This window comes from Amia ocellicauda, chromosome 14, assembly GCF_036373705.1.
Source record: "Amia ocellicauda isolate fAmiCal2 chromosome 14, fAmiCal2.hap1, whole genome shotgun sequence".
Lineage (NCBI taxonomy): Eukaryota > Metazoa > Chordata > Actinopteri > Amiiformes > Amiidae > Amia > Amia ocellicauda.
The window spans coordinates 28,048,202-28,119,631 of NC_089863.1; the positions used below are offsets into that span (position 1 = coordinate 28,048,202).

Sequence of the window (71,430 nt, forward strand, 5' to 3'; positions counted from 1 at the left end):
TGGTGCCCCGGTGCCAAGAATTGGCTCAATTAAGCAGTTTAACAAATACCCAGAAGGCACTGTCTCTCTCTCCAGGACCACCTAAATCGAGATGTGCTGAAATGCCTGTTCCAGCCATTCCTACTCGGTGACAGTGAAACAGTTTCCATTACCACTCAGTTCTCCATTGCACAAGGGAAGTCAAATCAGTTGGGAATTCAGAGATTTAGCCACCGATTGAGGGTATAATTGGATGGCGTGATGCTCTCCAGGTCCCGGGCTGGAGCTCACTGCTGTAAGCACAGAGGACAGTGCAACCCCTCACTGAGGGCTGGTGGGCACCTGCTGTTAACCCTTCTCCACTGTTTTAATAATAAAATAATAATGATAATAAATAAACCCCTCAGAAGACTGAAAGATCTGTCTTTCTCCCTCCCTCCCTCCAAGTATACAGTATAAGTTATTTCTTAGCAGGGCAACTTAGTTTACTCAAGAAACATTTTAAAGCATTATAAAAGTGCAGTAATACAATCAGTACAAAATACAATTAGCACACATCCCAGTACAAGTACAAGTAACCAGTGCAGACGTTGCAGTAAGATGATAGAAGTGCCAACAATACATAAGTAAACATAAACATAATAGCAGTGTGTGTGTTTGTGTGAATATATATATATATATATAATATAAACTCCCCATATCTCGGTTTTCATCTGCTGGAAACTAAAGTGACTATAAGCTGAACAGTGTTAAAAATGCACTCCAATAAAGCATTTATTTCACAGGGGGTCAGCATTCCTTCTTAAAAACAAAAACAGATTGAATAAACAGCTTCCAAACAAGTCCAAAACAATAAGAAAACAATTATTTAAAAAATAAATAATAAAAGTTAACTTTAACCATTGTTTTAACAAGGATCATACCTCCATAAAAAATAACAAAAAAACAGCTCATGTATAATGGTATTTTAATGACTGGGATTTAGGAAAAGACAAACTACCTCAAACCTCCGTCCCTTCTACCTTTTTATACACAGCAGTGTCAAATCTAAACCAATTAATCAATCTATTAGTAACTAACCGTAAATCAACTGAAATCAATGCATCGACACCCAATTATCACATTCCTCTGTTAATGAGAATCCATTGTATATTTCCATCAGCTATTTAACAATAAACAATTATAATAGGGCTAATGTCTGTGTGTCTGTCAGTCACTGTCTGGATCCATTTATCTATGTAGGCTGCCCGCCTACATGCACATGTGTCAGTCTGCGTACCTTCAATCATACAAATCCAGACCCATTTCTCTGTGTATTCGCTTTTATTAATCACCGTGTTGTCAGTTCCTGCAGTCCCCAGGGGTTTATCCCAGAGGTCTGAGGAGGGGATGGGGGACCTGTGGCTGAGGGCCTGTCCGTCTCTATCCTCTCCCTGCCCCGTCACCTCTTCGCCAGGTGAGCTATTGCTGTCCAGTCCAGAGTGGGGGAGTGTCAAAGCTGCTGTCCCCTGCTCCACTGGTGGCGTTGCTATGTGCCGGCTTCGAAAAGGGATGCCACTCCGCACGAGAGGTAACCATGGCCGTAGCCCGCAGATTGAGCAGGGGTTTGGCGTTGACCAGTTTTGAGGACGTGGCATACATTTTTTGGGCTTTCGGATAATTTTGCCTCATTCACTGTATACAAGTAGTGTACATGAGGGGCAATGCCTTTTTCCATCTTTCTCTGTTTCTCATCTCCTAAATGAAAAGGTTTAAAAAATAAATAAATAAATGTGACTTCTATCTCAGATGACAGGGCTACAGGGCTGGGGGCGGCAGGCAACAGAGTGTGTCCAAAAGCCTCTGGTTCTCCGCGCACACTGTTCCCCTTATGAAAGCCGTTGGCACAGAGCGAGGCCTGGGACAGCGAGTCAGCACTATTTCTCGGCTGCGAATTCTACACCAAGACATTAATTATACACTCCCCTGCCCCTCTCCCCTTCCAAATCACAAGCCCTGCCTAGACCACCAGCTCCCTCCGTGGCAACCCACCCCTTCAAAAAAACAAAAGGGGAATTTTAAAAGCATCATCTGCATTTTCACTCCTTAATGTTTCCTCATATTCATGACTTTTTTCTTTGGAAGGGGATTGTATTCCCCTTTGCTTTGATTCGCTGCCTGCCAAAAATGTGTCTCCTGAAAGGCCTTTTATTTCTCCTCTCTTCCTTTTGTGAGCTGGTGGTAGAATTCAGACCCCTACCTGCCCAGAATGATAACCCCCCTCCCACTCAGAAAGTCTCTCTGATAAAAGAGGGGCACTTGTCTGTGGCTGATGGCTTTGGTTCAACAATTATCTGCTCAGCAAGGTATGAGGGATTGGGAGGAATTGCCTCTTTGCGCCATTGTTAATTAGGATACAGTTGTGTGGTGTGTTGCTTGAAATGTGTATCTTGTGTGACAGGTGTAAGCCCTGGGTAAGGGTGTGTGCTAAGAATAAATTATTATTAATACAGCTTTCTGGCAGTTCTACAATAGTACAAAAAATACATATATGTGGGGACACTTAAATCACAGATGAACAGCCACTGCACCCTCGAAAGTGGTCCACTTCAACAATCAAACTCTTCAAAACAGACCAAAGGCTAAAAAAATGAAGAAACTGGCTGGTCGCCCCTCCCAATTGGGGTACTGAGGTGCAATTGCTAGCAATTGAAAAGGAGGTTGACCCTTGGGCCTGGGGCAGTAATGGGACCTGAAGGCAAGGCTGCAGATCGTGCTTTGCTTTCCCCTGTACTGTAGAGATCAGCAACTTCTTAAGAGTGGGCGAGGGTGGGGAAATGATAGATAATCCATGCAAAGAGAAAAAATAAATAATGACTGGGTTGAGAGAAAGCCAAAGGGAATGGGGTATCCATCTTGGCTCCAACTCAAATTGGCCTTTTTAGCTTCTTTTCTGTGGAACAATTTAATACCATCAGCGGTTGGTGTCTCTGCTCCGACTCCAGCCACTCACAGCTGAGCCTTGGGCTGCGTATGAAAGGGAGCCATTGTTTGCGAGCCGGTCTTTTGGTTAGCCACGGCCATTACCAGCCCCGTCGCCCTGTAACCGAATCCGGTCGATGTCTGCAGAAGAAATCGCTTTTGAGGTTTTGCTTTTGTGATTCTTTTTTCCCCTTGTGGGAGGGGGAAGGGGGCTTGGAAAAAGCGAGCAAGAGCAACAGCTGAGATGAATAATAATAAAAACGACTGTCCCCCTCCCCCCTTTCAATTTAAGATGATTGGTAGTGGTGGAATTGTTTGATCATCAATGTCTTTCTTTCATAGGAAGCCAGGGAAAGCTCTTAATTGCCCTTGTGGCTTCCCCGGTTGTCTCTCCCCACTGCCCAACTCTGGTTTTTGGATCATTTTTGAAGCTGCTCCCGTCTGGAGACTTAAAGGGTAATTTCACCAGATTTCCCTTGCAAAGCTTTTATTCATCCATTTGGACCTGATGATGTTGGTTTTTTGGTGTCCGCTTTCTAAATCTGGCCTGCCAGCATCATCGAAATCTATTTAACCATTTTAGCGCCACTTTAACAGCCTGTTACGGCCTGGGCACGAGTGGCATCTTAAACACCTGCCCCTGGCGGTGGGTGTGTTATGGTAATCCCAATCATCCCCGTCATCCCAAAAAGACCCCGTATTCCAGCTCTTCCCAGGTTGGAGTTGACGGGAAGAGTTGCACTCTCGGCAAGGGGGGCTGGATGGCGCATCCTGCCAATCCACTCCAATGACTTCCAGCAGCGAGGGCAAAGTGTGCAGAAAAACATGGGCGTCTCCAAAATTAAAAACTAAAAATGGGGGGCATCCAAGAACCAAGCTTGCAACTATAGCAGTGGCAGGTAGGTGCAATGTTCAGGTTTTAGGCCAGACTGCCATCAATCCTGCTAGCGTGGCAAGGCTGAAGAATGGGAGACTCCTGCCAAAGGGGGTCAGTCAGTGCACAGGCTGCCCCTGTGTTGCGGATCCTGTTTGGCACAATGCACTGCCTGGGGCATTTTTCAGGACACTTGTGAACTCTCTAAGGTCTTACATCAGTGGGGGGATGGGTGGGATGGTAAGCTTCTTGACTCTGCAGAATGTGTGCAACACTGTTTTAAGACTGCTTTCTTAGGTCAATTGGAGGACTCAGCTTTTCATTACCAGTAAGATTTAGAAATGTCCTAGACCAGGGATTCCCAAACCGGTCCTGGAGGACACGCTGTCCTGCTGGCTTTTGTTCCAACCGAGCACTTAATTACATACTTGAACCTTCTATTGCATTGTTAGTTCAATTAAGGATTCAATTAAGATCTTAGTTTGGAACAAAAACCAGCAGGACATTGGGTCCTCCAGGACTGGTTTGTGAATCCCTGTCCTAAACCCTCACACAGGATACTCGCCCTCCTCCCTCCTTTCTTTTCAATACCAATAAAATCCCCCCCTTCGCCCCCAGGCCTCCATCACGGACCTTCTCAACGCACTTCACATTGTGTCACGCCCCTGCAATTTTTCTCTTCACTCACTCATGATCCGCAACCCCAAAAACTAAATGGCTTCTGCTTTCTGCTCTCTCTCGTACCTGTCCATCATAGATCTGACTAGAAGCCAGCTGCCCAACCATGCCGAGCTCAAAGGAGTCACGTTCAATGGACTCAACGTGACTCAACAAGAACACTCAACCTCAGGCATGTGTGCACAGGCTGACAGTGTGAGTGGAGGGGCAGGATGAAAAACTAAATACAAAGCAAGTTTATTTAACATAATAATAAAATAAGAGACTCATTTTGCCCAGCTTGATTTTAGGGTGCATATTTGAAATCCTGCCTGTGATATAGTATGATTCTTCACACCCACAGCCCAGCCCAGCCCAGCCCTGTCCAGTGTAAAGAGCAGCTTCCCAGCACTGTTGACTGTCCGTCCCTCCTCCCGGCCTTGTGAGCCTGTGTCAAATTCCTCTGGGGGTTGACACCTTGGCATCCCTGCCAGAAGGCCCGACTGGCGGCACAAAGCAGTATTCAAGGCTCCCCAGGCCGACGCTCACTCATTCCTCATCTCTGCGTTCGCACCACTCGTTTTACTTTAGCATCTATTCCCTCTTCCCTTCCAATTACCCACCCCTGCCAACCGCCAGATGTTTTAACACTTGGTGAGCTGAAAACGTGAGTGACAGGTGTGTAACTGAAATGGCTGGTTGCCCCTCACGATTGGGGGACTCAGAGAGAACTGAATAGGAGGCTGAACCCTTGCCATTGTTGAGTAATGGAACCGTATTCAAGGAGCTGTGCTGATGCTAACCCCCCCCAACAGACATCACAGGTCATCACCCTGTTTTAAACCCAATCTCCTGAATTCTCATACTTTGAAGGGGCTTCTTTAGTTATTTCCTGGATGGTCTCTATAGACAGTCAGGTGTTTCTAATTTTAGCTATGCTGCAGCTAGGATTTATTATTTATTGATTTTTTTCCATTTTTTGGAAAGCTGTTTCCCTTGGTACGTCTATAGGGATGCATGCTTCTACATCAGGTTCAGCGGTAAATTGAGGTTGTCTACCCATGTACCCCTATCTGTCTACCTGTGCTTTGGTATTCATGCCAACATTGGTGTGAAAGATGGCATCAGTTCACTTCATTTGTATAATAGTATTCTTGTATTCGTTTAAGTTTACAAACGAGAGGAGGCCATTCACCCCATCGTGCTCGTTTGGTGTCCATTAATAACTGAGTGACCAAGGATCTTATCCATTCTATTTTTGAATGTTCGCAAATTGTCTCTTCACCCACATCGCTGGGGAGTTTGTTCAGATTGTGACGCCTCTCTGTATGAAAAAGTGTCTCCTGTTTTCCATCTTGAATGCCTTGAAGCCCAATTTCCATTTGTGTCCCCGGGTCCGTGTGTGCCTGCTGATCTGGAAAAGCTCCTCTGGTTTGATGTGTTCGATGCCCTTCTTGATTTTGAAGGGTCTCTGTTCCAGGGTAAAAAGGTTCAGTTTCCTCAGTCTCAGTTTTGACATTCCCTTCAAACCTGGTTTAGTTAATCGATACTGTCCCGTAAGTAAAATAATCGGTTAATTATATATGTCATAGTGTGAATGCCTAGAGAAACTGACGATGTAAAGAAAACGCGCAGGGCTGCGGGATTGACAGTCCACTGATTTCCAGGTCTATTTTTAATCCTTTCGATTTATCCATGCAGGTCAAGAAGCACATTTTGAAACGTCACTAACATTTTTCTTTAAAATATACCGTCCCATGCACCTGCAAGTGAGTGTTGGGGTGTGTGTGCAGGATGTCAGATGCACCGCAGACTGTACTCTGGGCTTCTGTATGTGTCAGTTTGCAGGTTTCCGAGCGCAGCATCAGCAACTTGGCCGTTACCGCACTGACGCGCAGTTACAAAATAAAAAAAGAAACCCTTTCTCCTGTCACTGCCTCCCTCTCTCTCTCTCTCTCTCTCTCTCTCTCTGCTTCTTTTTAAAAATTCTCTCTCACCACCCCAGGACATTTTGAGGGCTTTAATTCTTGGCACCCTGCACTCCCTCACCCCCCTACCCACCCCCCCTCCCTCTTTTTAAGCTAAACTTGGACTGCCAACATGATGTTGAATTACGAATAGATTCATCAAGCTGCGTGATTACGTTTTTTTAAAAACCCTCCCCCCCCCCCCACCATACTTCTGTCCATCTGTAAGTCAAAGAATAAAGAGGGTTTTGTAGGAGGCAAGAAGTGGGCAGTTCACTATTTTTTTTACCCCCCCCCCCCAGTAATTTCTCTGCCTTCTTCCTCCTGTATCTCCCTCTCTGTCTTTTCCTCCATCGCAGGCTGCCGGAGCCAGGGGCCATCCATCGGCTTAGCTAGTTTTGCAATTGTATTGTCGGGGTGAAGAAGAAGAAGAAGAAGAAGAAGAAGAAGAAGAAGAAGAAGAAGAAGAAGAAGAAGAAGAAGAAGAAGAAGAAGAAGAAGAAAAACACCCGCATTAGACGTCGCATTGTCCAACTTGCACTGCGCCAACTGGGGGGCGAAAAGCGACCCCACCGGTTTCAGAGAACCAGTGTATGTGCTGCGCAGACGAGCCGGTGAAAGGATATACGAGACACTGTGTGTGAAGAACCAGGTATGCGGACAATTCATTCATCCTGTGCGTGCGGGCTTTGTGCGTTTCTGTATCTATTTAAGAAAATGTATGTTTATAGTTATAGATTTTTTTTCTCTCTCATTTTTCTCTCTCCGGGGAAGTCATTTTAAACTACTGTAGTGATACCTTAACCGGACAAGTTGGAAGTGCACGTACTGTAATGCAATCAGGGTACAGTTATAAGCTTTACCTGCGGCTGCGCGACTGCGTGATGCGTGAGTGCTAATTGACGCGCCGGTGGCTCATTCTGCTGCACAGCATCGCTCGTCCTTTGCTGGTTACTTCACTGCGTGGTCAGTGTCTAATTCACCGCTTGTGCCCCCTTTTCCAGACAGAGAGAGGTAGGTATAGCTGTTTGAAGGGAGCAAGGGAGTGTGTGTGTGTGTGTGTGAGAGAGAGAGAAACAGAAAGAAGAGATGTCCTTTTCAATCTGTCACATCAGTTGTCATTTTGCTAAAGTTCATTACAAGTTCACCTGCTGTCCATCAAGTGCGTGCTGACCGCTCTGAATGGACGTATTGGACGCCAGAGGGCCATTAACGTTTCATTAAAGCTTATTAAATGCGATCTATTCTACCCCCAAGTCATGAAAAAAAAGTCACTATTTAAAGAACCACAAAAGTGGCTACTGCTTGTGTAAACCTGAATGAGTTGTGAGAGCTGTAAACACTTTCATTTTTTCGGATTGTTTCAGATCACTACTGCTACTGCACTACTTTAAAGAATTAGAATTGATTGACTCAAAATGTTCTTCCTCATTCTCAGATACATTAGATTAGGTTATAGTGTTGGTACAGACTACCTCACAGATCCTGTAGCCCTGAAACGCAGTTGTACGTGCTTATCTTTTGTCGACGAGCCAAGCAATTGGAATTTTACCTTCCATTTTTCAGATGTTTATATATTTATTTTCTTACCAACGTCCAGTGTATTTGAAACATCTTGATGCAACATAGTTTAAACAGAGGCCCAGTGAACTGGAAAGTCCCCCTGTTTCCCTCATCCAGGCCAGGGGATTTTAGGGGTGATCATCAACCCCTGTGATGGGCACAACACCATAGCAATTATCCCACACTGCACAGGAGGTATATTTGACATCAGACCGCCTCAGAGGGTTATATAGTTTTCTCCTGTATTTCTTCCAGTACATCAAGCTAATTCTATCCACCAAGAAATGTCCAAACCTCAGCCCCGTACCCTAGAATAGGTTGGGGTTCAGGGAGCTGGGGCCAAGCTGGTCCAAGTTAAACACCAACCAATGAATATAATGGACTTGTAATGAACTTATCTACTTTAATGATCGTTATTTACTTTCCTTTTCAGTCTTCATACCCAGATTAAATGTGTCAGCGGCCCAGCCTGGATTGAAACCAAAATGTGTGTCACTCTTTTAGAAGTTTTAGAATCACCAGTTTGCATCTCAGCTTGTTGCACAGCACCCCACCACTACACTTGCAAAGGGTGAGGAAGTCCGGCTGGGACCCTCCAATCCCAGCCGCCCTTGAGCCACCCGTCATTTTACACACTGCAGGTTATACAGCCCGTACCGGAGGTTCAACCATGTTCCTCTGAGTGGAACTGCAAACCTGCAGGCACCCATGTATCCATCAGGTGATGCACGTTAGCAACAAGCCGAGAGAGACCCGGTCAATTTAGCCCTCCCTGGCCAATTGCTGAGCCACTCACGGGCCTTGGAAGCCCAGATTGTTGTCATTTTGATGGAACCAATGCGTGTCACTTCCTGTTCATCTGGAACAAAATTCAAAATAGTCTTTCCTTGTATATGTATCAGTCTTATGGTATATGAGCACGTTACAGGTGATGCAACCCTCAGAACCTAAATTAGTACGGCGTGAAGCCTCCTGTGTCGGGAGACCTGCTCTTTTGGTGTAGCGTGTTTAACATTGTATTGTGCTGGAGCTGCTGCGGTGCGGAGCTTGGAGGGGCATCTGTGGTGCACGTTTCAAATCCCGCATGGGGAGCTCCGACCACACCGGCTACATATGGATAGAGCTTAATAAACCTCCATGGGCAAAATATCAATGCTGGGGTAAAAATCTATAGTCTATAATCTAATCTACAGTGAATAATTAAACAAAGACATAAGGTTTGGCCGTGGTAACTTAAGCGTTGATTGTCACTGACTTGTGTTTCCATATCTTGTCTACACTGCACTGCTGTACTAAAGGAGTCTCATTTTCTCAGAGAAGATCTTGAGCCCAGGGCTGCTGATAGATCTTTTTTTGGCCTGAAATGAGAGGAGAGAGAAAAGCGAGATGGATTGAAATAGCAAACTTCTGGCCGACGGGAGAACTGAATGCCCTGTTGTCTCCGGGCACCTGTTGTTTTGGGGGAATCATGGTGAAGAGATGCATTCTGTCCGTGAATGAATCACCAGTCCGGACTGTTGCCCGGGGATGTTTTCCGGGGAAACCGTACAGGAACCAGGCCAGAAGGATAGACTGGGAAACGTGGATCGGAAGAGACTAAGGAATGGAAGAATGAAGTAGAGGGAGACGATGGAAGAAAGGCGGCTGAAGGGAATTCAAGCATAAATTAAATGAGGAGGAGGGAGTGAAGAGGAGGGAATGAAAGAAAACAAAAGAGAGAGTGCCGAAAAAAGGGAAAGGATAGAAGGAGGAAAGGAAGGAACAGACGGGAGAGTTAGAAGGGAAAGCAAATCTTAGAAAGTGGTAAAGGAAGCGCAAAACTGACAGGAAAGTAGAGAGAGAGAGAGAGAGAGAGAGAGAGAGAGAGAGGAAAAGAAAAGCTTAGACAAATTATTAATGGAAAAAAAATCTGGAAATAAAACAAAAGAAATATAAGCATCTATATATAGCCATATATCGTTATGTAGGCCAGCTGTTGCAGAGTTCATATTTGTGGCTCTCAGATGTTTTGAGGTGAAGATTTTGGAAGAGATCACTAGGGCTGTCCGAGTTAACAGTGCCAGTAATGGGAGCTGCTCAGTTTCAGTGTCGTCTGAAGAATAGCTGGCCTTCAAGCTGAATCTCTCCTTTATAAGGCACAGGAAGAGAAAAAAAAATCTGACTGCTGCAGCTTTGAGAGCACTGAGCAAAAGACAGCTAATTGTGTATGCTTTAGCGTCTCCGGTTCCCCTTAAAAAAAAAATGTGATGTACGCTTTGTGGACACGAAAAAATAGATGCCAAACCCAACTGCTGTACTTTCTGAATTGGTACCTGGTGTTGATCAACTATATGATCTAGACCAAGTGTGGCCAGCCCTGGTCCTGGAGAGCCACAGGGCCTATAGGTTTTTGTTTTCTCCAGATCGTTAATTGCTTAATTGAGCCAATTGTGGGTCTTTAAATAGGCAACATGTCCCTGTGTTCAAGGTGTCCAGTGATTGTCGATTTAGAGAGACATGTAGGGTTTGTGGCTCTTGCTGGAATAGGGTTGTCCACAGTCTGATCTTGGGGTGTGGCTTTAGACACAGGGTGCCTCGTTTTAAAATGGCCGCACATCCGCTTTAGTTGAATGCCGGATCTTATCATCTGTTTCCATGCATCTGTTGGGAACCCTCCATTTGGTAATTGGGTGTGACTGAATTTACTGAGCTGTGTAACCAAGCCATCGCCATCAAAGATTTCAAACTCGAGCCAAGTGTGGCAGTTCTGCGTGCATCGCCGGGCTCGGACTCTACTGGACTCCACTCGGCCTCAGCTGCATTTCATAATTTGAAGTTCGAAGGACATGGGGTCGATCACAGAAGGTAACGGGGTCCCATCCAACACGCTGAGGAAACATTGTTCATTAGATCTGCTTGACCTGGAGGAAACCATACAGGTTCCACCTGACGTGGCAGCAGTTACACTTGGGTGTGAGAAAAGTTAGAGATCAACAGAGGTGCTGATCCGATGAGCTTCAGAGCACTCAATAGCTTTCCCTCTATACACTTCATATGCTATATAACTTTGAGATATCTTTGTTGTAACTTTTGCAATAGGAGAATGAAAACAATGCATTTTTATTTTTTTAGCTCTTGAATTATATGTTAAGGCTGTAAGGCACAATACGTCTTCAGTAAGCAGAGAGCGAGAGAACGTATGTATAACTTAATAGCAGCCACGCTCCCTCAAACACTGCCCCACCTCCCTTCTCATCTCCCCTTCAGCGTATAAGCACAGTTGTAAATCGCTGTGGAAAGCCCGTACATCACAGTGATTATTGTAGCTGGCATAGACGGTAGATTAGATTGCGCTCAGCTCGGCAGCCCTGGGTAAACTGGCTGGCTTGCATTAACAGTCTGCTGCAGGGCGAGAGAGGTGCTTATTAAATCACCGATCAGGAGGAGGTCAGGGTCCGGGAGATACGACACGCAGGGAGAACACAGTGATACTGCACTGCACCAAAGCAGCGCTCTGCTCCGCGCTGAGGGTTTTCTTAGTGCTTTTTGGGAGGGCGGGGAGAGGACTGGACTGTAGGCCCTCGGGGGTTTTCTTTTTTCTTTGCATTTGTCTGGAGTTGTGTTTCTCTCTAAAGGTGGAAGTGCAGTGAAGGCATGAGGGAGGGGGGTCAGGGAGTGGGAGCTGTGTCTGTCAGTCTCTGTCCTTCTGTCTGTCAGTCTCTGTCCCTCCGTCTGTCTGTCTCTGTCCTTCCAAGCGTTTCCCTGTCCCTCTGTCATTCTCTGTCCCTCTATCCCTTGTCTGTCTTTCTCTGTCCCCCCATCTGTCTCTGTCCCTCTGTCTATCCATCCGTCTCCCTGCCAAGTAGCTCAGATCATTTTGTAAAGGTATAGTTCAGACATTGGAAGATCTCTGTCTGTCTGTCTGCGTCATTAACTAAAGAGCAAACCCAGCAAAGTAAATAGTTTGTCTTTCTGTCCGTCTGTCTGTCTGTCTAACGCTTCACATAGCAAGTATGGCCTTTGCAACGATAGCTCTGTTCAGCTTGACACACACGGGGGAATGTCCAGGAAGCTGTAGACCCACTACGGTTCCCAGTTGGGTGTGCATACTTTACAGGTTTCCATGTCCCCCTCTCCCCATGACTTGTAATATTGAGAGTGGTGACACTATCTGCCGACTGAGAGCCTACATGTGACTAAAACACACACATACAGATACAGAATACAGATCTTTCTAAATTGATCTTATTTTTTGTCTTCCTTTTGAGCTACTGCTAAAGCTCAAAACCAGCACAGGGTACAGAAAAGAGTATTTGGGGGAAATAAAAAATCATGAAAGTAAAGTTTTTCCATCCCTGCTGTTGATGCAAGTCTGCCTCCGGTCTGGGAAGCATTACAAACAGTCCTGGCACCATATGGCGAGCTGACTGGCTCCCGTGACTTAACGAGGCTGTGGTGGAGACCTCGGCCTTGCCACGTCCTCTCCTGATGGAGACAAGCTCGGTGGCCCGAGTCACGTGCCACTTTCTTGCTGTGTGTTTGCGTGTGAGTGTGCGTGTGCATGTTCTCTCCAGTCGGCCCTGTTTTCTGAAGTTAGTCAAATGTATTTATTTTATTTCTGTATTTCTTTGCATGCTGCTAATTTGATGTGATTGATGGAAGTTGGTCCGTGAGAACATTGAGAGGCAGCGCTTGGGTCCTGTCATTAGGGGTGAGGGCGGGGGTGGGGACTAGAAAGTGGAGACTAGTAGTGAAGGCCAAGGGATCGGCTAGTGGTTTGGAACCAGTGGCCAATAGGAAGCTTGGATGAGTTATTGGTTCCAAACAGAGAGAGGGAGAGAGAGAGAGGGATGAAAACTACGTGGAGCTCTTGTTCACAATGGAGTTTGCCAAAGGATCCAGCAGAAAATGGACACTGTGAGCTTGACAGAATCTGGGCTATGGGCCGATGGTGTGTGAGCTATAGACCGCACGGATATAGGAGCCAAAGTCAGAGGAACATTTGTGGTGGATCAAGGGGCGCGCCCATAGGTTGACAGAACAGCCCATCCCAACAACACACAGACACACACACACACCTGTACACAAGTTCCTCGTTGGAGGCCTTCCTCTGACTTGTGTGCAGCTCGGCCGTCGCTCTCCACACTACCAGCTCAGGGTTTTTGCTCATTCACTACTCCAGACAAGTCTATCTTCCGCAATGATGCCTTGTCTAAGCATGTCTGTGGTTTACAGCTGATCAGAGTTTCCCAGATTCGGCAGAGTCCCATTCCTTTCCCCTTGGCTTAAGGAAATGTGGTCATGGCTTGGTGCCACTTGTGAGAGAGGAAAAAGAGAGAGGGGGGAGAGAGTCAGGCGAATTTCACATAAAAGCTGGTTGCAGCAGCCCCACAAATGGTGGCCTCATATGATGGAAGAAGAAGAAAGCAAATTAAAATGCCTTCATTTCCAAGTCTCTAGAATGGTTATAAGGTTTCAAAGAGGGTGGTGTCAACGGCATGTTCCTCCAGTTCTGGCTCGTGATTCTGCAGCGGCTGGAAAGAATGGTTAAAGGCCACATCGACTTCCACCCCCCTCTCCTCTTCATTTGAAAAGCAAATGGTTTGGGTCTGAGCAACTAAAGTGTGCTGAATCAGCAGTTTAAGTGCATCGTCTGGGATAATCGTCTTACTGATAGATTTGGACGCCTAAATATGGACAGTATTTCTGACCGTGGCAAAATGCTTTAGGTTGAACTCTTCACCTGACCAGCTGATGAAATAAAGTGAATGTAAAGAGAGTATATTACTACAGTCCGAATGGGGTGCAGTCAGATTGGGGAACACTATTAGCGTCAGGCCCCTACTCTCCACTGGACTGGAGCTCAGCCGGCAAGAAAGTTGTTGCCCCGGATCAAGACCTAAGACACACAGACAGACAGACAGACTGATGGACTGAGTTCTCGCAACCTTGAGAAGCACTGCACTGGCCCCGCAAGCGAGATGCTCACAGACTGCTCAGGATGTCAGCAGTGACGGGCAAATTACAGGCCCTTTACTTAAACCAGCTGAAGCAACACACGCAGATCTGTTAGATGGCGTGTTTGTTTTGGAGCTCCGCTACGCTCTCTCTCTCTCTCTCTCTCAGCTCTTCCAGTTTTTTTGATTGATTGATTTGATATCATTTTATTTCCATGGGAAAAGCGTACAAACAGTAACTCATTTTATTTGGTCTTGGGTGGAGTGCGATTCTTGTCATTTGGCGCTGATGTCGTCTTGTCTTTCTCTCTCTCCCTCTCTCTCTCTCTCTCTCTCTCTCTCTCTCTCTCTCTCTCTATGTATATATATATATATATATATATATATATATATAATTTTATTCTTCATTGCTTAATTAAAGGTCATTTTGAAAATAATTTGCAAGAAACTTAACGATCTAGTCTACAACGGGCCACAGTGACATTTTCTTCCACTTCTTTCATGAGGTCCTTAATTGGCTTAATTACCTCATTAGCTGGATTGACTCTAATGCTCTCCTCCAGACAGCCAAATATTTAATACTTCCTGCACCTTGAATCGACTACATATTTTTTCTTTTTTTTGTTGTTAATAGCTACTGTAAAAAAAAACTAAAAAACTTGGAATATATATTTTTTAAACATGTGCAGCTGAGAAAATAATTACATTAAATGAATAGACCGCTCCATTCAGACTGAAAATCTGAAGAGACTGCAGCCCTGGAGGCACTGAACTTGGGAATGACGATTTTAAGATGCAGTAATATATAGTCGCTCCCATATCTTGTTTTATTTGTTTGTTTGTTTTTTTGTTTATGAAAAAATCCCTCATCCGGTGAATGAACAGCAGAAAGACAGTTTTATTATTATTATTATTATTGTTGTATTTCTTAGCAGATACCCTTCCCTGGGGCGACTTGCAGCGATCGCAACAAATCTGTTTCACGAGACATTGCATGTTTCAGGGAGTGCAATGAAGTATAGCATTCCATCCAACTCTTACCTAAAGTAAACTCACATCTGTACAAAATGCAGGGCAATTGTTCCAACAGTACTGTGCAGTGGGCTCAGAGCAGGCAAATTTCCTGATATCATAAAAGTGCGGGAAGGACCCAAATAATCGGGAGCCCTCGAGGGGAGCATATCAGTGCAATAGTGCCGTATTACAGGTACGGTCTGAACGTGTGTCTTGAGTAGGAAGGTGGTCAAACAGTACAAAACCCAGCTGGACTTCTGCTTCAGTGGCCTGTCTTATAAAAACAACTGCCTTCAACTTGTACGGCCCAGTTTTCCCACAGGCCCTGGTCCCGACATCACCCACTCAACTGCAGCTGACCCCCTGGGATGTCCGGGATCACGCTGTTCAAATGAGACAATGATGTAGTTGAACTCTAGAGTGAAGCGCTTTGAGTGGAATGGAAATCTGTAAGTTGTGTGGCCCTCCCCTGATTCAAATAACCACCAATTAACTAATTAAGGCTCAGTGAAGTAGCTGATTGAGATAAAAGTCTTGCTGGACTGGACTGGACTGGAAGTGCCCAAATTTACTTTCTATTCTTGAAAGTGCAACACAGGCTACCTTGTAGTTAGAAATCTTATTTGGCAAAATCCAACTCTTTTGGAAGATGTGGTTGGAATTCTTCCATCAACTATCAGTCAACAACCTCAGTCGGGCAATTCCCAATTCAGAACGTTTTGCCACACCTGATTTATGAATGCATGGTTTCCCGCCTCCCGATACTGCCCCCCCATGACTCACTTTAATGCAAGACCGAGGAAAAAAAGTTTCCACCACAGAGATTTATCTGTCCCTGTCAAACGCTGCACTGAGTGCTGCATTTCTCACCATCAATTCTCCGACAATGAACCGAGACGAGGTCAAGACCTGGAAAGGGAAAACCACAACGTGATCCAATTTTGGGGGAACTAAGTTGAATGATGCTGATGGTTTTTAAACAGCCGTAAAATATTCAGCCGTAGGTGTTATCGCCTATTCTTGTTCGTCGATCTTCAGATGTTCTGAAGGGAGTAAATGATGTGTCTCACTCTATTGGTGTGCACTGGGTCCTTGACACGGATTGACCCAATTTCTACCCATGTCAGACTAAAGAAAATCAGCACCTGGGTTGCTAAAAAGGTGGGTCAGAACCCGGGAGCTCCAGGAACTGATTTTGAGATCTTGGCTTTAACGAACTGTAGAATACAATGACAAAATAATGTAGGCGGTTTGGACAGAGCAAAGCACAAATGCATTGTGGGTATAAAAGGGAAGGTGTAAGACACAAGCTTCTAGAACGACAAGAGTTAAAGAGAGAGAGAAAATCCCACCATACTATTTAAATAAGAAGCACTAGAAATGTGCTGCACTCCGGGAAAAAAAAGACGCTACTGTAGAAACGAGGCCATTCATTAACACGCCACTGTAGTATCCTTGTGAAACGTATCCGGTAGTCCTTTATCCTCTTTTCTTTGATGGCGCTACGTTTGTGTGAAAAAAAAAAAAAAAGCCACAGCGGCCCTAGCAACGGAAGTCTTTCAGCCTCCCTTCTGGTACCGATATATCGGCAATGACAAACTCTCTTTCCTTTCCGGAGGAGACGTTATATATGCCCCCGTGTCAAGACTTTGTTCGGCAGTGACAAAATGCTAAAAGAGAACGGAGACCTAGTTGAGGAGGTGGGGTCAGTGTTTAACCAGCTGAAGGGAGAAAGTGTGTGTGTGGGGGGGGTGTGAGTGTGTGTGTGTGTGTCTGTCTGTGTGTGTCGTGTGAGTGTGTGTCTGCGTCTGTGTGTGTGTCCGTGTGTAGTCTGTGTGTCTGGTCTGTGTATGTATGTGTGTGTGTGTGTGTATGTATGTCTGTGTCTGTGTGTGTGTGTGTGTGTGTGTGTGTGTGTGTGTGTGTGTGTGTGTGTCTGTGTCTATGTGTCTGTCTGTGTTTGTGTGTGTGTGGTTGGTTTGTGCTGTAAGTCTCCCAGGGTGACGAGAGAAAGGAACCCATCGCAATTCCCCTCACACTCCGTAACTCCACACGCCTCAGAGTGAACACTAACTTGGCTTTTCTGTACAGCCAAACCCCCACCTCACATCTCCGACAACACACACACACTCACTTACTCTCACTTACTCTCTCACTAACTGGAATAAATCTCACTCCATCTGCACTGCTTTTGTTTTTTCAATGTATTTATTTTCCCTCTCGGTTTCTTCTCCTTTTCTTCTTTCAGTCCGCCCCACCAATTTTCTAATTTTCTCCTTCTCTCTGTTTCTGCTCCCTTCCTATCATTTTTTTCTTATTCCTTTCTCATTTTCTCTCTGCCTCCTGTGCTCTTCCGCTGAGTGAATCTTTATTGAACTACCCCTGCCAGCGGGACTTGAATATATTTACACCCTCAATGAGCTGTTTTTTTGTGATGTCATTTGAGTGAATACATGTTGCTGTTGTATTTGTTTGTGTGTATTTGTGTTTGCATGCATTTAAAAAATGTATACATTTTCTAAAATAAGGTGATTGTTTTTAGAATTGTATAATTGCAGTTTCTGCCCTAAGACAGCCCTCACACCCTGTACATTTTGCCCCCTGTCCCTATCCCTGTCCCCATCCCTGTCTCTGTCCCTATCCCTGTCTCTGTCCTCCTCCTCCCTTCTCCTTTTCCTCTCCCTCCCCTCTCCCTCTCCTCCCTTTCCCCTCCTTCTCTCCCTCTCCCTCCCTCTCATGTTGTTGTGGTTGTTATTGTTTTTCCGTATTCATAATTGCCCAAGCATTATTCCACTTTCTCTCCTCAGATCGGAAATGGCCCTCCTGCTTCTGCTGTGTGCCATCTGTCCCATCATCCACGCATCGCCCCTGAACTCCGGCCTGGTCCCAGGTATGGGCGTGCTCTCCCCATTGGTCTGGCCGGCCTAGTCTGACAGCCAGATACAGTGCAGTGCCTCCGTCTGCGCCTTTAATCAAAGCCTCAGCCCTGGCACAATTTCTGAGTTTGCTTTTCCTGCCCTGCTTTATAAATTGGTTAAATTGGCGTTGCGGAAGTGTCTCCCAATCAACAGGGAACTGGCGGTCTCCCACAATTCAGCTGGGTTCTCAGTGTCCCCTCTGCAGTGGTGTAGTGGTTTCAGAAATCCTCAGGATACACCAGTGAAGAAATAATAAGTTTATTACAAATAATACATACAGGTTAACCCAGCGCTCTCTTCTTACATGAAATGAAAAAATAACTAGAGATGTGAGTTGGAGGAGCCTTTTAATGTCTTCAGATAGGCAATAGATTGCAGTCTTATCTATCTATCTATCAGAAGTGATTACATCTTGTTAAAATATAGTTGTACAAATAGATTTTCCACGTTTATTATAATTAACATAGGCCTGAGTTTGTTACTGTTGTTTTTGTGTTTGATGTGCTGTTTGGTGCTGGTCAGCATTCTTCAGGCAGCAGATGTTTATCAAATACATTGTTTTAAGTCTGAATCCAAATACCTGTGTCACAAAACACACAACCTTTATCCTTTTTTAGCTGATTGAATCTCCTAAAGACAGTAGTAACTCCAAGAAAATAATAATTAAAGTACAAACTAATGATTGCTTTATCAGTCAATCAATCCATTTTTATTTGTATAGCGCCCTTTGCAGGTTAGCCACAGAGCACTTTACAGAGTGATAAACATACTACAATAGACATACAACAAAATAAAAAATAAAAATACATAACAATAGACCTTCAAGAGTTTAAATGAACTAAAATAGCCAACATTAAATAAGCCATTAGGCACAGAATTAACATCATGAAACCATTAACAATACAAAGAATATAAAGAAAATTATAAAAGTAAAATGTTCCCACTACAGCGGATTGAATGTACTGTCACTTCCATAGTGCAATCAAATTGGAAAATAGTTTCGTGATTTTACTGTTCTTTGGATGTTTTTTCTTTTATCAGAGTTTTACTATTCCTGTTCAGTGGTTTACCATGGCTTTAACGTGTCTTCTCTGTGCTTCTCTGCACTGCACCGTGAATCAGTCCTGGCCTACCATAATGAACAAGCATCAGAACAGTGTTTATCCTGGTTTTATTGGGGTACTCAAATGGTCCTGTGCAGTTTTCCCTTTTTAATAATCTGTAAACCCTGCAGCTTGGTTAAGCAAGGAAACCTCACAGCAAGAACTGGACACCGGGGGGGGGGGGGGGGGGGGGTTGTGCAGCTCACAGGGAATTAAGAGCATGTGGCGATCGCGGCTGTTACCAATGACAGAGGCACGGGGGGGGCCTCCGATCCTTTTATTATCACACTTAGCACTCTTGGACACTTGCAGTGAAGATCCACACACACACTTGCCACTGAGTCGGTTGCTCTGTAGGGAATCAAGGGAGAGAGAGATATACTCTGTGTTTGCTCCTTAAATTCAAGCTGACACTAGAGTTTGATCCAGCTTTCACTGTAATTAACACCAATGAGTTTACTGACTCTGACTTCTTTTGTGTAAGGAATGCACAGGACTACAGTGAGTCAATAAGATGTTTATTATACAATGGAAATAAGCTAGAGAAACAGGTGACGGAGATATGGAGGATCCCCGGACTCAGCAACGCAACTAGGTGTGGTTATTTATAGGTTGAGACCTTGAAAGCAAACACAGGCAAGTCTATATATGGGGATAATTAGGAAGAATCCATGAATATGCATTAAATACTGATTAATATGCAAGGCTAACAGATTATGATGTCAAGTGAATAATCAACAATAGAGCTAATGATCAGATTTGTCAAACCCTGTGGTACATTTCCACCTCAGCACTTCTGTCACCGTGTGGAAAACTCTCTGAAACAACAGACAGGTGCGTTATCAATTTAGCCATGTTTACCTCGTCCCCTGAAAGTGTAACGGCAGGGAAATCAGATGTTTTGAGATCTGAGTGTCTCTGTCGGCTACAGACTTCCCAGGACACAGAAAGAAAGGCACACATGCACAGGCCCTGTTTGAGCCAAAATTAATTAATCTGGATAAGTTCAATACAGCTGCTGATCAATAAACAATAATGTGTAGCTTATGTAATGTAATTTTGGAAGTGTTCCTCACCTCTCCCTTCCTCTAGATGACATCCAGCTGCTGCAGGTGAGGATCCCCACGTACCCCCCTGCGGTCGCCACTCTGGGCGGGTCCCTGACCCTGCCCTGCCATGTCTCCCATGGTCAGCCCACCCCCCTCACCGCGGGCCGCCGGGCGGTGCTGACCGCCCCGCGCGTGAAGTGGACCGTCATCTCCGGGGGCCGCGAGACTGAAATCTTAGTGGCCAGGGGTCAGAGGGTGAAGGTCAGCGAGGCCTACAGGGACAGAGCCTCCCTGCCCAACTACCCCTCCTCCCCCGAAGACATCACCCTGCTTCTGGACTCACTCCGGTACAACGACTCTGGGATCTACCGCTGCGAGGTGCAGCAAGGCCTAGAGGACAACCATGACCTGGTCCGCGTCAAGGTCAAAGGTCAGCAGGGCTCACTCCTCACTTGTCAATTGCCATCACATGTGCCATCTACCGCAGTCCCTCCCTCGGGGCCTGTGTTCAATGCTGTGCTGTCCTCTGTGTGCAGGTGTGGTTTTCCACTACCGGGACGCCTCCCGACGCTATGCCTACTCCTTCGGTGAAGCCCAGCAGGCTTGCGCAGACATAGGTGCCCACATCGCCAGCCCCGACCAGCTCCTGGCGGCCTACCACAGCGGCTACGAGCAGTGCGACGCGGGCTGGCTCGCAGACCAGACCGTCAGGTGAGCACATTTTGATAAAATTTTCTGGATTCGAATTCAGATTCAAGTTGATGAGCAAGATATTCTGTTCTTGTCTGTATTCCTGTGTCCTGAAATGCATGCATTTTGTGACCCCTGTAAGTCTTCCTTCGTAATTATCGAGCAATTATAATTATACTAGGCAAGACTGTTGCAGCTAAACGGGCTAAGTTTTAGAAATGTTGGCCTACCCGCCAACTGCAAATGTGTACCCCATCCCGGTTTTGACATCATTAGTAGTAGCAAGTGGCTTCTGACAGGAAAAGAAGCAACACTAAGTACAGGTTTGTCATTTGCGATTCGTGGATAAGACCTTAGAAGACTTTGACTACTGCTTTTGATCTAGCTTGAACCCCTTGGTCGAATATGAGTTCACCAGAGGTATACCCTATGCTGTGGGGCAGCTTGTCTTTACAGAAAAGGCAGAGACAATTCAGAGGTCAAGAGCTCACGTAAATCATTTCCCCTAGAGCCGTGAGTGTCTCATCATCACAGCCTTCTCCCGCCGGCTGTGACGGTACACCCCCGCAGAATCTGTTGCCGCAAGTGTTCATCGAGACGGGGGCGTGCGCGGCAGAGCGGTGTTGTTGAACTCTAAGCCCCCTGTGGCATGATTTAATGGGAGAGCCTGAGTCATAATCTGATTGTACATTCAGCTCCACTGGCAGCATTAACAGAGTTTTGGGCTACAGGTTAAAATCACTGTTAGTGTGATGGGATATAGTTTTTAATCAGTTGTTCTCTGTCTCTAAAGTAACAGGATGTTTCTTTCCAAACAATGTCTGTCGGCCGGCCTTTCAGATTTCGGGTTCAGGCTCTGCTTCAGTTCCTGTACAACTGAAGCTGGAATGAATTATTTTACACACACAAGAAGGACCAGCCTCCTAGAAGGACAGGCAAGACGAACTCAGACCTTGTCAGAGATTGTAACTTCTTTATGTAGCACTCTGGGAGGCAGACCTTAACTTTGATACAACCTTGTCTTCTCAAGAGTCAAAAATAGCCTGGCACTGTGAAGGTTGATTATTTCTTTCTTTCTATATTTTATTTATTCTTGCCTCTGCAGCTAGAACAGTGGTCACCCGACTCTTGCAGCTTGTTTTATCTTCCTTCCATACAGACTTGGAAACCTTTAAATTCCAATCACTTAAGTAGGGCAATGCTGTGGTAAATCAGGTCGGTTCGAGAAGGTTTTGGAACACACACCCCACGTCACCTTCAGCCCCTCGAAGGCCAGAGTCTGCGTGAACAACACCCTTACTTGGTCAACCACTTAACGCCTGGTCTCAGCGTTGAGAAAGACGTGACAATGGAGAGACCTGTGCACTTGACCTGCTAATGACCGCTGAGCCATTAATCCTTTTTAAGCACACTGGCCGTTGACCCGCAGTGATCTCTGATGACCCCGTCTCTTCCAGTTTCCCTTTTGGAAGCTTGGTTTCCAGACCCGCCCCCTTTTTCTGGGATAGCTAGGCATGCAGGCGGCTAATATATATACTAAGACGTGACCGAATGCCTCTAAGGCAGGGGGGGGGGGGGGTTGTTTCAGCCCAGCTCTTGGCACCTTAAATGATCTAATTAAAAAATGTACTGGATTAATTGAGCCCTTATAAGAGAAGCCTACCTGAGTAAATAATGACATTAATTAAGTAATTGGGAGCTCGTGTTGGAACAAAAGCCAGCAGACACTGTGTTCCCCCAGCACTGGAGTCTGACACCCCTGCACTAAGGAGTGTTGAGCATCAGTCGACACAGGATAGCAGGCTCACTGGCCATTACCCTCCGTGTGCCACCCCAATCCAGGTACCCCATCCAGATGCCACGGGAGGGTTGCTATGGTGACATGGACGGCTTTCCGGGCGTACGCAACTATGGCACCCAGGACACCCAGGAGCTCTACGATGTTTACTGCTACGTGGAGAACCTAGATGGTAAGGCAAGCCCCCAGGCTGTTCCCATACGGTGGCTCATCTAGGTAATTCTGCGATAAACACACGTGTTTCACCTTTCGATTACATGCCTACGCGTATCTCTGAGTCTTTGGGATTTTACCTTGATGCTATTCACATGGACGTGAGTCAGGGGAGAAACACTATCGGGGACACTAAGGGTTATGTTATTTATTAAAACTTTAAGGCAAATATCTAGTCTTAGTCAATACAAATAATCTGCTTTGGGGGCTATTATTAAATCAGATGCTTTATCTTCACTTCACTACACAGGTCTGTATCACTGCTCCCAGAGGGCCACCGTTCTGTACGTTTTCTAGAGAAGAGAAAATGTGCAAAAGAGTTGCAAACCCTGCTCGTTTATCTAACATGTGGCCCTCCTCTGATTATTACAGTACATGTAATTTCAGTGAAGGATCAGAACGAGGCAGAGCTCTTTGCCTCTCTCTCCTGCTGTCGTGACAGCTTTGTTAATATGCATCTCTGATTCTGTCAGGGAGAGTGTCAGACCGCCTGCTACTCCACCATGCGGGGGAGCGGAGACCAGATAAGCAGAGATAGGATAGCAAGACAGGGTCATTTTGTGAGCTTCCTCCATTTAAAAAACATTCTAATAACAAAACAAACGTGTCTTGAGATTCTCACTTCCTCTCCCTCTCTCCCCTCTGCATCTCTACAGGGGAGGTGTTCCATGGCGATTCCCCATCCAAGCTGACCCTGGAGGAGGCCAAGGAATACTGCGCGGCGCGGGGGGCGGGCCTGGCCAGCACAGGGCAGCTGTACGCGGCCTGGAATGACGGTCTGGACCACTGCAGCCCCGGCTGGCTGGCGGACGGCAGCGTGCGGTATCCCATCGTCAGCCCCCGGGAGCGCTGTGGCGGCTCCCAGCCCGGGGTCAAGACGGTCTACCGCTACAGCAACCAGACCGGCTTCCCTGAGCCCGGCACCCACCACGATGTCTTCTGCTTCCGAGGTCAGAGGCCAAGGCAGCACTGTGTATTGGTGGTTAGGGCTCTGGACTCATAACTGCAAGGGTGTGGGTTTAAACCCTGGGTGAGGCAATGCTGTGGTACCCTTGAGCAAGGTACTTCACTTTTTGCTCCAGTAAAATACCCAGCTGTATAAATGGGTACAAATGTAAGTCGCCCTGGATAAGAGCGTCTGCTAAATGACGATAATGTAATGTAATGTAAGGCAGGCAGGAAGGGTTATTTGACAGTTGCTTAAAACCACATAGGTTTCCAACTAGTGAAGGTGTCACATGCAAAATTAGCAAGCCATAAACAGCATGTTTTCTGTTGTCAGAGGTCACCGAAGCAGATCCTTCCAACTGTGGTCTTCTATAGGTCGGCCCCAGTAAGCTCCTCCCCCTGGCTAAACCATCCATTAAAAACAAAAGGTTCTATAGATATGTTCCCCATGCCCACAATAAATGTAATATTCATAATTTTAAAGTCATACAAATAAATAAATATCTGCACCTTACATAGAAACGACCAGGCACTCAATCAATGAAAAATTACCATTCCCTTATGAGAAAAGCCAGTGCCCCGAAACAGTAGTCTCGAGCAGTAGTCACCCACGTCCCCTCCCCTCAGCAAAGACATAGTTTCTAATGGTTTATGCTCTTTTATTCGGACATTTGAAAACTTTAAAATACAATATCGAATTGTATTTTTCCACCACAATAATGCTTCATAAACTTTCCTTAAAACAATGTCAGAATGTATGGAACAGTTGAGTTACTGTCATTTTTCTCAATAGACATTCAATTATTTAAAAAGAAAACATATAAGAACACGTCTAAAGCGTTTAATCTTAATTATACTCTCCTCTCTATCTCAGGTGGAAGTTATAAATGAGTGTCAGTGAAGGAGACAAAACATAGCATTTCATTAGGGACAAATGTTTCTCCATCACAGCAATGTAAATAGGGTTTCTCTATCTTCAGCTGGCTCCCACCCAGGATTTAAAATATTTTTTGATGTCACAGAGTTTAGGAAACACGGGCTGGAATAGAAATTTTAGAGAGCTGAAAAACAACGGAGGTATTGTGGATACACTTTCCCTTCAGCCCTTGTGTCTTCGTCTCCGCAGGCAACGGGGTCTCCCACACCGAGTCCCCCATGGACTACCGTGCCACAGAGCCCGAGGATCTGGGCGATATCGTCACGCTGACAGACCCGCTGGAGGAGTTCGGCCTAGACCAGCACGGGGAGGAGTGGGAGAGCGAGGCCAGGGGCAGCTTCGACCAGTTCTCGGTCTTCGAGGATCCCATTGTGAGGGAGCAGGGCCTGGGGCAGCAAGGCCTACCACAGCTCTCTGTCACGGCTGTGGCCCAGGCAGAGTACCTTTACCCCACCACCTCAGAGAATGATATCACACCTGCCCCTGTGACTCAGTACCCCCAGTCTACAGATGCCACCTGGCACATTGTCCATGAGGGTAACCCCAAACACTACCAGCCAATGCCAGAGACCAACTTTGAGTTTCCAACCCCCTCCCACAAAGTATCTGGTGGCAATCCTAAACACTACCAACCCATGCCGGACACCAATACAGAATCCCACGAGGCAACAGGTGTAGAATCCTCAAGTGTTCTGGCCCCTTCTTCTAGAGAGTCGGGGGGCAATCCCAAGCACTACGCCCCTATGCCCGAGACAAATCTGCAGTCCGAGGAGCCCACACCACACTACGACACCTCGGTAGAAAATCCCAAGCATTATGAGCCCATGCCTGGATCGGAGTCGTACGACATGTCTGGAGGGAACCACAAGCACTATGTGGACATGCCAGAAACAAATATGGAGTCTGGTGTGACCACAGTGCATCATGGCCCCTCAGGAGATGTTCCTAAACAGTATGATGCTGTACCAGGGACAGGGAATGATTCTAGTTACCCTACCCCTTCGTCCGAAGAATCTGGGGGTGGTGCCAAGCACAATGATGCCATTGCCGGAGCCAGCGTGGAATCGTCAGTCTCTGCTGTCACCCTTCCACAGGAAACGGGAGTGGATATTTACCTTCCAAAGGCCACCCCCTTGCCTGACCTTGAGAGCACCCCTGTCGTAACCACACAGGAGGAGTCTGGAGACCTGAACGCCGCTTCCCAGATCCCAGAGCTGTCTGTGCCAGCAAGCAGCTGGGATAACGTGGGGGTCCAGCCTGATGGGGGGGTTTCATCCGTGGTGGAGTCTGGGGAGCATCCGGTCACCCATTACCCTGTGGACTTCGATGGCTCGGGACCCGTACAGCGCACCCACAGTTCTCAACATGGTAAGTTTTGCAATGTCCCGCAGCTCTTCAGTTTGCCACAGATTCCCATTAGATGTTTCTAGCTTGCTTGACGATACCTTCTCCTGTGCTGTTGCTGAGAACCTATTGTCTGTCTGCTGCCTGAGTCCACCCTGCAATGCTCTATTTTGGGTGTGGACTAGCAGCGTGACAAGAAGCAGATGACAGGCCAGTGCTCGTGTCGTAGGATTGCACATTGTCTTCATCTCTTCGGTGTCAGTGTGCAACATTGTGCGGATGAGCCGGGTTATTTGACACTGGCCAGCTTCAAAAGGGGAAGGTGCTGAAGACAAAATACATTTTAAAAATAAAATAATACAAATTAAAAATATACCATATTTTGTGACAGGTACAAGTGAATTTGTTGAAATCTTCACAAGAACCCAGCACTGAGCGAGAGGGAATTCCTGACCTCCTCTTGTTTCTTAAGTTCCGATATTCTCTGGTTCTTGTGTTGAAATGTTCTGATGAATTAATGCATGCACAGCTGAGTAACTCCTGTTCTCCTTGCCCCAGGTGACAGCTCCACCCCTGAGCATTCTGGCTTGCCCTGGCCGGACTCCTCTGCTCCAAAGAACCAAGAGCAGGAGGCCAGTGGAGCGTCAGTGGAGATGCCGGTGCAGGCATCGACAGAGGCACCAGTGGACCTGGGCAGCCCTGTTAACCTGGGGTCATCACCCATTGAAGTGACTGAAAACATGGTCACTGTGACCCTGAAACCAGGCGCAAGTACAGAGGAGGCCAGTACTGCTCGACCGTCTGTGTCAGGCGAGCACGAGGAAGAACAGCCCAGCGGCATCCCAGTCACCCTCCTCACCTCCCCAACCCTGTTCACCCAGCCGACCCTGCCGTCCTCCCAGTGGTCTGCGGAGGCCAAAGCCAGCACCCCCAATGAGTTTGACACCCATGTTCCCGAGGCTAGTGTCCCATCCGGGCAGAAGCAGTCAGGGCTTGAGCACCACGAAGGTTCGGTGGATCTCGTGGGCTTGGACCGGACCCTTGATATTGTGTTCCAAACAGTGGCTCCTCCTGACGCCATCACCTCTGCCTTGGAGGGCAGCCTGGAGCTGGAGTCCGAGATCTCCCCGGCCGGACCCTTAGAGTCAGAGCCCTCTGGTGACCTCCTCAGCCCAGTCCAGGAGCCCACTTCCATTTCCGAAGAGATTCACCTGGACTCTGCAGAGGGCTCGGCGATCACGGACTCCCCGGATCTTCCCTACAGCACCGTGACACCCCTGCTGCTGGATTTCACCGTAGCAGCTTACAAGACATCTGCAACTTCCAGTGCGGACCTCTTGCCTCTTCCCTCCGGCACTGCCTCTGCCCATGGGGAGGACAGTGTGCTAAGCATTGGCAGCACAACCGAGCCTTCTACCACCCAAATAATGATCACCCTTTTGCCTGAGGAGACAGGCACGCCAACATGGGATTCCGATACACCCACTGTGCCCCAGGAATCCCGGATGGATTTGGAATACAGCGGGGAGCACCCTGCTTCTACTGAGGCTCACCTCCCAGAAGCCTCTGCTGAGCCTGACCTCCTTGAACCCACTGCCGCGGGATATCCCACAACCGCCACAGTGCTGTGGCCTCTTTCTACCCAGAGCCCTTCCACTTCTGCCCTGGGGCTGCCCACGTCCGAATCGACCACCCCAGTTTGGGAGACGGAAACCGAGACTACCAACACCCCCCCACCGCTGGTCGGCACTTCCCAGGCTGAGTATGAGCCCATGACGGAGGCTGGGCCTCGCACCCGGCAGCCCACACTACCTGCCTTGCCCACTGAAAGGGCAGTGCTAGGACGGGCGGCAAACATTTCAGGTAACGTCCGTGCCACTCTAACAACCCTAACCACACTCCTGTTTCTTCTTGACTTGGCGACGCGCTAAAACACTGCCTCCCTTTACCACCCCCTGTTCTTCCTCCACCACCACCTCCACCAACTTCAAACACACTCCTCTCCCCTCTCACTCCCACTTCCTATGCCTTGTAAATACTACCTGTCTGTCCCTCTCTGTCTGTCCTGGTCTCCAGCCACCGTTTGATCCACTGACTGGGCTCTGAAAAATGGGATGGCTCTTTTTGGCCTGACAAATCTTCTGCCACTGTGCATGTCACTCGATTTGTACTTTTTTTTTTTCTCCACTTGTGGCTCAACTTCTGTGAAGTACTGCACTTTTATTTTGATGGAACAAACAAACAAAATTGGGAAAAGTGTTCTCCTTTTCTTCCCTCTCTTTCTGAATCTTTTCCTCTGCCTGCTTCTGTACCTTTATTTTCTGTCTGTGGGGGTGGGGGTGGGGGTGAGGGCAAAGGTGTGGGGTAGGGGGTTCTAGAGCTCCTTGAAGCGATTATTCGACTATTGGGGTTGAGTTTCCAGATGAGGAATCCCTTTGCTCATGGGCTGGCTGTAGTGTTTGCCATTCGACCCTTTATTGCTCAGCCCCCTTTTGTAAAGAAATGGAAGGACCCGATTTTGGTTCTGCATTGGAAAAGGATTTTTTCTTTTCATGTGACTGTATTTTCAGATTTTCCTTCTGGCTTTTCTTTCTTTCTTTTTTTCTGTTCGCTTTTCGTTCTTGTTTGATCACCTGATTGGAGTATATTCTGACACATCAGTGCCAAATAAATCTGCAGTATATAACTGATAGTCTCCAGTCAATATTGTTCACCTCCTCCTAAACTACTGGTTCCCAGTCCTGGCCTTGGGGACTCATTGTCCTGCTAGTTTTTTGTATTTTAAATCCTTAATTGAACTAATAATTGGCCTAATCAGAGCTTATTTAGATTTTTTTTTACAATTGGAGATGTCAGGTTGAATATAAAAGTATATCAAGTACCAAAATTCTCCAACGTTTAGTAATTTCAAATAAAGTCAAATAAAGCAAATTATTAGTTCATTTAAAGTTTTTGTTAATTAATTGAGGGTGCAGCTGGATCAAAAACCAGCAGGACATTAGCTCCCCAGGGCCAGGATTGGGAACCACTGTCCTAAACTAACAAAACATCTTGAATACTTGAATAATCATTTCCTGTCGCTGTGTGATGGTGGTGAATCTCCACTAGGGGGCTAAAGAGTAAGGAACAGGAATCACACTTTTTGTTTGTTTGTTTGTTTGTTTTTAATTTAAGGGGATCCAGTTTTTGCATCCACCTGGCGTAGCTTCTTTTGCATCTCTTACAGTGGCAGCACTGGCCCATCATACACTGAAGGATCCAGGAATTGTGGGGGGGGAGGTGATTGTGAGTGTCCTCTGTGATTCCTGACTGTGATTTTCTGCTCGAGTGATTTACCATGCTCATTCACTGCCCCAGCAAGACCTGAGTCTAGCAGGTTGGGGCGGGGAATCTAATCAGTGATGCACAGTGCATTGAACCCCATTTGTGCAGCATGGTGTGATAAAACCTGTGCAGCACTTAACTGTTCCCCCTCACATCATGTGCTCTAGTCAAAAAGGCCATCTGAGCCTTTTTCCCTGTTGCAGACACAAACTGGCCTATCTTTCATTATAAGGCATAATTTGTTAATTGGGTCGTGATCTATGGATGATTTAAATAACCTAATTCAAAAGACCTTTCTTATAGGGATGTCATCCCAACATTTTGTCCCAATGAATTTCCAGAAGAAAAAACTATGCCCAAATAAAAAAACCACTCCCATCATATTACTGTCTACTACACCATTTGCCACGGGAAGTGCATACACTGTTATCTCTCTGTGCAAAGTATTTTCACCAGTTACAGGTGTTTAGTTCAGTAGCAAACCGAGCAGAAGCTCACAACAAAGAAGGACAGAGAACACGGGAGAGAGGTGGGGCGATGTTCGCATTTCTCACCCCGAGACCCGTGACTGCAACACTGATGGCTGAAACATATTTGCTTTCGGATATTACCTGCACTTCCAGCAGCGTTTCTGGGGTGACAGAGAGCAAGGAAACGATGCAACAACAACAAAAAAACTAAAAAACGTCAAAAAATGTGTATATCAAAAGGTACAGTCAAAGCAAACACACAGATTTGAGAAGTTTTGAGCCAGGCAGATACAAATCCACTCACAGTTTCTAAGATATGTTTTTTTCTTTCTTTCCAATGATTTGGTGGATATCCTGGTGGAAGAGACCCCCATAGAAAAACCACAGTGATAAACTAACACTGAAATGTTGTACAGGCATTTTGTCTGGATGGAATATCAGTCATTCCATTTCCTCCACAATCGCTATAGCCAGCAAAATTGTATAATGTGGAAAATGATACTCCACATCTGTGATATATTAAGACAAGCACAATTGATCATTTGTGTGATTGTTATCCCATCCTTCCTACTGGACCTAATAAACATGTGTTAATAACTTTCATGCACAAGACACGAAGGAGGTCTGGGGTGAAGGGACACGGGCTCAAGGTTTTCTACATATATTTGTGACTCATCTCTGCTCTGAAACACACATTCAAATCTGCCCGGTTGTCCGTGGCAGACTAGGTGTAGGCTTGCTGTTTAGTTCTTGTAAACACAATGAGAATGAGGTGGTTCCTGATTCGTCCTATGAACGTGCCAGGTACCCATACTATACTGTGCTCTATTTCTGGTCTGTAGAGTCATTTTGGGCACAAATATGTGTGCCAACTTAGTATGGTTACTTATCTTCTGGTAAATATATTTCCTGTATAAAGTAATCAATCTACCAAACAATTTTATAAAACATCATGAAGTCTTCAGTTTAAAATCTATTATGATGTATTAAGCCCCTGTAGGCACAGTTGCTGTAGTGCTGTGCTTAATCTTATTGACCTCTATTCCCTTATAAAACCACAGCATTGCCCCCCTTTTCACGAACAACCTCTATTTTATATTTGCCTTTTCAGACCATATATCTTTTGTGTTCTCGTGCAAATGTAAAAACACACAATAAAACAAACAACAAACAAACTAAACAGTTTTATGCTGGAACAGAAAAGCCAAGTTACAGGAATGCACAGTGCCTTAGTGGGATAGGAGGTATCGTTTCAGCACAAAACTGGACCGTTAAAGCTGAAACCCATCACAGAATGAACATATTTTCTTGTACAGCTTCCTGGGAACTTCGTTGACTGAGTTCAAGTTTTTTTTTGTTGCCATTTGTGTCTTCTGAAAATGGGAGAGCAATCGGCAGTCTCTGGCACCACCTATTGTTCCAAAACCAGCAATGGCACCCATTCTCACCCCGCTCTCCCCAGAACAAGATTGTGTTAGTGGTATTTTTTCAGTAATTGTAATTGTTGACTGCAACTACTTTAAAGCTTTTTGTTTATAGAATTCGAACAAATAACTTGTGTTTGGACCTGGCTTTGGGATGGCAGCTCTGAAATGTACTGTAGTAAGAAATCCAAAATAAAAATAAATAAAGGCAGTCTGTAAGAGCGCTTAAGGAAGAGAATTTCTGATTGTTCATCCTCACAGACCAATTCTTCCCCTCTCTGTCCCACTCATCTTTCAGAGACTGTTTTTCAAAACCCTTTTTATTGATTTATTTTTTGGTTGAAATTGACCTGAAGCATCTCATAAAAGAATAATACAAAAAAAAAAAAACACACAAAGACTCCAAACACAGGGGTGGTCAGTCTTAGTGTGTGGATTTATAAGTGTGGGATTGAAACCCATAATAAGCAAACAGATTCTTATTACGGTGTTTTATGTGTATTGGTAAAAATGGTTCTGAGACTCAGATGTCAGGTAACCCCACCATGCACACAGACACACACACACACTCCCCCTTGCTCTGGTACTCCTTATCTTTGCAGGCAGTGCTTGGCTACTCAGACAAGCCATTGATGCCGAATTCAGCCCTGATAAAAGGCTTTGGTAAATATAGTTGGTTCCTCTGATGCTCTTAGTCCTTCTTGGAGCAATACATTGGTGGACCGTGCCGCTAGTTCATTCCTTTGGATGAAGTCATCTGCTCAATGACTAGTACTGACTTGTTATTGTATTATGAAGACAATAAATGCAATGAACTTGTTACCAAGAATATTCTCCCTACTCAACTAATTGAAGCACCAGGAGGATAGCCCAATGGTATCTGATATTGGGAGTTATCCCGGGAAGGTGGGGCTGGTGAAGGATGCTCCCAGATGTGTTCGATCTCTGGTTAAGCCCGACTGAGCAAGGGTCAATATTGCAGTCACCTAGCACTGACTTCTGGACCACTGGGAGAGGAATTGTGTGTGTGTGTGTGTGTGTGTGTGTGTGAGAAAGTTGAGAGGGTGGTGGTGCTTGTTTCCCCCCGGAACATCATAATTTAATTCTATTCAGAAAAAGTTAGTAGGATGGTGAAGAAGGATAATTGTACAGAGCCCCGCTGTTTTATAAAAGGCCTAGAGCTATCCAGGAAGCTGCACAACAACATGCACAAATCGGAGCACGCAGCAACACCACAGACCTGAGTGTGACTGTGGCTGGAACCAGAGTGAAGCATTGTGGGAAAAGCAGGCAGGACCTCTACTATATGATAATTAGTAGTTCTGGTTGGTTCAAGTAGGCTGGGGCTCTGTAATAATCACACCACACGCTGACAACCGAGTTTTTAAAGATTCTGCTCGGTAGGTGGGGTGTATGGAGTGGGGTACGGCCACAGCTTTAGGGTCACAAAGATTGGGGTGGCGAGCTCTGGCCCACGTCTAGTGTGCAGCGTGCTGGTGGGAGACGCGGCATATTCCCGACGCGTTCCCCCTCCACCTCCACTGGCAGGGCTGTGCCAGTATTGCCCCCACTGTCACTGTGTTTCAGACGCCTGCCTGGAGAACCCGTGTGCCAATGGGGGCACCTGCGTGGAGGATGGGGTGTCAACCAAGTGCCTGTGTCTGCCTACCTATGGAGGGGACCTCTGCCAGACTGGTAAGCCCCGCAGATGACGCCTCATCTTGACTATTTGACTTCCTCCTCCTCTTCCTCCTTCACCTGCATTTCTCCTGTGAAAGTGTTTAAGTCTCTGTCTCTCTCTCCCTGTGTGCGTGTGCGTGTGCATGTTACAGACCTGGAGCACTGCGAGGCGGGCTGGGAGAAGTTCCACGGCTTCTGCTATAAGCACTTCAGTAATCGCCAGGGCTGGGAGGTGGCAGAGCAGCACTGCAGGATGTGTGGCGGGCACCTGGTCTCCATCATGACCCCCGAGGAGCAGGACTTCATCAACAGTAGGAAACCCCTGCACTGGACCCCCCACCCCCACGCACACACCTCCCACACCCCCGCCATGTCCCTCACACACTGTCGATCCATCCATTCGCCATCCATTTATTGTTATATTTCCTGAGCATATATCTATATAATTGTGGGATACTACTCTAGCCTTATTTTAAAAATACAATATATATCCACTAACTCATAATTTTTTGATAGCGTGTGTGCATCTTGAACATCACTCGCCATGTAGGGAAAAAATACAAAATGGCAGACATAGCATTCCTCTCTCTCCTCAGATAAATACAAGGAGTACCAGTGGATGGGGCTGAACGATAAAACCATTGAGGGGGACTTCCGCTGGTCTGACGGAAACCCGCTGGTGAGTCAACCTGGCAGACTGGGAGCACTGGGGACCAATGGCGCGCCCTGACAAAATCAATTGGGGAAGCAGTGTCGTGTCAACCCCCCTCCGATTTGACCATTTTGTTTTGAAACAATGTATGGCAACATTGCATTATGACAAAGTCAGCTCAAAACACAACATTTTACTAAGTGACCCGAGCAGCTGTATGCTATACGCAAGTTAGAGAAGCAACGTAAAGTCCTGATTAGACATCTGCATCCATGATTGGTTAGAGCAGTGAACCGAGCTGAACGGGGTACAATTGTGGAGAAAACTAGAAAATGGGGTAATATATAAATACATACAAGATTTGACTGATGGTTTACTTGGTTCTGAATGGTCAGCAGAGAATACCCTGAAAGCCCTGGTGGCACACCACAGCTGAGGACCCCAAACTCATTTAGATCCACTGACCTTTATTGAAGGAATTTCCCCAGAGTGATTTATGTCACTTTTTGTCCCTTTAAGCATGGGAAACTGCCAGCGCTGCTCGCATTACCAACACAGCACGTTTCTGCCAAAGATAAATTAAATAAACTTAGAGTTCACCTATTCCAGGGAGTGAGTGACAATTGCACTGGACAACAATGGCGCCACCGGCTTTTACAACATTATTTGTGAGCTTTTTAGCCGAGACATACAGTCAGTCTTGTTTTTTTCAACTCAATTTGACTTCTGTTTCTCTCCTCCCTCTCACCCCCATGCCTGCCCACTGTGTGGTCGCCCAGCTCTACGAGAACTGGTACCGTGGCCAACCCGATAGCTACTTCCTGTCTGGGGAGGACTGCGTGGTGATGGTGTGGCATGATGGAGGACGCTGGAGTGACGTGCCCTGTAACTACCACTTGTCCTACACTTGCAAGAAAGGCACCTGTGAGTACAGCCTCCCACCCTGTCCGAGCCACACACCTACTGGGTTCATATCACTGTGTCCACTTAAACATGGCTGACTGCTCCGCAGGTTTTCCACATTCAGGAAGATCTAATGTCTAATGCCAGGCCTCTGATGAGAAATCCACACAGGGTAGCTCAGGAATTACAGTGCCATACGTTTTCAAACAACATGCAACAGTTGATTTTTGTAATATATAGGAGTGCATTTGAATATATTTCCGCTAAACCCTGGCATACAGATGGGTGGCAGATTAAAGGAAAAACCTGAATAAACGAGTGGAGGAACATAACAAATGCAGATGCCTCCAAACAGGTGTACTGCATGATACAATTAACATCCTATCATGCTCTGTGGCATGTATAAACATGCTGAGCAGGCCCAGTTGACCTCAATTTTGGATCAAGATGGCAAGAAGAAAAGATCTCAGTGACTTTGAAAGAGGGGTCATTATTGGGGCATGAATGTCAGGAGCTTCAGTCACAAAGATGCTCAGTGTTCTAGTGTTCTCGACAAGTGGGCGAGTGCATGTGAAGCGAACACCAAGAGTACAGGCCTGACTGCTTTACGCATACCAGGAAAATGCCCCCCACAGCATAACAGAGCCTCCAGACCCCTCACTGTAGGGGGCATTTTCCTGGCATGGTTTGGGTCCACTTGTCCCCTTAGAGGGAAGGGTCACTGCAAATCATGACAAAGTGATTGAGTGATCACCTTTATCCTATGGTGACACATTTCTATCCTGATGGGAGTGGCCTCTTGCGGGATGACAATGCCCCCATCCACAGGGCACGAGGGTCACTGAATGGTGTGATGAGTATGAAACTGATGTGAATCATTTGCTATGGCCTTCGCTGTCACCAGATCTCAACTCAATTTGTACACCTATGTGAAATTTTGGACCGACGTGTTAGACAGCGCTCTCCACCACCATCATCAAAACCCCAAATGAGGGAATGTCTTTTGGAAGAATGGTGTTCATCCCTCCAGTAGAGTCCAGAGACTCGTAGAATCTGTGCCAAGAGCATTGAAGCTGTTCTGGGGCTCGTGGTGCTATGTTGATTTTTCCTTTAATTTGTCACCTGTCTGTATATGGGCTTGAGATATGTTTAATTATCCATTCATATTTTTGAACGTGTGTGTATCATTGTATATTTTTGATTGTGTTTCAGTTTATTTACCTGCCAATTTCTTAATTTTGGTAAAATATATATATATATTTTCCCTGTGTGAAACTTCACACTGTAGACCAGTTCTGTTTCCATATTTCCACACAGAAGACTGAAATTAGGACAATACATACATTACCTCTGAGTCTTTTTATGTATTTTTTCACGCCTTTTTTCATAATGCAACCCTTTTTGTCTAGAAAGCACTTGCTCAGACCTCCAGAGAGTACAGGTACTGTGGAAGATTGATATCACTCCATTCCCTACTGTTGCAGTGACCTTCAGGGCTGGGTGAATTTCAAAGCACTCTGCATTTTCCCTGACCCTCCTGTGGTTTGAGTCAGGGCTTTCCTGGGCAGCAAATGGGAAACATCATCAGCAACAACAACAAAAAAATATGCCTATGGTCCAAAAAACTCATGCAATCAATGGGGATTTGAAAGTCTCTGTGGGATGTAGGCTACGTGCTGGGACACAGAGGGAATTCAGAATATGAGATTTGGTGAACAAAACATCTTCCCTAATTGGAAACTGTTTGGGATCTAAATAGGCACCCACTAAGGCCCAGTTGGGCTGCCTATTAAAGCTACTCCAATCGAGTGTTTGTGCAATACGTTGGGCACACGGAGGAGCCCCCCCTATCTTCAGGGACCGCCGAGTCTGCTGCTTTGTATTCCAGACCTGGCTGCCACCTACACTCCCAGATCAATCTCACCGCTCCTCCTTTCAGAGCAACTGAAACTGAAACAACTGACACCGCTGAAATGAACCAATTGTTAGTTCAATTAAGTGTCTCTATTACAATGGAAAAACCAACACACACAGGGCTCCTCTGGGACCAGTGTGTGGAGCCACTGTCCTTGTGACTTAACTACCATGTCACTGGCAGGGGTGGGGTTGGGGGGCAGCCCCAGGGGATTAATCTCAATCCAGCTCTGGTGGAAAGACAACTCTCGTTCTACCTGGAGGGAATAGTACATCTCAGGACCAGCAGTTTCTGGCAATGCTCTTCTGGTCTCTAGTCTGTTGTCAAGTGAATTAGCTCTTCTTCAGAAACAGTGAGCCAATGGGCATGGCTCCAATAAGGGATTAACCCCTTATAGGTAAACGGTCATACACACGCACACCGGCATTGGGTGATACCGAGGGCAATATGACCTGACGATCATTGTCTTTGCTCTTTGCCCGGGCAGCGTCGTGTGGAAAGCCCCCCCAGGTGGAGAACGCAGGGACGTTCGGGAAGCCGCGCCAGCGCTACGAGACCAACTCAGTGGTGCGCTACCACTGCGCCCAGGGCTTCCTGCAGAGACAGAACCCCCTGGTCAAGTGCCTACCCAACGGCAGATGGGAGGAGCCACAGATTGTCTGCATCCCGGGTAAGTCACACCCAAACCCCCACCCCACAGTATACCCCTTGACTTTGAATGCACTTTTCTTTCTTTTTTGATGCCTCACACTTATCTGCTCCCCTGCTTTCAGCGCCCTCCTATTGCCTCTTATTATACCTGTGCTTATTCTTATTCTTGCCCTTGCATTGCCCCGCATCGGAACTGTGTTGTACTAATGGCCGTTATTTCCTTTTTCTTTCACCCCACTGCATGTGGCACTAGTGTATCGTTCAACATATTTTCCTGCTCTTACTTGAACTACCTCTTCATTGCCCTTGAAATAGAATCCCAACACTTAGTTAATTCCACTTTCATGAAAGACATTTGGACAACCCTGTGTAAGAGTGTCTTCTAATAAATAGATACATAAATATTAATATTATAGTGGGAACAATGGGTTCATAACAACGAGAGATGCTTCTTCACAAAGGGAGAAAAGTGAAGGGGTGGCAGGGGGTGGGCGAGCACTGTTGCGGAAAAAACAACAACAATAAAACTGCTTGGATTCTTGGATCATTACCCGTCTGTCGCACCTTTGTGAGGGAGAAACAGGCCTGCTCTGAGCTCCTCTTGTCTACAGCCATGTTGTGATGTTCTCACGCTACGACACGCTGGAGCAGACTAGAGACACAGCGGGCGTGGACATGACAAACACTTGCTGTAGACGATGCTGCATTAAACACTAAATGTCTACACTTAAGGCCTACTCACTCCGCTAAAATAGACTCAAAATGGTCCTGCCTCTTCTCCAGCTGCAATTTGGTTCCAGGCTTGCCAATCAGTCCTCTGATGTCTGACGTCTTAGCTTTGCTGCTTGCACCGTTGGCCCACATACACGAGTTGCACCCCTCTGATGCATATTTGGGAGTCATTATTCTAGGCGTAAATACTAATTGGATCCACAGCCCTAAACCTCTACTTCAGATGTTGGCCTTTGTTCCCCGAATGTCTGCTTTGCAGTGCATGTCAAAACAGCCAGCGCCTGAAGGACCAGCGAGGCATAGTCTACGCAAAAAGACATGCGCTCGTGAAAGTTTGATTTCAAAGTGCAGTGCTGTGATGTGCCGGCCTTGATGTACCTGGTTTTGGTCTGCGTGCCTTGAGTTTGCCCTCTTCTCATCTGGTTTAATTGTGGGAGGCACAACCCTCACCCAACCTTGCCCCCCGCTGAGGGATGGGAAGAAGGTCATGGGTCACAGGCTGTTCGAGGACGAGAACGGATGGCTTTGCTTTGTGCATTTCTGTTGCGTCTTGGCTTGCGGGAGTGTTTGCATGCTGTCGTTTAGTCAAACTGCCTTTCTGATCACGTAGGTGTCGGGCCTTATAAGGTCAACTGCACCGAGGAAGCGGGGGACGAAGAGCAGGACCCCGACAAAAAGAAGTACAAGAAGGCGTGCTCTGGAGTGGACTCGGATGGGAGCAAAGGAGAGGACGAGACCTCCCAGAGCGAGAATGAGAATGAGAATGAGAGCGAGAGCGAGAGAGAGAGTGAGAGTGAGAGTGAGAGCGAGAGCGAGCTGGACCATGAGGAAGAGTGCTCCAGCTGTTCCGACAACAGCAATCCGGCTCCCTCTTCCGAGACGATGTCGGAAAGCAACTCAAGCCTCAGCTCCTAATTGCCGTGGGACTGATCTCTGAGTCAAATTATCAGGATTACCAGCGCAATAAGCTTCTATCAACAAGCATTACCTCTCTTGCACTGCCCCCACCTCATGACACAAACCAAGGACCTGGTCACTGGAATCAAGAAGGAATCTATATGGCACCTACGCATGCTATGGTGCCAGTGGATATCCAGCACTGGTCCAGGAGAACCCAGGGCTGCTTTCAAAAGCAGGCTTCGATCAGTGCCTGAAGTTCATGTTGATCTTGGACTAACGGCACAAATCTGGGCCAGTCCTGCAATTTACAGCTCGGTTTGACTGACAACCAAAAGCTCATGTATTTCCAAACTGGTCCTGGACTACCCCCTGCCCTGCTGGTTTTTGTTCCCAACTGAGGTTTTAATGACTTAATTGAACCGTATACTGCATTGTCGGTTCAGTTAAACAACAATAAACAACAGAGCTGGGGGTATTCTAGAACATATTTGGAGATTGCTGTTCTCGAGGACCCGGGCTTGTGACCCATGTGTTTGTAGAATATGGATGAACGTTGTTATATTTTTTCCTTCTAGTAGAATAACCTCGTCTTACAGTAGCAATGTGACAATGTCATTGCGCTGCACTGGCTACCTCATTACATCAAACCCACTTTTTCCAGAATAATAAAAAGGAAAAAACACACCATCTCATACCTCTGAGTGGCTGGTCGTCTTTTTATTTACTACAGCTGACAGCGCTGTGCTTGTCAGCCTAAAACCTCTGCAGCTTATGTCTCCTCTCAATAACACGAGATCTTGGGATTTCAGAACAGGGTTATTATTTGTATTTTTCTTTAATATTTTTTCGTTGTTAGCTGATGCCCTGACAGGTGTCCCTAACCCTCCATGTTTTACAAGCCAGATGCCAATATGGACCAAAAAGGAGACCAATAAATGTGAAAATTCAGCTAAGATTAAGTAGAAAACACAGTGTGTGATTCTCTTAAGGAAGTAATTCCAGTAAAATGTGGGCTAATGGTCACTGAAGGAGGGTGTCTTTGTATTGCAGTGCCGGCCGCGCCCGCGAGTCAGCTGGCTACCGTGACCCATGCGGTGATGGACGCCACCGCCACCACCGAGCAGCAGTCGGAAGAGGAAGTTGACTTCATGGAGATCAAGTGGAATTAAGTCACCTGCCTCTGTCCCCTGTATCTCTGTCCTCCGCCCCCCCTTCCCCCACTGTCCCCCCCCTTACCCCACTCACAATTCCCATCACAGTGACAGACCCCCCCCTTGAAAAATAGTGCCAGCATCCCCAAAAACAGCACCCCTATCCACGCCCCTCTCTCACTGCCATTCCCACCTGCACTCTTCCATAGAGTGGACTGCTATGTAATATTGGTGCACCTGTACGGATCTGACTGTGATTCCCACCCCCATCCGAACCCTTACGTTTTTAGTTTTTTTGTTCCCTCTCACTTGTAACAGTTTTATCATCAGTCCATTTTGCTCCTTCCTCTTCAATCTGCAACTAGGCCTGGTGCCCGAGAAGATTTGTCAAACCGTTGGAGATACGGGGGGAAATGAAACAGCGTTGCGCCAAATGACCATGGCGACCCAGCGTAGCACTGAATTGCTTCCCCCCTCCTGTCTCGCGGCCTGCCGCTCACGTTGGATGCAATATTTTGGCGGAGGATTTTCTCTGAGGGGATAGTTAGCCATTGCTGAAATGTGGATGCCATCACGGGCATTGCGTAAGGAGTGAAACCACACAAAAAGGCAGTTGTTGTAAATTTGCATCTTTAAGCTGTGTGTGTAAAGGACCACGCTCTGTAAACTGATCAACAAAGAAGAAGCAAAAGAATAAAAGCAAAGGGGTGACAGTATTAATATTTATATGGATTTGCACCCCACCTTTGTGATTCTCATTTCTCACACCCAGGTTATGGCCCACTTTGTTAAAAAGGCCACAATAGTTGTAAAGTTTACGTGGTGATAGCGGGGGAAGGGAGGGGTGCTGTTACAAATGAATGGTGCTTTAGCTCAGACACAAATGGGGATGGTACCATTAAACTCCAAAGCTCAGAAGCAAACTCCGAACATGGTTAGTAAATAAACACTTTTTTTTTTTTTTATATAAATATATTTTTTGCTACATCCCTTCAGCTCTCTCAGCTAACCTACTCTTTTCTAGTATGAGTCTTTCTACTAAAATGACTGCCATGGGAAAAAAAGGCTGTTTATTTTGGTGTTACACATTTGCTTGAAGCTAATAACCCCCACTGACGCCATTCTAATTGGAAGCTTTATGTTATAATAAAGTTTCTTGGAATAAAGTAGCTGTTGACACCTTGATTATTAACTACCTAATATCCCTCACCTCATTGTCACTAAATAGTCATGGTTGTTCGTAAGGGAGCGTCATGGAAACCACCCTGCTTCTTCAATTGGTTTGAAAAGACGGCGGGAACAACAACAACACAAATTGGAATGCATTTTTTGAATCTTGACTGTATATTTATACCTCCTGCGTACTTATGTCTGACGTTGGAAAAGGTCAATAAAAAAAACAACAAAAATTCAAAAACAATATCATTATCTAGTTCCTGATGTACTGTATTTCTTGTGGTTATCGGTGCTTGGCGAGAAAAGGGTGTGTGGCAGTTTATTGGGGGGGTGCACATTTGTTGCATTCTGGGAAAAGTGGGGGCGTTGCTTCTCAAAGCCCCATCATGTGACTAGAGGAATTAAGGGGCGAGAAAGGCGACTGCTTGACTTTCTGATTTTTAAATTCGAGGGGATTTGATAATGTCAGGCCAGGATAGAAGACAGGGCCATTTTCAGATCGGTAATCGCAGCAATAAGGAAACAAGTTTCTTACTGTGAGCGTTGTGCACCCAATATACTGAAGAACAAAAACAATAAATCTATATTAGCATCAAACAGCAGTTGAAGTAGTTATACTTAAAGGGATACTTCGGTATTTTGGCATTTTAGCCTGATTGCTTATTCACCCAAAGTTATACGAATCCATTGGAAACCTTTTTTAATTCTGTGTCCAGTTTGAATAAATTTGAATTTTTTGTTTCTTTCACATAGCACAATTGCTGGGAGCTAATGGTCGCAAAATGCTGACTCTCAAAAGAGATAATAGATCTTTTAAATACTCAAAAGCTGGTCCGTTTGTCATTTGTAGTCTTATATTACTATAAATCATAAATAACTAGTTCAAAAAATTCTTGAATTTACTGGTAATCATAAGAAATGAGTTTCCACATACTTCCTGGTTGACAGACTACTTTCGGTTCTGCCTGCTTGCTCTCTGTGTTTTCATTCACGCACAGTGAGTGTATCTTTGCGCTGCCACATCACAGCTGAGGAAATGCGTAGTTTGGCCAGTTCCAAAAGAAAAATATTTTAAACATATTCATCAAAATACATTTGATTTTGTATAGACTTCTAGAGAATATTTAAAAGATCTATTAGCCGCTTTCAAGAGTCAGCGTTTTGTGACCATTAGTTCCCAGCAATTGTGCTGAGCTAACAAAACAAAACATTCAAATTTCTTCAGACAGGATGCACAGAATTAAAAAGGCAGTGGATTCATATGATTCTGGGTGAATAAGCAATCAGGCTAAAATGCTAAAACACTGAAATATCCCTTTAAACACCTAAGAAAAAAGGCATCTAATCATAATTATACTTAAGGGCTGCCTTATAGTTATTGTGTAAAGGGAATATGGGAATATGATGATGGAGATGGAGATGGTTGTGGAAGGGAGGGGGACGGGGGGTGGCTGGTTATTGGGGTTTCACAGATCCATTAACAAACTACTATTGGATTGGGGGGAAGTTGTTTTGACCGGATAGCTTTATTTTTAATTTTTATAATAGATTGGCCCTTGACATTTGATTGGATCTGTCTATGTGAATGGTGGAGAGACCATTCCCAAGCACCTCCCCCCACCCCCCTAAATCTGCTCCCTTTGCATCAGTGAGTTCTGGCCTTGTGCGAGGATTTAATTTTTGGATTTCACCCAAAACAATCAGCCTCCTTCTTGCACTTTAAATGGAAAACAAACAGATGCAGCAAACAGCCTATGCCAGCAGTTCCTCTAATCAATAGGGATTGCTTTTGCTCAAATTAAGACTGTTGGTTGTTTTTTTCCTTTTCAATGTAATTAAATTTTCCCTTCTCCCTTGTCCATATGGATCCCTTAAAAAAATAAAACACACACACAAAAACAACTGGCAACTGGATTTCTTGAGAGCAAAATTCTCTCCCTCTCTCAAAATTAAAATGTACTAATCAAACCCCCTTTGATGCTACAAGTATCGGTGCGTGGTTTGTTTGCGTGAAGGGGGTGGATCGTGGCTTCTTGTCCCAATTGGAGGATTTTCTGTGAGTGGGGAAGGGTGGTCGGAGCTGGGAAAACGACAATCCTCACAGAGCACCGGGTGCCACGGCGCTGAATGCAGACCACGGGACAAAAACAAAACAAAAACAAAATGCTAATCAAAGAAAGAAAGAAAAGTCGACGGGAACATAACAGGAAGATCCAAACTACCCCCTGTCCCTCTTTGGTTTAGTTCTGTTTCACTTTCCTTTGATGCTGTGGCTGAAGTTGGGTTCAAAAGAAAACGAGGAGCTGGCGAACATGTGTGTTATTTATTGGAATTGAGAATAAATACAGTCCCGAGATGACAGAGCAGAGAGACAAGCCAAGACACAACTGTGCAAGACCCATGCTATACTTGCAGCAGTGCCCACTGGGGAGATACACATAGGCACTGCCCGTATTCGAGATGCAGTCCCGCCCTGCCCTACCTGCCTTTGAAGCTGCGATTTGACGTTGGTTTCTTAATTAAAGAATGACGATGACATTCCAAGCTTAATTAATTATCCCCCCTTCCATAGCTCCTTAAAAAGCAGCAGTTCTCCCAAACCCTGGTCCCAGGGGAACTTTAGTTAGTTGTCCAGTTGGAGTGTTTGTCCACCACCTGGCGCTAAAAGGCAGGGAGCCGTGGGCGGGGATTCACCCTGAACACGGGCACACCCGAGGATACAGACCCAGCTTGCATTTGACTGCAACAACAGGGGTGTGGAGGGGGGCAGCACACACAGTTAGTGCACTTTAAAAAAAAAAAGGGTGAATACAAGGTAACACGCTTTGATCTATGTACAGTATTTTGTTTTGTTTTCTTCTCCATAAATATCTCAAATACAGCCTGAACAAAACTTGACACCATAACGTCAGACAAAGCCCCTTTTCTGTGCTCTCCTATTTTGTTTTCCCTGGTTGATCTTCCTGTGCTATGCTGCCTTAACACGTCCCCCCCCAGGGACACTACTACCTGTAGCAGTAGACCCCGTAGGTGTGCAGGGCTTTGTCAGGGAAGCCAAAACTGCGAACCCCAGGCTCGGGGAGGCCTCCACAGTGCTGGCGCGGAGTGGCGATGGGGAAGCGCACGCTGCCGTCCTCCAACCAGCCGCCATCGCAGCGGTCCAGTCCGGAGAAGCGCCAGGCCGCGTACAGGTGCCCGACCTGGGCGATCTTGGCCCCCTGCACCCCACAGGCCTTCACTGCCTCAGTGTAGCTCAGACGCCCCCCCACGAAGAACACCTGGCCTGAGAGAGAGAGAGAGATAGAGAGAGAGCAGGAAAGCCAATACTCAGGTAAACTCAGGTGAGAGAGAAAAGGAGGGAGAGCCTTCCTCTTCTTCCTCCTCCTCCTCCTCTTTCCCCACCCCAACCAGAGAGGGTTTAGAGCTCTTTAACACAGCAGTTTTTCAAAAGTACGCTATAAGCTACACACTTCAATGGGGAGGGAGAGAGGGGGAGTCTGTGGTGTATTTTTTTTGCACAGGTTTGCTTTTTAATGTGAATGCACTACAATTTTATTTACTGATTTATTCATTGGTCATTCTTATTCTTGTTGGGTTTTCTCTGCATGCAATTATCCTGTGGGCAGATTGTTCCAGCTGTTGACATTTGCAGAATCTACATCCCACAAGGTAGATAGAAGTCTGTCTCATTTAGAGAGAGCGAGAGAGGGTTTTGTTGTGTTACAACATGACATCAGAATGGATTTAATGAGGAGTTTGTGCTGCTGATCAACACAGAAAACGTCCATAATGTCAAAGTTAAAAATATAATCTGCAAAGTGTTCTAAATGAATTACAAATACAAAACAAACAATTATCGAATACATAAGCCACTGTAGAGAGAGAGGATTCCCCAGGATGGCAGTGTTTCTGAGACCTGAACAAGAGTACCATTGTGCTCTGTGGACACCCCCCCCTCTTCCCATCGCCCTCCTGCACAGCGCTCTCCTCCCTTTTACTCCATTAGCTCCCTTTGGAGGAGGGGGGCGGAGCTTAGGAGAAAAATCACAATAGGAAAAATTGGTAAAACACAATACAAACATTTAAAATTAAATTAAAATTAAAATTGTCAAAATGCTGCCATTGTCTGCCTGGAATAGTGCTGATGTGGAGATGCTGTTTTTTGGGTGTCGTGGGGCGACACTGACCTGCGCTACTGGAGGTGAAGCAGAAGGCATCGAAGCGCTCCCCAGCCTTGTCTTTGGGGCCATAGCTGCGGATGCCAGGCAGGAGCAGTTTCCCCCCACAGGGCTCCCGGGGCTGAATGATGGGGTAGTGGACAGTGCCGTCGTCCAGCCAGCCCGCGTTGCACCAGTCCAGCCCCTCGGTCCAGGCTGCGGATGACACCCAAGCCGACACGTGGCCGTCACCACTGGGATGCTTTCACACACAAGTTTATCCCCCCGCCACCCCCAAAAGAAAAAAACCTTTACCTAGACCAGTGACTGACTCTTAACTAGCGCTGATTTCAAAGTTCTACGTAGTTTAACCCAACTCTGTGTGTAAGTGTTAAACAAGTGTCTAAATAATGAGGGAGCCATGCACACCAAGTCTGAGTCTTGTCTGTAGGGCAGTGCCAGAATGTAAAAGCCGGGAACAGCGGTGTTCTAGAATTATTTAAAGTGCATTACATATTCGTTTTACAAATACTCTGCCTGTTATTCTGCTCCTTAAAATGTATGTAATCTAAAACCGCAATCTTCGTTTTGGTGCTCCCTTTTGAGGACCTATTTTGTTTGTAATTCAGTATAACCAACAAGCTGTATGTTTGCATATTTCCATAGATTAGATTAGGAAAAAAGGCAAATAAAAGAATCACCCACTTTTTTTTTATGAAACCCTAGCATGCAAACCCACACACTCTCGTCTGTATTATCGTGTATTTTCAATGTTGTTGTTTTTTTAAATGCTCCTGTTTTTCTGTAAAGCCACAGTACCATTTTAAAGCAAATCTAATAGTAGCAGTTGTTTGAAAGATGCTGTCATCTCCCCCGGTGCCATGGTTTCATCCCACACTTCCCCAGTTCACCACCAGAGGTCATCGTCACCTGACTTCTAAGCCCTGTCAATGAACATTCCTCAACACCCAGTGCACTCGCTCATCACCCTCTGCTCCCATTTGTCCAGGACTCCCAGACACTGTTTCCCTGCTCCCCTCTGCTCCAACTATATAAACCCCTTTGTTCCCTTCCTTCTTTGCTAAGTCTTGTATCCCCTGTGTTTCTTTTCTAAGCCTTTCCTTGTTTATCTCTGAGTCTTCGACCTTTGCTTTGCTTTTACGACCACCGTCTCCTGGATTTCCCATACTGTTTTGTTCGCCCTGTGCTTGACCTACTGCCTCCTTATTGACCTTAATTACTTGACTTTCCCCATTGCACTGTTTGCCAGACCACGACCCTTTTCCGTCCCTGGATTTGTCTTCAGCTCTGCACCTGGGTTCATTACCTTGGCTTCTGCCTTGTTACACCCGACCCCTCCCCCACAGTTTCACCTGTTACCAGCTTACCCCTGTATAACTGTGGGTAGGTGGCCAGTCTGGCATCCTGTCCTTCACAGGCATCCTTGGCCTCTTGGAAGTTGAGTCTGTAGCGTCCGTTACGACTCTGGTATGGAAACACCACGCCTGCAAAGCACAACGCAGTCATACATACACCGCTTTACACAAACGTGCCAGTCTAATATAGCTGTAGACAAAATGATGACTCTCGACTGTTAAATTAACAGTAGGATTGAAATGTGTAGACTTTATTTTTTCGCAAAATCACACATATGCCTGGAAAGAAGGCAGGCTGTGTAGTTCTAGTGTTTGTTTTAGGCAAATGTGAGCAGAAGATGATACTTTTTCAAATGCTCAACTGAAATGTGTGCCTGTTTATAACAACCATATGATCATTTGAGGTCCCCGGATGTTTTATTGCATTTGCTATCCTGTAGATTCAAAGAATTGATCCTAATAATAATAACAACATAATAATAATAATAATAACTTTAACAATTAATTAATTAAAGTGATTATCATTAGTTTAACTTCAACCTTCTATTCGCAACGTGATGGTAACGCTCTCGTCCTCCAGCCCGTTGACGAGCTCACAGCGGTATCTGCCATCGTCCTCCAGGCTGAGGTTGGCAATGCGCAGGGAGGCATCCAGCGTGTGGGCTCTCCGCAGGGAGGCCCGGGGTCCGAGCGAGCCATAGCCCCGCTGGTCGTGGCCGTTAGTGATGAGGATGATGTTCTCGACGCCCAGCCGCGGCGCCTCCAGCTTGGTCCACTTGACTTTGTAGCGGGGGGGCTTCAGGCGCAGCAAGCAGGGCAGGGTGGTGTTGGCTCCGCGTTGGGCACTCACCTCGGGATACACTGGTGGCTCCAGCAGGTACCGCAATTTCTTGTGCACGGCTGGAGTGGGAATGAACACAGGAGACAGAGAGGGAGATACTATTACAATAATGTTGATCAACAATGAACACATCTGCATGTTCTACACTAACAGCCTCTGTAAGTCTGGGTTTCCCAACTCTTGATGCCTACTTTACATTTTCTAGGCTCCACCCCCCACCTCTAATAATACAATAATACAGTAATACAAAAGTTATCAATTCAAGACTCTCCTCTATGTACAGTTCAGAATAAAGGTTCTGAATCAAATTTAATTGTTAGGTTAATGATTTGCCAGCTATGTTTTAACTGAACAAGGAAAAGAGCTTAAGAGAAAAATCACAATCGACCAAACAGTACAATTTTAATTAGGGATACAGGTGCTCTGGGCTGGGTCACCAGTAAACCTAGGCTTTCGTTATGGTTGGGGTTGAGTTTCCATTGAGTTAACAGAGTCGGGGGTGGACTTGTACGGGTCTAGCTTGGCTTGGGTTGGGCCGCAGGATATTGTACAATGGGGTAGAGAGAGGAGTCTCACTTTTCTGCACCTGCACTCTACTATGGATGTGCCAAAGGCGGGATTTCAAATCGATTCAGCAGTGTCTCGCTGGTATTTTGGGGAATTTCACTTTTGGGAATTTCACCTCATGCTCCTGTTTTTATTTTTAATTTCTCAAATTTTAAAAAATAAAACACAGACAGAGAGAACAGAAGATGGACAGACAGACAGATGGATGGATGGACAGACCGAGTGACACACCTTGTCTGTGCGGGTGATAAATGGCAGACGTCCAGGTGAAACAGGCAGCCACCCACAGGCAGACCGCTAAAGAGTGCATCATGGGATACACGAAACCCCCGTGTACACTCCCTGCAAGACAACAAACCAGTGTGCACGGGAAACTTGGGCAATCACAAATTGTTCACATAAAATAATACAATGTAATATCTGGAATGCAGGTCTCAATACAGCTCCCAAATTCACTCAATACAAACACATGTCCCAGGATTGTCCCTCTCTCCTGAGCTTGTACCAGTCCCCCCTCCAAAAAAACCCCACTGCCTTCCAGCTCCTACATCAGTATTCTGGTACATCCCAAGTGACGTTGCACAAGTTCAGTGAATAGGACCATCTTCCGCGGGAGTTTTTGAAACGAGAAACAATAATTATTGACACAATGCCACCCCTTTAAGGAGGCAATGTGTCTGGGCCCTGTTGCCCTGCTGTTTCCCCTTCCTCCTGTGTGTGCAAAGACGTTCTGTGTGCGTTCTGAGAGACTCTTTGTTTGTTTTTTTTTGTCCTCGCTAAGCTTGCTCGTCTGACGATCAGCAACTGAAACCCACTTCCTACTGACAGTGCCCTGTCCCTGTGGTCACCTCAGCTGAAGATTGTGTCACCGTCACTTGATGCACTCATAAAGTATTTATATATAAACGATTAATTATGAATAAACAAGTTGAATGCACTGCTTGTTATATTGGACAATTCCAACCTGGCAACTCTCAGGGCTTTCTGCTTAACTCTGAATTAAGCGCCCCACAAAAAGATACCAAAAGATAAATCCTACTTTCCTTGCTCTGCACACATTTACAATATCGTTCCAGAGACTTTTTATATCAGATATTTTCCCCTTTTATAACCTGTGATGGCGATGTTACCGATTTGGTCGTGATGGGATTCTTTGAAACAATTCCACCCCTGCCTTTGACAAAGTTAAATAACTGCACCTTTAACCTGTGGACCAGATGTGGGACAACACCGAAAAAAGCCCAATTGAGATTGAGACAATATTATTAGGTCTAAATGATCCTTTGACTTAATCTCTCTCCCCTTCACCCTGTCTAACAAACATCTTGAGCATTAAAATGTGCCATATATGCCTACAATCTTCCAAACCTTTCCAATAGGACCTGTAAATGAAATGATCAAATTTGTATGCCAAAAAGGCTGCTATAATTTGCCATTATTGTCAATTGTCACTGCTTGGCTGATCACTGCATGCCTTTAGCTTACCACCACACACCTTTGCACTGTTTATAAGCAGACTGCACATTACCGTACATGGCACCGATTTGCAATACTTAGTACAGTACATGCAGAAGCAACCCAAACACTAACAGAACTGACGGACTGTAAACATATTCTCGCACACACACAAGTAGCAGCAATTTGGATAATTCCAACGACAATCAAGTCATCTTCTCTGAATCAGCATCTGTATAAAGGTCTTCAGCCCAAGTTGCAATCCATCATGTCATCAGATCACAGACAGTATAATAAATTCTAACCTGCCAAAGTCGACGCGGCCAGCAAAGCAGTTGCTGCAAGTTTTTCTTTTTTCTTTTCTTTTTGTTCTGTGGGAGAGGGGGGTGGGGGGGGGTTAGGCGTCCATGGTTTATCCAAACATCTTCGGAACTGGGTTGACGGTTGAGTATTTAGGCCACTGCCAACTTCAAAGCAGGCTGTGCTTTATGTCCCAGTGCTGTGCTGTGCTCCACTTTCTCTCTCCCTTGCTCTCCTCCCTCCCTCCCTCCCTCCTTCTCTCTCTCTCTCTCTCTCTCTCTCTCTCTCAGTGGGCTCTGTGCAGCCCTCCTGTGTTCTGACCATCGAACTCGTCAACAGCCTTTTCCTACGCTCCGCTCCAGATGTTAATGAGAAGATCACAAGCTCTCCTTTGTTTGCCATCATGCTTCTCCTTCCGCACCCCAGTATTGGACCGAGGGATGAAAGACAATTAGAAAATAATAATGGGGGGGGATATCCGGTGCCAGTGAGACCCAGGCTCAGAACTGTGCCTCTTATCCACAGACTTCCCAGTTAACACATTTTGTTCGGACAACAGCGTGTGAGGTGTGTTTTGGTTTTGACAGATGTGAGGTCAGAAAAGTATTGTTGTAGAGGAGTATCCCCCCCACCACCCCATAGTGGGGTTCATTTCTCCAATGCTCACCTTTTCGATACGTACAGTTGCACATTCTGGTATTTTATATGCCGAAGGACACTGTATCTTTTCTTATTATTATTATCTTTCCATTCTCTGTATTTTGTTATTTGTCAGTTTGTGTCCTTCTCCAGACTGTGGCTGTAGAACCTAAAACTGTTCCTGCCCCACCAAGCCTAAATGACAGGTGACACTGTCTGCCTGTTTACTATTCCAGCTGCCAATCACAGTGAGCGACAGCCCATCAATGATTTGGATTAGTTGAGGAATAGCACCTTGGATTTATGTCTGATTTACTCACACAAGCTCAATAATGACTTGACGTTTTTAATACACCAAACGAGCACGATGTGTCGAAAGGCCTCCTCCCCTTTGTAAACTTTCTTATGTAACTGAAAGCAATTATATAACCGGTAATGCATGTGAATTGGTTCCCAATGCAGATATGTCCGAAGCCTGTATTCTTTTATACCTATGGTTATGTGGGGTAACTCTGCAACCACCACTCAATTTTGCAAAGGTATAAAGTTTTGTTTAACTGTAAGGCCACCACCCCATCTCAAAAGCATCTCGATTACTATAGAGCTGTAACTATATTACTGCTTAACTATAGGGTCCTACTGGATCTGCTTACTGGTGAATACAGCCTCTGTGTAAGTTCACTCTGATAACTAAATGTAGTACAGGATATTTGCACTCTTAACTTGGTTTGGCTGTGGTTTGACCATCATTCTGTGGTCGCCTCCTATGTACGGTGTCCATATTAGGACATCATCACTCCTCAGCATCAGTTGTCACACATCACTCTGTTTTGCGATCAACCCTCAATAAGTTAAGTCTTCAGTCATCAGTTATCTTTCATATTTGAGTGAGACCCATCGGGCATCAATCATCATGCCTGTTTATTGTCAGGTTTCAGGCATCACTTCTATTTTGTATCAGCTGTCACACACATTTTATGTCAGGTGTCACTCGAATTTAATTTCAGGTGTCACTTGTATTTTGTGTCAGGTATCAGGAGTCACTTGGTTTTTGTATCAGGGATCACTTGAAATAGGTGCTGGTACTTAATTTAATAGCCAGTCAAATGGCTTTACTGTTATTTCATTGGTTACAAGTGTCAATCATGTCAAGACACGTAGAAGAACCAGTGGAACCAAGGCAGGCAATAATTTCTCTACAGAATGTAGTCTAAATTAATAATAAAAGCAAACATAACAAAAAAGACATCTGTGGATAATTTAAACAGGTGGTATATTGGTATTACCATAAATATTGACCACAAATTGAGCTCGGAGTAAAACAAAATAATACAAATGATTGACATTCCCTGTAACCAATGCAGTAATTGTAAAGATGGTTCAGCAATCTGATTGGCTATTAAATTAAGTACCAACACCTATTTCAAGTGATCCCTGCCACTAAATACGAGTGACACCTGATATTAAATTTGAGTGATACCTGACATAAAATGTGAGTGACAGCTGATACAAAATATGAGTGATCTAAGAGACCTGACAATAAATAGGCATGATGCTATAGGCACTTTAACACTCTGGACTGCAGGAATACCCCGACACACCGAGAACTTTTTCTTGCTTGCTGTGGACCAGTTTGTAGCCATGGTCAGAGTGTCTACTGTCCACCATGTTCCCAGGGATAAACATAGCAGGGGAGGAGGGAGTGTGAAGGTTTGTCCAGTCTGACATCCCAAAAGGACATACTGTACCCCCCCATCCCCCGGTGACCACAGGGCAACTTCAGAGCGGCCAGCTCAGCCCTGAGTGCCGTGTTTTGTGCGATTTGTGATCCTCCGGTCATGCCACCCACCCACACACACACAATCGCCCCATTGTGCGAGCCGTGATCTTATTTTTCCAAAGGAAACGGCAACGAGGACAACAACAACAACAACACACAAACGGCTACAAAATAATACCAATAATAGGATTGCTCTGCCGCCTCTGGCTCCCTTCTCCATTGTGCGTCTCTGTCAATGACCCTCATTCTTACACACTGGCATTAGTATTCATGAGCTCACATCTAGGTGACAACTGCCCCCCTCTCTCTCTCTCTCACTACTACCCCCCCTCTCTCTCTCTTTCACTATTCCTCCTATTTCTTTCTCTCCCTCTCTGCCCTCCCTTTCTTTTCTTTTTTCCTCTCTCTTCCTCCCTGCCTATTTCTCTCTGTCCCATCCTCCCTCTCTCTTGCCTGGTCTCCCTACTCCCCCCTGTGCTCCATTCACTGTCAGCCTCTCTCCATTCCTTTCTCTCTTCTTTGACCCCCCCTTCTCTCTCCTCCACATCTTCTCTCATCCTTTCTTACTCCTCTCACTATTGCCCCATCTCACTTTCATTCTCCCCCAATTCCCCCATCGCCCCATTTCTATTCCACCCACCAGGAACTTCATCTCCAGACCGCACCTCACAAGGGTCAAATCTGAGCCATTTCAGTGGGGATGAATTGCACAGTTTAAGTCATACCTGTGCTGTAAGTCCCTACAGGAAACCCAACTACTTATCTCATAGCACCGTTTTTGTGTGCGTGTGTGTGTGTTTATGCAGGTTGTTGGAATCACCAACTCCTATCAACACCTGCCCCCTCCCTATTGGAACAATTTTTGTTTCTATTATATATATATATATATATATATATATATATATATATTGTGTATGGGTTCTATTGTGTGGATGTGTAGACTTACAGCATCCAGTTTGCTGTGATCCTTAGATTCAATCATGGGTTAATCTTAGGGTCACCTGAATTTTCTGACCGTAGCGATTACTGTCAAACCGTGCCTTAGGTCCAGGATTAGAGAGCTGGTGAGGATACCGGCTGTCTGTGGTCCCTCTTTGATTTCAGAGGGCGAAAGGATGTGGCTGTGAATGAAAGCGGAGAGACACCCGTGCGAGTTGAGACTCGGGAAGCTAAGCGTGACGGCCAGGCGCCGTTTGTTGTGGCGGGAGAGTTGATTTGCAGGTCAAGGGGGAACGTTTGGTTACAGCTGGGTTCTTACAGGGTTAAGAGGGTTATGCTATTGCTGTTCAGATAGTGTCGATGGTTCTGGGCATCTGATACTGTCTTCTAACTCCTTCCTCTTGTGAAATCCCCCCCTCCCCATCTTCCACTCTTGAATAAACTATGTTCACTCTTCGTCTCCCGTGATCCTGCTCTCTCCTCTCTCTCTCTCTCTCTCTCTCTCTAAAATTCAAATTCAAAAGTTGCTTTATTTGCACGACCAACAGGTGCAGCGTTGCCAAAACAGTTTTATACAGAACAAACCATAAAACTGAATAACAAGGACAGCAAAATAAATAAATACATTAAAATGTATGTATCAAATACATATACATCATATTGTCCTCTCGCTCTGTCTCTATACATCATATATATAGTCCTCCACCTCTCTCTCTCTTGTAGCCCCTTCTACCCGCACACTGTCCACTTCTCTCTGTTTGGTTTTTCGTTTGCATAATCTACCGGCTTTCTGGTGCTGCAATCTACGGGGAGACAAATAGAGGTGTTGCACGTATACATAAAGAGCCAATATTTGTTTACAGTAAAAGCGTCTGCTCTTCAGGAATCCGTCAGCGTTTCATCCCGATGCGTCAGTTGGAAACTCAATTCCGATTTGACCGGCTTGCGTTTTTAAACCCCGGCTTGTGAGCACATGTGCACCCTGCGCCATCCCTCGCCATCGCTCTGGCATTGTCAGCGCAGCGCCCTCTAGTGGCAATTGTGTACACTTGTGTACACGGAGTGGGTCCCATCCAGAAGCCCGGCCGACCATCTACCCGGAGCCCGGCCTGACCAGGACTGCTCCCCGCTGACGTCACCAGCCAGGATCCAGGAGAGGCCTCGGATTCCAGGGACCGACCAGGCCGATCGGCAACGTCCCTGAGGGAGGCCTCCTGCAGCCAGGGCCCGGACTTCTCCCCGCAAGGCCCGCTCCCTGCAAGAGCCCCGGAGGTGGAAGCTGCTCCCCAGCCAGGTGGACTTGCCCCGACCTCCGGATTGAGAGCCTCCCGACCCTTCTCCAAGGTAGGAAAGTGCAGCATGGCCCAGCGAACCGCCGGTGTGAGGCGCCATAATGCGGTGCGCTTCAGCCGCGAGGCTGGAGCCGAGACCGCGGCCCTCACCCGGCTGGAGTTCAGCAGGTCCGTGCTGCAGAGGGGCCTGGGCTTTGCCCCTTCTGAGCTGAACTGTGTGGTAAAACTGCCTGGACCTAGGGACGTGTTCGAGGTGAGCTTTAAGAACCCTCAAGTGCTGGAGAGTTTTTGGAACCTGTATAGGGAGAAAAAAGACAGCATGCCCCTGAATGACTTTGTGGTCGACGCCCTGACAGATAGAGAGATCAAAATTGTAACTATTCAGTTTTACAACGAAGCAGTGGCAGAGTACGACGTAGAAGTATGGCTGAGGAGACACTGTGAGATCCTGTCTGAAAGTAGGAGAGTTAATGATGAGGATGGGGTCTGGACCGGTGCTAGGCGGTGGCAGGTGCGCCTGCAGGTGGAAGTGGCCGCCATCGGCGGAGTACGCCATCTACCAAGCACCGTGGTTTTAGGAGCAAATAGGGGGCTTGTCTTTTATCATGGCATGCCCAAATTATGTAGGAACTGCGGGGCCCTGGGTCATTTAGCCGCAGCCTGTACCGTTGTTAAGTGCAAGGTCTGCAGCGGGGAACATCAGACCAGGGCCTGCAAGCAGGAGAGGGCCTGCAACCTGTGCGGTGGGGGAGGGCACCTCTTTAGAAATTGTCCCTCCTCCTATGCAAATAGGGCGCGGGCCCTCGGGGGTGGTGGAGAGAGAGAAAACCAAGCGGAGGCTCCTCCAAAGGTGATACCCCAAGATGGGGGTAGAGAGGAAACAATCCTCAGGAGCCTCATAGGCTCCCTCTCTGACTCTGGGTCAGAAGTGGAGGCAGAGGGAGAGTGGACAGTGGTAGCGGGGAAGAGAAGGAGGGCTGAGAAGAGGAGCATGGGTAGGGGGGGCATGATGAAAAAGAGGATTCATTCTGCAGATTCTCCCCCCCCTGCCGGCTCCTCCCCCGCTCCAGAGTCCCCTCCCTCTAATTTTTATACGCCCCACTCTGACTCCGGAGAGGAGAGCGGTGGGCCTTCTCCACTGCCCCGAGTGGGCAGCCTGGTAGATGAGAGGCCCCCTAGAAATAACATTCCTCCTGCCCCACAACTGAGACTCTCCCAGGGGAGGGGTCAGGTATGCCCTCCCGGCAGTAGTGGGAGAGCCGCAGGTCCTCAGGAGACGAGAGTCGGCGCCAGTGTCCTTTCCCAGAAAGACATCAGGGACGTGATGGCAAGGTCACTGGCGCTGGGGGAGGAGGCCTGCGGCGGCAGACAGCCGGGAAGGGAGAGACCACCCCCTCCCCCACCATTAGTTAAAAGAACGACTAGCGGGGTCTATACAGTTTTCTCCCCAGTTGTACATAAAGCCTCTGCCCTGCCATCTGTTCGTCGGGCCTCGGCCTCAAAGGAACCAGGGAGAACCTCCAGCACCACGGGCCCTGAGCCCAGTGGAGTTTTGCCCGCCTTACCGGGTGGCGGGAGCCGAGCCCCCCCCATAGTCTTCCTAGAGGATCAAGCGGTGAGGCAAATGATTGAAATGATGGGTGCTAGCGCTAAGCTAGGTGAGGGAGAAGAGAGGAGTGGGGAAGAGAAAGGTTTCTTTACATGATTGTTACGGAGCGGGTAATTGCCCTCACAGCCATTATGGCATTAACTATTATTTCAATTAATGTGAGGAGCATTGCTGAGGTGAAAAAGAGGACCGATGTTTTAAACTCTCTGGCTGGAATGAAGGCGGATATTATCTGTTTGCAGGAGTGCGGCATCCCGTTCCAAAAAGAATACAAAGATCTCCGGGACACTTGGACCCTAGGAGAATCCTTCTGGTCGGGGTCCAATGTGTCCCGAGCGGACGGGATTGCCGTACTCCTGAAAAACCCCTTCTTAATAGTTAAAACATTCAAGGTTATAGAGGCGGGCAGACTGGCCAGCCTCGATTTTAAATACAAGGGGGCTGTATTGAGGCTGGTCAATGTCTATGCCCCCACCAGCCAGAGAGAGAGAGTCCTCTTTCTCCCTCAGCTACGCCCGCTCCTGATCGGCACCTTGCCAGTTATCATTTCAGGTGATTTCAACTGTGCTCTGAGGGATGTAGACCGGAGTAAGCCCCGCAACGATAGATCCAGCAGGGACCTCGCTGCGTTCGTGGAGGACTTTGAACTCTGCGACGCAGGTCGGGACCTGGTCCCCTTGTTCACCTGGGTGAGTTCTTCTGGCTCCTCCTTCTCCAGGATAGATCTCGTCCTCCTCAGCAAGCCACTGGAGAGGACCGCCATGTCTTCGGAGGCGGTCTTCTTTTCAGACCACAGGCTCCTGACGACAGAGGTGCTCATTCCGAGCACACGGGAGTCGGGGCCTGGGGTCTGGAAGCTCAACACCTCTCTGCTCGATGACCCTCGTGTGATTAAGACCTTTAGCAGACGCCTCGAGGAGTGGAGGACCCTGAAGGACCTTTTTGATTCTCCCATAGAGTGGTGGGAGATGATGAAGAAAAGAACCAAGGGCTACTTCATTCAGCTGGGGAAACGGAAAGCTCGCGAGAGGCGGGCGAGATATTCCCATCTAAACGCCCGCCTCCAGCGCCTGAGTCTTTTACAGCTCAGAGGCTTCGACCTAGCTGAGGAGGTGGCCCGGGTCAAACTGAGTCTCTCCGCCCTCTATCGGGAGGAGCAAGAAAAGATCAAGGTCCTTTCCAGGGTCCGCATCATGGAGGACGATGAGAAATGCAGCCGCTTCTTCTTCAAGAAAACGAAGGAGAGGCGGCCTGCAATGTCCTCCATGATCGACTCCTCGGGGCAAGAGGTGGAGGGCAGAGAGGCTGTTGAGACAGTGGTGCGGGATTTCTACAGGGAGTTGTACGACCAGAAGGTGGTGGATCAAAATCTGATCCATCACTTTCTGTCCCTGTTGGAGTCCCGCAATGAGGGGGACGAGGAGGCGGAGGAGGATCCAGAGATCACCACCACTGAACTCTCCCAGGTGATAAAGAGTCTTAACTCTGGAAGGACACCGGGTCCCGACGGGATCCCTGCTGAGTTCTATAAGATCTTTTGGGAGGTGCTTAAGGAAGATCTGGGCCAGGTCCTGGGGTCGATGTACAGAGAGGGCAGATTGGCCCCTTCGATGAAGAAGAGTATCCTCTCCCTTCTTCACAAGAAGGGAGACACGAAAGATCTGAGGAACTGGCGGCCAGTCAGCCTCCTGTGCACCGACTACAAGATACTGGCCAAAGCACTGACGCTCCGGCTGCAGCGGCCACTCCCTCAAGTCGTGGGTCCCGACCAGGTCTGTGGTGCCCGGGGGAGATCGGCGGCCGACAACGCCATGCTGCTCAGGGATGTCGTGGCCTACTCGAACGAGAGAAGGCTTCCCCTGGTCCTAATCAGCTTGGACCAGGAGAAAGCCTTCGATAGAGTGGGCCACGAATACCTGCAGCTTGTTATGGAGAGGATGGGTCTCGCTCTTGGCCTGAGGAAGTGGGTCAAGATCATCTACAGCGGCCTAAGCAGCAGGGTCCTTGTGAACCGCCACCTGACCGAACCATTTCCGGTCAGGTCGGGGGTCCGGCAGGGTTGTCCCCTGTCGGCCCTGCTGTACGTCCTCTGCTTGGAGCCGTTCATGCAGGCGATCCGCCGGGACGTCCGGGTGACAGGTTTCCATCTCCCGGGTTCCGGCGGAGAGCAACTGAAGGCCCTGGCCTATATGGACGACGTGGCCGTGGTCTGCACGGACGCTCCGTCCGTGGCCAGGGTCGAAGAACTGCTGGACGGCTTCTGCAGGGCGACGGGGGCCGCTGTGAATAAGGCCAAGAGCGAGGTCTACCTCTCCAGGGCATGGCCTGTCGGCCGGGGCCCGCCGACCGTGTTCCCTGTGAAGCCGTTTATCAAGGTTCTGGGGATCACGATCGACGGGACCAACACGGGCACCCGGAGCTGGGAGGAGGCCATAGCAAAGGTCCAAAGGAAGATCCACGGCTGGAGCACAAGGACCTTGACGATGGCTGGTAAGGTGCTGGTCGTAAAGGCCATCCTCTTCCCGATACTCCTCTACGTAGGAATGATCTTCCCCCCAGACAAGGGTATCGCAAAACTAGTGACCCGAATTATATTTCGGTTTGTCTGGGGGAGCAAAATGGAGAGGCTGAAAAGAGTGCAGATGGTGAAGGGTACCCTGGATGGAGGCAGGGGGGTCCCGGACGTTGTGCGGCTGATAAAGGCGCAGGGGCTGGCCTATGTGGTTAAGAACATCCAGGCTGCTGGCAAGAAAGTGAGTTTCATGAACCGCTTTTATTTTGCCAGCAGCCTGAGACCATTCGGCCTCTGCGCCATGGACAACACCAGGCCGCACTCGTGGGATCCCCCGCCGTTCTACAGGGCGCTCCGAGCCTTTGCGCTCGAAGTAGGCCTCCATAAAGTCGTGCTGGCCTCCTGGGATTATAAGACCATCTGTAGTCAGATGAGATCTGCCCAGGAGACCAGCCGGATAGAAGATTTCCCTCCCGAAACCTGCCGGTTTATCTGGGCTAACGCTACGCACGTTTGCCTCACGAACACGCAGAAAGATGTCTCCTGGATGGCTGTGAGTCGGTGTCTCCCCACCCGAGTGTTTATGCACAGAAGGGGCATAGCTCCTTATGACACCTGCCCCTATAAGGGTTGCTTGGGGAAGGAGACGGAGGCTCACATCTTTAGTGAGTGCCCCTCCGCCCACAGGGTCTGGCTCCTGTTTTCTCCGTTCCTCCACAGGTTCGCCGTTCCTGCGCGGGCGACCGCCCAGCAGATCCTATACGGTCCAGCCAAGGGAATTTCTACATCTACCTTGAGGTGCTGGTGGCGTGTCGTCTGCGCAGTGAAGCAGGCACTGTGGGAGGGACGGAACATCTGTTTGTTCAATAAGCAGGAGCTGGACCCGATCGTCATCGCGCGGAGGGGCATGGTGTTTGTGAAAGACTACGTCAATCTGGAGGTCTATCAGAGGGGCAAGGAGGAAGCCTTTAAGAACTGGCGCATACAAGATCTGGGGGAGCTCAGGATCCCGTGATGGGACCCACCTCCGGGGACGGTTAGTTCCCCCTGCTGGAGCCCGAGTCCAAGATCTTTTAAAGATCTTTTAAAGATTTTAAGAATGATTGTTTTTAAAAGAAGATTTTAAATAATGAATCTTAATTGTTTTTAAAGATTTAGTTGTTTTTAAATCACACTGTTTAGGGTTTTTGGTAGAGTTTTGTTATATTTTTTTGTCAAATACATTGACCGTTTTGGGTTTAATTTAAAATGCATTAGACTTTTTTGTTTGTTTTTTATTTTTATTTTTTAATTGTTTCTTTATTTTGTCTATTGCATTTTCTGTTATCTTCAATGTATTTGACTTTTTTGTTGGTGTGCAGTTTTTGCTTTTATCACGTTTTGTTTATTTGATTTGAGCACGTTTATTTTAAAGTTTATTGTTTTAGTTTTGTTAAAAAAATCACAAGATTTTAAAAATTTTAAGTGATTTTAAGAACTGATATTTTAAACGATTTTAATCATAAGTATTAAAATTGAAATTGTTCTATTTTAAGAAATGTAAAAATACTAAACCTAATAAACAGTATTGTATAGTGTTCACAATTTTAGACTGAGTTTACCATGTCAGTGGATTTAGTATTTATTTCGATTTTGAAATAATAATATATAAATAAATATTGATTATTCCCTCACTTTATTAATGCATACTATGTGGCTATCTATCCTCATGTAGCCTAAACCAAAAATAAATAAATAATACATTTAACTTGAATTATACACACAAGTGTGCTAAAGATCCCATAAATTGTCCATATGCACAAAAAACTTTCTCTAACATTTTGTGCATAAAGATGTGTACATGCCTGTTAGTGAGCATTTCTCCCTTGCCAAGATTATCCATCCACCTGACAGTTGTGGCGAAGAAGATGATTAAACAGCACGATCGTTACACAGGTGCCCCTTGTGTTGGGGACAATAAAAGGCCACTCTGTAAAAAGCAGTTTTGTCACACAACACAATGCCACGGTGTCTCAGGTTTTGAGGGAGTGTGTGATTGGCTGCTGACTGCAGGAATGGCCACCAGAGTTGCAGTCCGCTCCAGACCCTGGCAAGGACGAGGAGCTGCAGATGAGCTTCCCTGAGATGCTTTGTGACAGTTTGTGCAGAAATTCTTAGGTTTTGTAAACCCACAGTTTCAGCAGCAATCCCGCAGGTGAAGAAGGTGGAAGCTCTGGGCTGGCTTGGTGACACGTGGTCTGCGGTTGTGAAGCCAGTTGGACGTACTGCCAAAATCTCTGAAACAACGTTGGAGTCGGCTAATGGTACAGAAATGAACATTCAGTTCTCTGGCAATTCCTGGAGTCAGCAGCCAATCACAGGCTCCCTCAAAATTTGAGACTTGAAATCCATAGATTAGGGCCTAATGAATTCATTTAAATTGAATGATTTCCTCTTCTGAACTGTAACTCAGTAAAATTGTTGCATGTTGCTTCATATTTATGTTCAGTGTAGAACCAAACTGAATCCACTTCAACAATAATATTCCCACAGTGCATCAACACCCCTGCTTAAACACAGACAGCTATCAAAGTTTGAGAAAACAAAGGGGAGAGTGAAATACAATTTTATTGTATAACCCCTGCTGGAATGTATTAAATTGTACCATGTAAATTGTGTCATTGTCACCGAACAATCGCAGTTTAATGTCACACATTCTTGACCTATTAAGAATGTGTGACAGATCGCTGAAACAAAATCAGTGCCAGGAAATTGAGCGCCAAAGTCCGAAATGCAGTTGCTTAGGCAGGCGTTCTGGTGTCTGCATCTGTTTAAGGGCATGGGGCATAACACGCCTCACTTTTAGAGCAGAATTTATTTTGTGTAGTGTTTTGGCCTTACTGTGAAAAGGTAATTTCTTTATGAGCCTGATACTGAAGAAAACTGAGGGGGAAAGTCACAGAAGGTGTTTTGAGGAAATGACCACAGATCTGTCCCCCGCACAGCTTATTTATTATTGGTTTTGTTTATTAATTTATTCAGTTACTCATGAAATGAAAGCAATCAGAACACCCCTCGTTATTAATGTACTAGAGGCACCAGGGCATATGGGAAATGCAGTCCTCAGTACCAAACATGTTCGATAGGTCCGCCTCTTCGTATGGGAAGGTGTCTGTGGAAACTGAATATACCTCTTCCCCTGTGGACTTTCAAATCCTATATTGTTGCGTGGATTAGTCTTGAACCCATTGTGCTATTGGGTAACTAAAGTCATTTGGGTTTGAGACAGCAGGGGCTTAGAGGAATATAAGCAGGCAGTGTTCGGGAGATCAATTGATATCGACAGAGAATCTGTAAAATTATGCACCACTGTTCCCTGAAGGATTGTTAGCAAATTACACTCAAGCCTGCGGGGGCAGTGATTAAGTGTTCTCCGATGCTTGACATCCTGAGAGCAGAAACCGGTTCTTTCGACTTACAGATTTGGATATTTCCAACTGAAACCAGTTACATCAAGAACACAACCAAAAAAGGAGACTTTTTAAAATGTTTTTTGCTTGGCTGTACATAGTGGGGGGGTTGTTAAAGGAAGTGCACCTAACATAAACTAATAGGGTTGATATATTGTCACTTTTTTTTTCAAAGGTTGTTAGTTTTATATATCCACTGCAGATTTTTGACTATTTGGCTCACTCATAAAAACCTCCTCCTAAACAGATCCTGGCGTTAAAGCTGGTGTCCAATCCTACACGCTGTACTACTGGTACTTTTAGGAAGGTCCAAGGTGGTGGTGTTCTATTTGCTGAGTGTCGAAGGGTGTGGGGTGGAAGTATGTGGGGCTTCTTTTCTGCACATTAGTGCCTTCCTGTGGCTCCTCAGGGGCCCCAGTTTCACACCAATTGGTGGGGCAGAATATCGGGGAAATTAAGAATGAATAGTGGAAGCCTTCTGCACTATCCCACTCCCCCCCACATGCTTGGGTTTGAGGTTTGAGGACCCTGAAATGGGAATGATGGAGTGTTGTGTTCTTCAATGACCAAAATACGTGGTACCCTCAGGTTCTGACGTTTTTTGAAATCAGATCACAACTTTTAAAGAAGCTCAGTCTGTGTCTTGTGCACACAGAGAAGCAAATTGTGCTGTAAAGAGGTCAAGACTGAGTGCTTTGATTTCACTGGACTTTGACAGGTACAGAGTCCCACAATCCCCTGCCCAGACCTGATGTTAAAGTTGCCTGTCTCAAGGTGGGGGATTGGCGTTTCACTGTGGAATTGCTGTAACCGGAGAAGTCACAATTCTGCACTTATTCAGACTGATTTTCCCTGAAATTAGTTTCCATGCTTCAGTGAACAACTCAACAGTGTGAATACCAGTCTGGACATCAGGCATGTAGTGAAATTCAAACCCTGATATGCAAAGTTGAATTATATTGCTTTTTACTGGAATCTGCAATACTTTTTCTTTTATATTGAAATTGCCAGTTGGTAATTGTCAATGGTTAATCACTGCTGCAACCCTCGCACTGACAATAGGAAAAATGTAGAAATGTAGAAATGTACACGTGTCCCCTGAAACGTGGCACCTGTGGGCCATACGCTGCCCAAACAGCGGTGTGAATTCCTGAAAACCATGTAACTTTTTTAAATGGGGAAAGATACCATTTTTAAGTCTTCAAAAAGAAACACTGACTTTTGTTAGAGGACCGCTTTCAATATCTTTCAGAAGCATGTCTTGGCAGTTAAAAAGCTTTATCTGGCTTTGGTTCATGAATGACAGTCAAATTAACCTGTATGTTTTGAAGCCAAGGCCTTTAGTACATTTAACTTCAGGAATGCCTGTGTTTTGTTTCTCTTTCTTCAAAGTCTGGGGGTCTGTCTTCAAGTGCTGTCAAGCTCTGTCACAACACCCTCCTGAGAGCTTATTTTGTCTCGGTCCGATGGGAGTTGTCTCCAAGCTGGCGCCTGATTGGCCCGCCGAGATGCAGAAGGAGGTCGTGCTTAGGTCACAGCCACTGCAGTTGGCCCCACCTTCTCACACACACATACACAGTTCTGATTGGCGGCCACTAGTGGCAGAGGAGCCTGATTTGTCACTGTGTTACAACTGTTATGGCACAGCTGGCAGTATATGAGGCCTTGGTGAACTGATGGAGGCCCTGTTGGAAGAAAGAAAGTCCTAATAGTCCTAACAATCAGAGAAACAAAGTGTTCAGGCTGTGTTGACGATGGAGTGTAACTGCTTTAAACAGGAAATCCGCGACCTTCTTACCAAACTGTCTGTTTCCGCTTGTGGTGGCCCTCAGTGCGGGAAAATAAAAAACTACCTACTTCTGTTCATTAATTAAACTCTTAACCCCATCTGTTCCCCCCCCCGCCGGCTGCTAGTCCTCTCACAGAAGGTGTGCCGAGAGGAGAGACAGAAGTAATAATGGAAGTGTTGTCTTTTCCTGGGGCACCGTCCTCTCCATGTGGCAATCAAAATCATGCAGGTGATATGATATTGATCTCTCTCACCCCCCACCCCCGCTCAGGAATGTGGCTTATCTGCCTCCCCTGGAGCCACGATGGGCTACTGTTCAAACCTGCCAACACCCCCCCGACACACACACACCTCCACCATCATCCCAGCTTTCTACCTCAGGTGAACCGGCAGGCAGACATTCTTCCTGCCTACTAGAGATAAGGGCACAAGGTACAGTAGCAGAACTCTAAACAACCATGGCATCCGATTTCACACCGCTTTCCCCACCCCTGCCCCACCCCCAACAACTTAGAGTTTTGGAACATAAACATCACATTTCACAATGTCTGGGCCTGCAGAGCTGTGATCCTTGGACGTTATTTTTGTTTTTAAGTCACCTGGCATTTAAACACTGCCGTTTTAGGCTTCTATTGCCCATGGGGTCTGGGCACTGAGCATTTAAGCACTCCTGAGCGGCCAATGTGGGTTATCGGGCGTTTGTTCCCAGTTGGCCATGCACAACGGGATCCCAAACAGGATCCTTCTTGACAGCTCTCAGCACGGAAAGTGGTTCAATACAAGCAGGAGTGGTCCAATTCACTCTAACCTTGGGAACTTCACAGTTTCTGGGAGAATGGAATTGAATACCTGAACAGATACTCCGCCCCCACACTTGACCCCTGTTTCTATACACACACACACTACCCACCCCACCCCGCTGCTGTTGCTTTTTAACGTGTTTCTTTTAGTGCGGTTCCCACATATCTTAACCGTCACCAGTCACTTCACAGCCTTCCCCCGGAGCGGCGGAGCTTGAGAGCTCCCCCAGCTCGACTGATCCCAGATGTCGCTTTCGGTGCTCTTCGGCTCACCGCACTGGTCTGGGTACATTTCTGGAACATTTCACCTTTGTGCAGGGGAGGTTGGTGGTGAAGTGCATGTAGATTTGTATTATTATTATTATTATTATTATTATTATTATTATTATTATTATTATTATTATTTAATATATATAGAACATTTCCTTTTCAAATATACACCACATGAATGAATGAGGTTACACATGTAAAGGATCAACAACCTACTTCCAGACTGGCCTGGTGATAGAGAAGGACTTCTTATGAATGAAAAGTCTTCTTATGGAGGTGTCAAACTATTAAGAGAATCGCTAAGAGGATGTTACTCGGGTATTCAAAGCAAAACATGTTGCTTTCTGTGTCTCACTACTTGTAATAAACAGTGTTGAACAGAATGCCTCTGCAAACACCTGGCCAATGTAGGCTGGTGAATTTTGGGGCCCCACCTCCTGTCATGACCAGTTTTGTGTCACCACACACACCAGTGTCTGTCACTATCCTGTGTCATTATAAGGGAGGGCTAGAGTATCGTCAGTGCACTCGAACTAAAGTTAAAATGGGAGAGTGAAGGACATGTTCTTATCTTCTAGAACTTCTTCACTTTGCCGTCTTTCACTGACTAATGCTGGCAGAGTTATGGTGGCTCAAATGTGTCATGATGCTGAATGAAGTGATGGTTTGTAAATAGATAGACGTGCAGACACGTGTGTAGGGAACTATGAAATACGCGTTGCGGAGAACACACAGAATCGTGCTGACGGTGTTGCCTTCACACAAGTGGGGGGTGAAGGGTATTTTGTTCACGCTAGGGGAAGCCCAGGTGGTGTTCGCTGGGGGTGCCTCTGGATTCGTGTGACTTCAGAGCTATGAATACAAACACACTTCTTAGCATAACAATACTAAATATTCAAACAAAAATAGCCCACAATGATAAAAAATAGAAGAAAAAATTCCCTAATGTATTTTCTGGTTTAATAGGCTATGAGGATTCTAACTTGAAATGAAACCTTACTCTCACAGCACATAGAGCTGTCACATTGGGATTCAAACTCAGGTCTCCCACACCACAGTACAGTACAGTACAGTGACCTTACCACATCACTAAACAGACAGGATTCAGAGTTGCTGCATTAAAAATAAAAGCTGGTATTAACAATACTATATTTTTAATCAAAAAAGAAAAAAGTAATTTGTTGCAAGTTATAATTTTGCTTGTTATGTATCACTGCTACTAGGCATCAGGGGGCCCCCCCCCCCATGCAATTGCATGGTTTGCGTGTTGGGAAACCACACCACTGAGTGTAGGTGTAACTATCATGAAACATTAGTGGGTTCTTCATATTTCACCAAAGCCATCTGATTCCTCTGACAACTATGTGGGTCAGCAAGAATTTATTTTTGAAAAGTGATTTGTCTTTGCTAAATGCTGCCAAAGAATTGCAAGGATTCTTCTCTCTTTAAGTGTCAAAGCCATACCTATGACAAAAGCTTGGTTAAGCTCCTCTTTGTGTCTAGAATGTGTTTTGATGAAAGCGATGTTTGTGAGTGTATTTGTTGGGCCAACCTCCAGAAGAGGAAAACTGATAATCCATCAGTCTAGGCCTGTCTTTATCAAGAGGAGCTAATCTAACCATAACATTCCTCTCAGCCACCATACATTCATCAGCGGTGGGCCCTCCTATCCTGGTCATGACCCAGAACCCCTTCACAATCTCACATTCTTTTGCTCATTCTTCTGCCCGATTGGGGAGATGGATTTATCTTGACAGCCGAGGCACAGCTGGGACATGGAGGCTCGGCACGCATGTTTAAGTTCCAGCCTTATGTCTTTCCAAAGGCGGGGCTGTAGGATTGTCCCCTGCATGACAGTAGGAGGGGTTGTGGATGGAGGGCGCAACAAAATCCATGGCTGTCCAGATATTAACACTGTAATGCATTTGCCGGGCTGTGGGGAATAATCGAGTTGACTTTTGACCGTTTCCCCATTTATAGGAAACCCAGACTACTTGGCACGGCCTAGCATGGCGACTCAATGCTGGCTCCTACTCCAAACCTGAGGGATTCCACATAAAGCTTTCTCTTTCCCACAGTTATCCGACACTATCTGAAACATTAATAGGGCATTTTGAACTGGTGAGGCGCCACTGAAAGATGATCATTGACAAGTAAACTCAGCTCGTTGGAACAACTCCCTTCCAGTTGTGACCCAGTGGTACTATCAGAATGACTATGTAAAAACAAACAAAAACATTGTAAAACATGTAAACATGATGTAAACATTTTAGACTGGCACCATCATTGCATTCCTCTGCACTGCTGACTCAGCTCCTGTGACCTTGTGGACTCACAGAATGACAGACATGTTAGGCATCTTGTACAGCCCCAGGAAGTCATATATCTTGGTCCAATCAAGCATTTCTGGTATGAAGTTTCAACGATGCCTTGCATGTGACATCTCAGCTTGTCCCCCTCCCCACGCAATCCTGTCCATAGCAACATCACTCAGAACGGTGCCAAAAAGCTGATCAATTGGGTTCCTGTAGAGGGAACATTGTGTTGTTCAATAATGAGTCTAGCCAACTTGATTTTATAACCCAATCAAGTATTTTCTCCAAGAATCCTAGACATGGAGACACCTAAAGGACTTAAGAACATATGAAAGTTTACAAACAAGTGGAGGCCATTCGACCCATTGTGCTCATTTGTTGTCCATTAATAACTAAGTGATCCAAGGATCCTATCCAGTCTATTTTTTAATTTTCCCAAATTTTCAGCATCTACCACATTTCTGGGGAGTTTGTTCCAGATTGTGACAACTCTCTGTGTGAAGAAGTGTCTCCTGTTTTCTGTCTTGAATGCCTTGAAGCCCAATTTCCATTTGTGTCCCCGGGTGCGTGTGTCCCTGCTGAACTGGAAAAGCTCCTCTGGTTTGATGTGGTCAATGCCTTTCATGATTTTGAAGACTTCGATCAAGTCCCCATGTAGTCTCCTCTGTTCCAGGGTGAAAAGGTTCAGTTCCTCAGTCTCTCCGAGTAGGACATTCCCTTCAGACCTGGAATAAGTCTGGTCGCTCTCCTCTGAACTGCCTCTAGTGCAGCGATATCTTTCTTGAAGTGTGGAGCCCAGAACTGTCCACAGTATCCAGATGAGCTCTAACTAGTGCATTGTACAGTCTGAACATCACTGCCCTTGTTTTAAATTCTACACTTTTGACAATATATCCTAGCATTCTGTTTGTCTGCAGGATGTTTGTTTGCACTGCTGCAGAAATAGATTATATTTGGTTGCCAGGTTTCCAACATTTGTCCTCCATGAAGTAAAGATTTAATTAGTCTGCTAGTTCCCTGCCAGGCGCAAACCAGGAGGACAACCATCCAGAGAAACAATGGAAATCTACTGAGTCGTGGAGTTTGGATTTACTGAGCAAACCGCTTCTTGGCCATTTCATACATGGTTGTTGGTATGAACTGGGACTCCTTATTAGAGTCAGTCAGAATTGAACTACATATTGCAAGAGGCACACTGTTCTGTCAATTTGTAAGTGCAAATAAAATCCTGAAGAGCCTGTTGCTGGTGCAAGGTTGGGCTACAGGCTCTCTAATTGGCCTGCAGCCTCCCTCACCCTGTGCAGTTTTGGTTCTTTTCCACAATGCACCGTGATCTCCAAAATAAACTAAAAATAAAATATGACAAAATAAACAAGTTTCTTGTGGTTGTACCTTGTTTATCTGATATATATTGTGTTGCTTGTCTGTTAGCAAATATAACCTGTAAGATACTCTAATTAATTGAAGGAACATTACTATTAGATCATGGCTAGCCCTACTCTGCAGGAAGTAATTTAGCTAGCTATAATTTCTTATACCTTTACGATAGCAAACAGGCTATCTTTTGAGTAACAGATTGATAATAATTTTTGTTTGAGTTAAAGTACGAAAATCTAACCGAGTTAATGGATTTCAAATTGCTAAATGTTAACTTGCTGAACACTGACAGCTGTAGCCTACTAGTTACCAGGGTTGCCAGATTGGGGGGAAAGCCCAGATTTTTGTGGGGAAATTGAAGCCGTGGGGGGAAAATGGGGGGAAATATTGCATGGGGGGAAACGTGGGGGGAAAAGAATATGAAACAGGAGGCAATAGTAAAAAACGGGGCATTATTTTCCTCATTGTAAAATCCCCTCAGTGCTCTCATTAAGAGTTCACTTCACCAGTACCCCCAACCCAGTCCCCCCCCTGACCTCACTTCATCAGCACCCCACCCCCCCGATTTTACTTCATCAGCACCCGCCCACCCCTCTTCTCCAAAAGGTGGGGGAAATTTTCTGATTATGGGGATTTTTAGATTTATAGGACCAGTTTGGGGGGAAATCAAGGAGAGGAGCTGGCAATATTGCTAGTTACCCCACATTAGCTAAACATGCATATACTGGTACTTACGATGCTGCACTGTATATGCGTGTATTAGTAGCACAGATGTAAACACAATGTTAGGCTAAATTGGGAACCGATCTCTCTTATCTGATTAACTGTCTGTTAATCGAGCCAAAGGTCTAACGTTAACCTACACAGCAACTCAACTTTCATAAAAGTTGTTCAGGAAACCTAAACCCGATGCTAAACCAACTTACTTCAAATATGATGTTTTCACCAATTTGCGAAAAGAGCTCATAGAGCTGTGGAAATATTGTCTCTTCTTCTTCTGTATGCTGTCCTTATTCTTATTATTCTGTATGTTCTTCTTATTCTTATTCTTATTCTTATTCTTGTATATCTCGCAACCGACGTTAATTGTCTCTCTTCTTCATCCTCGATTTGAAAAATGCGCCACCGAATGTCAAAATAATTGCTTCTTTCAACAAGAGGTGAAATGAGATTTCAGTCAGCATCAAACTGCCAGTAGCGAATGAAATTTTGGGGTGGCACCCGGGGTGGCCAATCAGATGTCAGGGGTGTCCAGTGTCACCCGGTCACCCCTCTGACTCCACCAGTACTCATCCGTAGGAGACGGGTCAGACAAAAGGAACACCTGTAATTGTGAGAACAGGGAGAAGGACGTACCTGAAAGTGGCAAGCCACATCTGGTCTGTTGAAGACTTGACTTGGGATAATTATATAAGTTATGTTTGACCTGGTGAGGTTTTAACACTTCAGTTGGGTCCGGGGCAGTTTAAGCACACCCCAAGGTTGCAACAAGTGCTCTGTGTGTGTTAGGGGGTCGCCTAGATCGCATAACATGATTCTGTGATGCCGGGGAGTTCGCAGGACGAGAGGTCCCAGGTGCGGAGAGAAGTAGAATGGTCAAACAGGCAAGGGATCGTAGGCAAGCGGCAGGAACCATGGACAGAAGACTAAGACGTGGTCAAAAAGGGCAGGCAAGAGGTCAGGCGATCATGCAAACAAACTGGAGAAGAGAATCCAAAAAATGTAGGTCGTAGAAACTGGCACAGATCAAAAACACTAGTAAGGACTACACAAGTACACTCACCTAAAGGATTATTAGGAACACCTGTTCAATTTCTCATTAATGCAATTATCTAACCAACCAATCACATGGCAGTTGCTTCAATGCATTTAGGGGTGTGGTCCTGGTCAAGACAATCTCCTGAACTCCAAACTGAATGTCTGAATGGGAAAGAAAGGTGATTTAAGCAATTTTGAGCGTGGCATGGTTGTTGGTGCCAGACGGGCCGGTCTGAGTATTTCACAATCTGCTCAGTTACTGGGATTTTCACGCACAACCATTTCTAGGGTTTACAATGAATGGTGTGAAAAGGGAAAAACATCCAGATTGCGGCAGTCCTGTGGGCGAAAATGCCTTGTTGATGCTAGAGGTCAGAGGAGAATGGGCTGACTGATTCAAGCTGATAGAAGAGCAACTTTGACTGAAATAACCACTCGTTACAACCGAGGTATGCAGCAAAGCATTTGTGAAGCCACAACACGTACAACCTTGAGGCGGATGGGCTACAACAGCAGAAAACCCCACCGGGTACCACTCATCTCCACTACAAATAGGAAAAAGAGGCTACAATTTGCACAAGCTCACCAAAATTGGACAGTTGAAGACTGGAAAAATGTTGCCTGGTCTGATGAGTCTCGATTTCTGTTGAGACATTCAGATGGTAGAGTCAGAATTTGGCGTAAACAGAATGAGAACATGGATCCATCATGCCTTGTTACCACTGTGCAGGCTGGTGGTGGTGGTGTAATGGTGTGGGGGATGTTTTCTTGGCACACTTTAGGCCCCTTAGTGCCAACTGGGCATCGTTTAAATGCCACGGCCTTCCTGAGCATTGTTTCTGAGCATGTCCATCCCTTTATGACCACCATGTACCCATCCTCTGATGGCTACTTCCAGCAGGATAATGCACCATGTCACAAAGGTCGAATCATTTCAAATTGGTTTCTTGAACATGACAATGAGTTCACTGTACTAAACTGGCCCCCACAGTCACCAGATCTCAACCCAATAGAGCATCTTTGGGATGTGGTGGAACGGGAGCTTCGTGCCCTGGATATGCATCCCACAAATCTCCATCACCTGCTAGATGCTATCCTATCAATATGGGCCAACATTTCTAAAGAATGCTTTCAGCACCTTGTTGAATCAATGCCACGTAGAATTAAGGCAGTTCTGAAGGCGAAAGGGGGTCAAACACAGTATTAGTATGGTGTTCCTAATAATCCTTTAGGTGAGTGTATATGAGGCTCGGAAATTATGCAGGAATGAAATCAA

At 46.2% G+C, this 71,430-nt stretch overlaps 2 protein-coding genes across 3 annotated transcripts; one reads left to right on the forward strand and one right to left on the reverse strand.

Moving 5' to 3' along the window:
* Positions 1-6,771: 6,771 nt before the first annotated feature.
* Positions 6,772-41,173, forward strand: bcan (brevican). 2 transcript variants are annotated; one of them, XM_066721490.1, is made up of 14 exons: positions 6,772-7,090; positions 17,759-17,841; positions 20,065-20,451; positions 20,558-20,732; positions 22,554-22,681; positions 23,379-23,672; positions 24,797-25,975; positions 26,510-27,814; positions 32,757-32,864; positions 33,002-33,160; positions 33,446-33,528; positions 34,281-34,425; positions 36,807-36,989; positions 38,313-39,296. In XM_066721490.1, exons 2-14 carry the CDS (start codon positions 17,766-17,768, stop codon positions 38,615-38,617), a joined length of 4,527 nt encoding a protein of 1,508 aa, XP_066577587.1. In that variant the 5' UTR covers positions 6,772-7,090; positions 17,759-17,765; the 3' UTR covers positions 38,618-39,296. The 2 variants fall into 2 exon arrangements, with proteins under 2 accessions (XP_066577587.1, XP_066577588.1); XM_066721491.1 differs by lacking the exon at positions 38,313-39,296 and adding an exon at positions 39,653-41,173 and having other exon boundaries at positions 6,773-7,090.
* Positions 41,174-43,233: 2,060 nt separating this feature from the next.
* On the reverse strand, positions 43,234-49,865 carry hapln2 (hyaluronan and proteoglycan link protein 2). Its single transcript, XM_066721492.1, has 6 exons — positions 49,631-49,865; positions 48,102-48,212; positions 47,003-47,362; positions 46,475-46,591; positions 45,117-45,302; positions 43,234-44,212 (listed from the first exon to the last, which is right to left on the reverse strand). Exons 2-6 carry the CDS (start codon positions 48,181-48,183, stop codon positions 43,935-43,937), a joined length of 1,023 nt encoding a protein of 340 aa, XP_066577589.1. The 5' UTR covers positions 48,184-48,212; positions 49,631-49,865; the 3' UTR covers positions 43,234-43,934.
* Between the last annotated feature and the right edge of the window lie 21,565 nt (positions 49,866-71,430).

What these genes read in the sequence shown, in the direction of transcription:
- bcan (XM_066721490.1), top strand. Translation starts at nt 17,766, where the DNA reads ATGGCCCTCCTGCTTCTGCTGTGTGCCATCTGTCCCATCATCCACGCA. An exon ending in CACTTGCAAGAAAGGCACCT is followed by an intron (nt 34,426 to 36,806) that starts GTGAGTACAGCC and finishes TTGCCCGGGCAG; the next exon opens with CGTCGTGTGGAAAGCCCCCC. An exon ending in ACAGATTGTCTGCATCCCGG is followed by an intron (nt 36,990 to 38,312) that starts GTAAGTCACACC and finishes CTGATCACGTAG; the next exon opens with GTGTCGGGCCTTATAAGGTC.
- hapln2 (XM_066721492.1), bottom strand. Translation starts at nt 48,183, where the DNA reads ATGATGCACTCTTTAGCGGTCTGCCTGTGGGTGGCTGCCTGTTTCACC. An exon ending in TTATCACCCGCACAGACAAG is followed by an intron (nt 47,363 to 48,101) that starts GTGTGTCACTCG and finishes TTCCCACTCCAG; the next exon opens with CCGTGCACAAGAAATTGCGG. An exon ending in CTACCCACAGTTATACAGGG is followed by an intron (nt 45,303 to 46,474) that starts GTAAGCTGGTAA and finishes TGTCATCCGCAG; the next exon opens with CCTGGACCGAGGGGCTGGAC.